The 62,706-nt window shown below is 48.3% G+C and overlaps 4 protein-coding genes and 1 long non-coding RNA gene across 6 annotated transcripts in view; 1 reads left to right on the forward strand and 4 right to left on the reverse strand.

Annotated features, from left to right (window-relative positions):
• The window catches only part of FANCD2 (Fanconi anemia complementation group D2), a gene marked incomplete at its 3' end in the record, with an annotated part of 47,227 nt that extends 46,327 nt beyond the window's left edge, over positions 1-900 (reverse strand). The window contains 2 exon segments of the mRNA XM_021409783.1: positions 75-164; positions 510-900. Coding sequence (XP_021265458.1) covers positions 75-164; positions 510-867 — 448 coding nt within the window.
• Positions 4,601-39,304, reverse strand: USP4 (ubiquitin specific peptidase 4). 2 transcript variants are annotated; one of them, XM_021409784.1, is made up of 22 exons: positions 39,094-39,302; positions 38,876-39,003; positions 38,619-38,749; positions 35,154-35,280; positions 33,872-34,017; positions 33,567-33,628; positions 28,972-29,115; positions 28,225-28,342; positions 27,370-27,543; positions 25,403-25,561; positions 23,543-23,767; positions 22,237-22,320; positions 21,734-21,828; positions 13,492-13,683; positions 12,885-12,973; positions 12,170-12,385; positions 12,017-12,087; positions 10,897-11,012; positions 10,197-10,346; positions 9,254-9,357; positions 8,952-9,040; positions 4,601-8,822 (listed from the first exon to the last, which is right to left on the reverse strand). In XM_021409784.1, exons 1-22 carry the CDS (start codon positions 39,264-39,266, stop codon positions 8,721-8,723), a joined length of 2,895 nt encoding a protein of 964 aa, XP_021265459.1. In that variant the 5' UTR covers positions 39,267-39,302; the 3' UTR covers positions 4,601-8,720. The 2 variants fall into 2 exon arrangements, 1 of the variants encoding a protein (XP_021265459.1); XR_002442621.1 differs by lacking the exons at positions 4,601-8,822; positions 8,952-9,040; positions 9,254-9,357; ... (3 more) ...; positions 12,170-12,385; positions 12,885-12,973 and adding an exon at positions 16,733-16,863 and having other exon boundaries at positions 13,548-13,683; positions 39,094-39,304.
• LOC110404970 lies at positions 39,361-40,119 on the forward strand. The gene is made up of 2 exons (XR_002442622.1): positions 39,361-39,595; positions 39,880-40,119. It is a non-coding gene; the product is annotated as an uncharacterized LOC110404970 (long non-coding RNA).
• On the reverse strand, positions 42,617-43,591 carry GPX1 (glutathione peroxidase 1). The gene is made up of 2 exons (XM_021409787.1): positions 43,288-43,591; positions 42,617-43,209 (listed from the first exon to the last, which is right to left on the reverse strand). The coding sequence occupies exons 1-2, from the start codon at positions 43,507-43,509 to the stop codon at positions 42,844-42,846; spliced, it is 588 nt and encodes a 195-aa protein (XP_021265462.1). The 5' UTR covers positions 43,510-43,591; the 3' UTR covers positions 42,617-42,843.
• On the reverse strand, positions 44,944-51,135 carry RHOA (ras homolog family member A). The gene is made up of 4 exons (XM_021409786.1): positions 50,978-51,135; positions 48,318-48,438; positions 46,672-46,802; positions 44,944-46,211 (listed from the first exon to the last, which is right to left on the reverse strand). Exons 1-4 carry the CDS (start codon positions 51,131-51,133, stop codon positions 46,038-46,040), a joined length of 582 nt encoding a protein of 193 aa, XP_021265461.1. The 5' UTR covers positions 51,134-51,135; the 3' UTR covers positions 44,944-46,037.

Consider the following 62,706-nt stretch of genomic DNA (forward strand, 5'->3'; position numbering starts at 1 on the left):
TCAAAGCCATCATTACAGCAGCTGCTCTCACTAGCAGAGCGTTTCCTTTCACCACATCGCACCCGAGCACCTACTCAGCAAGTCGGTCTTGGAGCTCTCTTCAGAAATGTCAATTTTGGACAGCTTCCTTTTTGAAACCATGGTAACAAATCCTTTGTCGTTGCCTGTAAGAATGCAGGGAAAGGCCCAGTGAGTTCAGGAGACGCGATTTGAATTCACTTTGGGGTGAGGGTTTTGTTTTTGTTTTTTTTTAAACAACCCTGGAATGAAGCAGTGAATAGTAAAGGGAAACGATCCAGGAATCTCCGTTTCAGAGGCAGCCGGCTCTCCTGGCTGACCAGCACCACTCCGCATTCCCCCGCTGCGCAGCTACTGAGATTTCAGAGCCTGTCGCACGTAAACAGCAAGATACCTGGCTTCCGCGGAAGTTCTCTCAGCACGAACCGCTCCGACTCGTCCTCTCCGGGTGGGCGGCAGCGTTGAGAACAAAGAAATCGCTCTCGACTCACCTTTAAAGATTACAGCTGAAGAAGAAAGCCGTCTGACCGCACCCGCGCCCCGCCCGCCTCGCTCCCGCCACCACCCGCGGGCGGCACTGCCGCTACCGCAGCTCGAGCTTCCCGCCGCCGGCGCGCGGTGACGTCCTTCCGGCGCCCAGCGGAAGCGGAAGTGAGGCCGCGGCCTAGGGTGGCCCGGAAGCGGCCGGAGCCCGAGCGGGAGCCGGGTCGGGGCAGAGGCCGGGGTTGAAAAAGGGTTGATCGGGATTAGGAACAGAATCACGATGAGCGAGCCCGAGCTGCTGCTGGATTCCAACATCCGTCTGTGGGTGGTGCTGCCTATCGTCTTCATCACCTTCTTCGTGGGCATGATCCGCCACTACGTCTCCATCCTGCTGCAGAGCGACAAACGCCTCACGCAGGAGCAGGTGTCGGACAGGTCAGGCCCCTTCCCCGTCTCCTTCCTTTCTCTTCCCCGAGGGTGCTGCCACCGCCGCTCACACCGCCCCTTTCTTTTGCAGCCAAGTCCTGATTCGGAGCAGGGTCCTGCGGGAAAATGGAAAATACATCCCGAAGCAGGTACGGAGGTGCGTGGGCAGCTCTGGTCTCGCAGAGGGACAGCCCCGAGGTGGGGTTGGGCACAGGGCCCCCTGCAGCCCCCTCCGTGGCGGTGCCTCCTGCCATGGCACACTGAAATGAAACCTGCCTCCAAAGCGCCGTGTTTAACATCTGCCGGCAAACCCGCAGGGATTGAGAGCGAGGGAGAGCGAGGGAGTCAGCTGCTCATATTTGCTCAGTTGCTGCCTAATCTGTGTATTGTAAAAGCTGTAAGTTGGGGTGAGGGAGCGGAACGGTCTGATGTCTGGTATTGGTACTGAGCCAAGACCTTTGCACAAAGTGTGAAAGGTGGATTCTTCTTAAGAGAATTCTTAAGATTATTTCAGGAATTTTAGCAAGACAGAAAGTTGGTACTCGGAAACATCAAAGTAATGAGCTTTAGGGCATCCAGGTAGTGAAGCAGCTGAGAAAAACGACATATCATCAAATAGCTCCTAAGGTTTCAGGCAAGAAATAATGCTGTCCGTCATTGCTTACGATGCTGGCATTGGTTCTTTTTGTTTTCAGTCTTTCCTGACCCGGAAATACTATTTTAATAACCCAGAAGATGGATTTTTTAAGAAAACGAAAAGAAAGGTGGTGCCTCCTTCACCAATGACAGGTATGTTAAGGTGTGGTAGATATAGGCAGGAAGAAAAAGATGTCATTTTCTGCCAAGGTAGCAAGGGGAAACCACCTTGGCAAAGAGCTCAGTGAATGTGAGGGTGAAGGTGGGCAATGAGCTGAAGCTGGAGAGCAGAGGTAGCAATGTGTTGGGTTGCTTCAGTGTTTTGTTCAACTTCGCCCCACATCTGGTCTCATGAGACAAACACCTCAGCACTGCTGGAAATGGGAGTTCTGCTCTCACTCGTGTCCTGCTGTTTTTCTGCACCAGCTCTAGCAGGACCTTCTCTAAATATATAACTTGTTAACGGGTCCAAAGACGTCAGCAGCAAATGGGCTGAATTGTTCATTGTCTCTTTTCTAGGTAAACAGTCTAGCAGAGAGGTCCAGCAATTTTGGAGATCTGGAACAAGGGATAGGATCAGACGTAGCAGAGAACACAAGATGTTTTCAGCAGCAGCCACTGCCACGTTGACTGCTCATCTTATTTTGCAAAATATTTAATGAATGGCAGTCGAAACTAATAGATGAAGGTAGATAGCGGGGTAGAACTGTTAGCTCTCATTCAGTTTTGTATTCAAAACACCTGACCTTGGTGAAGTATTGTCCTCTGTTCACCTTCATGATGTTAAATGTTTGATTTACAGATCCAACCATGCTGACAGACATGATGAAAGGGAATGTAACTAACGTTCTGCCTATGATCCTTATCGGCGGTTGGATCAACATGACGTTTTCAGGATTTGTCACAAGTAAGTGTGTGGAATAACACAGCCTGTGGGTCTGGCCACGGTGGGTGAGGACCTCTCGAGTCTGGACTCCATCAGAAACTTGATCCCATACTTGAAATCAGCAGGCTGGAAGCAGGCTGGGTCCACTTGTAGCACTGCACAAAGTGCATTGATTGGCTTGCCCCATAGCAAAGGAGGGAAAGTTACTCTCAGAGTACTGGACATGATCACAAACAAAACAGCTTGTACTTGGAATGGTTATAGCGGTGAAAATGGTATTTATTAAAACTGCTTAGACTTCAAGGTGATGCAAGGGATTTTCCTCTTGTCCAGGCAGTCAGTTACTGTGTCGTGCAGTTTGCAAATCAAACATCCTCCCTTAAATTCACAAATACGTGGGTTGTTTTTCTTGCTGTTTATTAAGTAACTGTTTCCTTAACAAAAGACATTTCCCTTCACAGCCACTGAAACGACAGCTGTGATAGTTTGGCTGTGATGGTTTTAAAATAAATATTAGAATTACTGCTTTTTCAAAAGTATGCATTGTTATTTTATGCATTACCTTCAGACTACACTAGATCTAATGAAAGAAACATCAACCGGCTTTGCGATCTGCTCTGCAAGTATGCTGTGTTACCTTGTGAAACTGGGTTTCATTTTGTCCTTCAGCAAAGGTCCCGTTTCCTCTGACGCTGCGTTTCAAACCAATGTTGCAGCAGGGAATTGAACTGCTCACTTTAGATGCATCCTGGTAAGTGTGTTCTCCGCCATCAAAGCTGAATGTTTTTTTGGAATATTCAGAATGTATTAGTAACCCTTGCGTAGCCTGTGCATGCTTGTGGTATCAAGTCACAAGCAATGCTTGCCCCACACAGGCATCTTTAAACTGAAGTCAGACACTCGTATTCTGATTTTTCAGGGTGAGCTCTGCTTCCTGGTACTTCTTGAATGTGTTTGGACTCAGAAGCATTTATACTCTCATTCTGGGTCAAGATAATGGTAAGTCACTGTCACTTCTGTGAAGGAGCTGGCTTCTCCTTCCATTAGACGGCTTGCTGTGGAAGGATTTCTACATTTCCAACCAAAAAGCCTCTCTCACTTCTGTGAGATTATCCTCCAATAGCCAGGTTTGATGTCACCTGCAGCATTTACTCATGTCTCTTGCACCAGCTGTTAGCTAACTGCTTGTAAACCTCTGTGGTAATTAACCCATGCTTTCCTCCTCATCAGATTGGCAAGCAGAAACTTCTGATCTTGGCCTTGCTTTTATTGCTGGCAAGGATCAGTTTTAACGAAAGCTGCAATAGTCACTTAATGTTATATGCAAGGCAAGATGGTTAGGGGGAATGTAAAGGACCATATTTTCCTCCATCTGCCTGCATATTTTAAGTAAGTTTAGCTAAGATGTAAGGAACAAGGACAAGATGTCTTGTGAGAACTCACATGGGCAAGTTGGGGGGTGGGGGGGTGGTTCTCCAACTTTCTAGTCCAGCCTGGTGGCTCTGTGCTTCAAGAAGTGCTGTTCAGTGAAGCAAGTTAAAATAAACCTCGCATTTCTCTCTCTGTAGCCGCAGATCAGTCCAGGGTGATGCAAGAACAAATGACAGGGGCAGCAATGGCCATGCCAGCAGACACTAACAAAGCATTTAAGGTACAGTATTTCCACTTGCATTCCCTTTTTGTTTTCCCCATGTCAACCAAGGGAATCGCTCTGGTTTCCTGTTCCTAAAATTAGAGGTGATAACTGTTCAAGTATATAGAAGTTGCCCTGGAGCTGGCAGCACTACAGTACTCTGAAGCAAACCTGATAAGACAGCCATATCTGATTAAAATCTGATTCAAATCTGCCATTTTTTTTTGTCTTCGCAGAGAAATACTTCGTTAGTTATTGTCTAATGTGCAGAGAGTGCTGATGACTGTTTTAATACTGTACTGTTTTTCTGTCCCTACCTCCATTTCATTTCATTGCAGACGGAATGGGAAGCTTTGGAATTGACTGATCATCAGTGGGCCTTAGAGGATGTAGAAGAAGAGCTTATGGCAAAAGACCTCCATTTTGAAGGCATGTTTAAGGAAGAACTACAGACCTCCATCTTCTGAATTTGATAGCATGTTGCTGTCTCTTCTTGTAAAAGGATTTGAAAAGAGATGTCACAGAAAATTGTATAATGTATTTAGCAAAGCTGAGAATAAAAGAAACACACCACGTTCAGTACCGCAGTTACTTAACTCTTGTCATTTAAGGCCCAGGTATGTGATATGCATCTGATAAGCAATGTACCCTCAGGGACCCCAGACTTCTCCATGAGCACACCAAGGTGGTGGTGATCCCACAGCTGAGCCCCACCAGGCATGGCCAGAATGTTCCCTTCATGGGTTGTTCCTGCCTTGCAGCATTTGCCGTGCCAACAGCACAGCCACCAGGAGGGAAAGAGCAGAGCAGGACTGAGCACCACAACCAGCATTTATCCTGGTGTGGGAGAGGGTGTGCCAGCTGCCTCTGCTCCTGTTTGGCAGCTCCAGCCCTTTCACTGCCACCTGGCAGCATGTCCCCAAGGATCACGGCACCCTCCTCGGACCAGGGGTGGGAGTGCTGGAGAAGCAAGATCAGGATGGTGCCTACCTCCCAGCACAGGTGAGGACCCTCCTTTGAACTCAGAGCAGGCTCTCAAACCCTGAGATCTTCCATCTTTTCCACATTCTTTGCCCTCCTCCCAGGAACCTGAGCTCTGAGACTTTCTCTGTTCTTCCCACAGAGGTTTCTTTCTTGAATACCACTACTTCATTGACAGTACAACTGGTGTTTCAAGTCACTTTCCATTTCATGTCCACAGCATTCTTGCATGAGATGCCCCTGCAAGCCCATGCACTGACTCAGTATCTGATCACCTCCACCTTAGAGAACTGCCATTTTGCTTTCCCTTCTTTCCACATTCTTGCTTTAACATCAAAGGGCAGAGATCAGCATAGGGTTTTGCCACTAACCTCTTCTATTACATAAAATTTAACCTGTCCTCCAACTTTCTGGTTTGGGATTTTATTTTTTTATTTGAGGTTGGTGAGGCACTGCAACAGGTTGCCCAGATTGGTTGTGGATGCCCCATCTCTGGAGGCATTCACTGACAGGTTGGGTGGGATCCCGGGCAGGCTGAGCTGGTGGGTGGCATCCCTGCCCATGGCAGGGGGCTTGGAACTAGATCATCTTCAAGATCCACTCTAACCAAAGCCATTCTTTGGTTCTTCAAAATGACCGACTGCATGGGAATTTCATCAGTTAGTTTGTTCCTTCCCTGTTTCTTTCTCTCCATCATTTCCCAGAGCACCACACTCCACCCTACTTCACTGAAAAGAGAAGCATGCAACCACACGTTCCCCTGGAGCCACAGATGGCCACGATAGGTTTCATGCCACGCTTTGGTGCTCAGTGTTTCACAGTGCAGCTCAGGATCTGCCACTCTACATCGAGGCTCTCCCAACCTTCTCTCAGGCTCTAGCTAATACCAAGCCCTTCAGCAGTTACATTGCAATCACTGCGTGAACTTTAAGCCCTCTTCACGAGGCTTTCACCTTCAAAACTGCCCTTGATCTGCAGGCTTGATGACAATCTCCTAGATTCCCTGCACGTGCACCAGTGCTAAAACATGCTAAATGCATACAAGCCTGCTGCATTTAACTTGCTTCCTCGGTCTTTTCCAGCGTATGGTACTTATTTAGCATGCCTCAGGAAACTGCAGTAGCTGCAGGACACCCATTTCAGTGGTACGGCCACAAGCAGGAAAGATAAGGGGAGAAAACGGCCAGAAGGAATGCAGCCTCTCCCAGATTTGCAGGGGGAGGATGAGGAAGGCACAACTGAGGCTGCCCAATGTCACAGAGAGGCAAGGGCCACCAGAAACCAGCACAGCTCTGCAGTGGAGAAAAAGCAAACGTTGAGTACAAACTCCCAGATTTACACAGCAGCACTGCTCTCTGAAATCCCTGCCCACTACTCGTCACGCTCCAGCTGAAAGAGCTCCTGCTGCAGCAGGCATCCCCACAACCAGCAGCTGCTCAACCTGCACTTCAGGCCACTTAACGACAGGCGAAAACACAACAAAACCCAGTTTCAGTGCAAACCACTCTTTAATTTTCCTCTTTGTACAACAGATCCAGCCACTTACAAAGTGCTAGTCTAAAAAACAGGTCTGGTATTACAGAAGACACACACCAGCCAAGGCCATCAGCTCAGTGACAGAGAAAGTAAGAGCTGGGCCACTTTTTCTGCAGTAAAACAGTGCCTGCTCAGCATCTGAGCACCAGAGATTGAGCCCCACCAACGCACTTCTCAGTGTCAGTGCAGCAAAGGAGGTAAAGAGAAGAAAAAAGGCTACTTCAGATGGAGCTTGCCTTTACAAAGCTGTTTTACTCCCCTCTTTTCCTCGCCCGCCTCCCCATTTGGAATGCCCGTGTGATTTTCTTTCAGGGTAAAACTATGAGAAATGCCGATCAGAGTAATTCAATGTAGCGCTACAGTTTAAAAATTGCTTTGGGGATGCTCCCCTCAGAACAGAAATAAAATATTAAGTGTTGTAAAAAACCGAAACAACCCACAAACCAGAACAGCAGAAGCAACTAAGCAATTCTGATCTCTAAATTCAAATGTCAATACTTTAAAAGCAAAACTCTGCAGAAGGGGATAATAATACTTATGTGCCAGCTAGAGACAGCCCTTCCTCCTCCTCAAAGCATTCTCATGCCCTGGCAGGGAGCCATGGGGCACTGCCCCCCATCCCCCCCCTTCCCTTTGCTTGGAGGACAGGCAGAGAGCAGCTGGCTGCACTTCTGCACTGCCACAGCACAACAGAGGTCCAGGGTCTGGCACACAGTGACTTCCTATGGGGCTTGTCACTGAGAGCAGCAGAAAGGGAGCTGTGCTCAGAGTTAAACGATGACTGCCATTACGCTCACAGTCAGAGAACACAGCTATGGTCAGCAATGAAGCCATAGGAAGTGCGCAGAGAGGACAGAGTGGCTGCAAGCACACATCTTGCAGGAGGAGCTTTTGTTCTGTCAGGGCACTGGGCACCAAGGAGGACCCCTGCTGTGTAGTTCACCACCTTGAGCAAGACATCTCCCTCAAAAGCACAGATTAAAAAAAAAAAATCAGAAAAATCTAGTTTTCATGGGAAAAAACAGTTCTCCGCTGAGGACTAACCTGATCTACTGTTCACAGGAATCCTCAAACAAGAGGAAAGATGAAATCAAGTCCTGCAAGTAACAGAGCCAGTTCAGGAAAAGATGTAAGAGAGGAAGAGCATTTGTCAGTTGTGTTGGAAGGATGGAGCAAAACTAAGCAACTATGGCAAAGGGACACACTGGACAAGAAGCTGCCAACCTTACGGATTCGGTATACATGTTTACAATCCTGGAACAGCTTAGGTTAGAGGGGACTTTAAAGATCATCTAGTTCCAAATCCTCCTGTGGGCGGGCTGCCCCCCAGCTCAGGCTGCCCAGAGCCCATCCATGGCTTGGGGCACCCACAGCTCTGGGCAGCAGTGCCAGCGCCTCACCGCCCTCTGAGTAAAGAATTTCTAACATCTAACCTAAAACTCCTCTCTTTTAATTTAAAGCCACTCCCCTTTGTCCTATTGCTAACAGAGGCTGAGTAAAAACTGCACAAGAGTCTCGAGTGCATCAGCAGGTGAATGGATGCAAGTAGGAGAAACTTTGGTGCTTAGCAAGGGAACCAAAGTACAACGGCAGACACGGCATCAGGCAAACCACAGGTTCAGAGATTTGAATTGAGAGATTCCAAAAAGGGTGCACAAGCCTCCCTGACACAAGCAGGGCCCATCAGCAACGCCACAGGGCTGACAAGAAGCCCCTGTACCAACTCACAGAATCATACCCACTGCGCCCCTCCATGGGCCACACCACACTCAGCTCTGACCCCCGATTCAGGCTGTACTACCCCAACCCCAGCTACAGACCTTAGCCCACATCCCACAGCCCCGGCTCAGCCTGATTCCTGCCTCAAGCCACACAGCTCAGACAGACTTTAAAAAGAACTTTATCAAAGCTCCAATATATATTATTTTTGGCCTCTAAATATCCGAGCGTCAGCACCTATTCCTGGCTCTCCGGTGCTGTTCCGTAACCCCAAGCACTGAGCCATTCAGTGCTAGATTTTCTGCTTGACTCCTACAGAAGAAAGAAAAAAACTTCAGATGCCTCAGAGATGGCTTTAGGAGAGTGACCGCTAACACGGTGGCCGAGTGCTGGAGGCGGTGCTTAGTTGGTATCCATCCCGTCACACTCTTCTTGGGGAGGAGATGGGGCAACATGTTCCTCATTGTTTCGGCGCTGATAAAACAGCACATACGCAGCTTTTGTCTACCAAAAAAAAGCAAAAGAATCTGAAAGACTGAAATAATCCATGTAGCTTGGCTAGAAACACACTGCTCAAAGCAAGGAAGCACACTTACAGCACAAGCTCGGCTTAGCTTCAGGCCAAGTACTCACCACTATTTGGTCTTCTGAAGCCAGCGAGACGCTGCTGTCATCAAAGTAGTACCACTTGCCATTCACTTTGTTCTTTGCATAGGCAGTGTCTGTTGGGGGAAGAAACAGCTCAGGGAAGACTGCACCAGTGACGTTCAAGAGTCAAACCAAGGCTGTCCAAGAGCTAGCTTTCTACAGTTTTGTGTCTGACACTGTACTAGAAACCCTTGGGGAGGGCTGCTGTAAGTCACAGTGCACAGAGCCCTCCCCTGGTGCCTCTTGCGTACGTCCTTGCATAAAAGAACAGAAAAACAACCACTTACAGTGGCCTACTCCCATGGCTCCATAGTGATTGGAAACTGCAATGAGGTCGTAGACATACGAGCTTCCTCTTGGGTCGCAGACAAACTCAGACATGTTTAAACCTCTGGAAAGAAATCCAAAAATATCAATATGCCAGCAATCTGTGCTTTCACATCAGAGAAGCTCTGCTAGCAGGCAGCACTAGTGATGGCCAAGCGTTGTGCTCTCCTGCTCAACAGCTAGATGTTATCAGTGCAGAGATCCACACATTAGCCCTCCCACACAGGGCAGGTCCTGGTAAACTCATCGGGTGCTGCAAAACGATTGAGAGGGAGGTACCAAATGAAAAACAGCTCTGATCATGTTCCTGTGTAGGCATGAAAGGTAAAATGGAAGTAGCAAGGAACATGAGCATCCTGTTGCAGGACGGTGACAAGCAGAAGGCAGGGGATGAGGTAGGCTTTCATCTTGTGCTTTTGCAATATTCAGGACTACAAACGCAACGCTGCACAACAAATTTCCTAAATTCTCTATGTACATCTGGTTCAGGAGGAAACCCACAGTTCTAATCTTTTTTTCAAAAGAAACAGTGAGTGCTAGTTAATTGGTGTTCTTTGAGATGTGTGGAACTGATTCATGTAAAGATTAACCAAACCAAAAAAAGATTGAGTCATAGCAGATGCACATTCCCAGCTTTCCTAGAGGTGCCTCTAATACATAACATATTGGCCCACTCCTCTGCCCAGGAGCAGAGCAATTAGGATTAGAGCAGCAGGCAAACTGCTGATGCATCCTGCACCTGGAGACTATTACCCAACTCATGCCTGTTGTCTTGTAGCTCAAAACCATAAGACAGACTCGTTCCAGTTACAGCATTAGTAACAAGCCCTCACAACAGTAACATAAGTAGATTCCTCTAGACCAGCTCTTCATACAAAGACTAGCTCAAAGGAAGAATCCTACCTGATAGGGAATTCAACAACAGTGTCGAGTTTATCCCTCCAGTATCTGCTGTACGAGAAGCGTTTTAGATGCACTACCAAAATCTTGGGCAAAGACCACAAGTCAAACTTCTTTGTGGCCTGTTGATGCTTCTTGCAGTTAGGGCAGTACCTGAAGAAGTACAGATAAGGAAAAGGAAGGATGTCAGAGGATACATCAGTAGTGTGGTTCAGTGCCTGCCTCATGGAAGGTGGATTTGGCTTGTGGAACACAATCGGAGATTTCCAAACGACAACTTACTTTCACTTAGTTGGTAAAACCTCCTACTGGACTAGGGATTTGGGTAAAATTAAGAGTGCTTCAGGACTGGCACAAGCTAGAAATAGAACAGTACTAAACCCTAAAGCAGCCACATGCTTTCACTGATATCACAAATGCTTCCTCTGATGCTGTCTGAAAGATAGACGTATGTTGGGGAATTAAAAATAGACCAATCTCTGCATATACAGCGCTTTTTTTTAAATACAGGCAGGAAACAAGGAAAAAATACTCTTTATTAACCCATGCCTGCAGCCTACTGAGTCAATGACTGAACACCGAACAGACTTCTCCCACAGACTAAAAGGCAGATCTGGGAAATCATCAGTCCTGGGACAAATCAAGCGATCTCAAGCAGTTACAGCATTTTATGGTACAAAAAAAGAAAGAAAGAAGCTCTTACCAAGGGTCATGTTCACCAAGAGTTTCCATCGTAGTAAAGAGCTCTATGCAGTCTTTCAGGGCTACCACTGCCTTCATCTTCTGTGGTTGTAACACACTTGCATGCTTTTCAAACGCCTAGTGAAAGCGTTGCATGTTTTATTCAATTCACACAGACTTCAATCCCTGCCTCTGAAAATGAACGTGCCCAACTTCACCCTGCTGGTGATTTCTGGCCCCCTTCACCCCCACAACCATCCCAAGCCTCCAGCCACCACCCCTTGCTTGCATTACAAACAGCCCTTTTCACTTTTTTCACCTCAGTTATGACTCTCCCCAGGCTCCTCAACAGTTACAACTCCTCACACCCTAGCAGCAATAAAATAGGATTAGCATTTACCAGAATTAGCACTTTCTCAGTACAAAAATAAGTTTAGAAGGTGTGAAAAGGACTGGAAACGCACACAAGCAGATGTAAGAAACGTTCTGTGTCGTTTTATGATAGCTAGAGCAAAAATTAAGTATCAATCTGCATAGCCTTGTGACAAATAGACCATTAAACCTGAACTGCTCTCTGACTACATTATGAAACTCCTAGAAAAAGATAGCTGTGCAAACATATGGCATAGCTCAAGTACGCTGTGTGTCATTGAGAATAATCAACAAATGCTAAATCATTATGGCATATGCTAAATGTATTCAAGTGATTGACAGAAACCAAAACGATACTGGGGCAAAGAAGCTACCAACTCCCAGAGGAGTAATCATGGTTGGTACTGACTTCCAAGTGAGCCAGCTCTTGTCTCCAAGCCATTCAATCGTTTAAGTGCGGTCTCTTAATAAGAAGTGTAAGGAGGAGGGTTTGTGTGTGTGGTTTTCTTTATTAATTTGAGTGGATTATGAACTAGACAACTTAGAAATTAAAGTATCTAAATTTTAGGAACACTGGTAGCAGATCAACAATAACATCTGCAGGCCTTATCTTGACCAACTCACCTCATGTTGTTGACTCCAGCCTCTATGAAAGGGCCCACACATAACTTCAACTGCTTATTACTGTGATCTATTGAAGCACTATGCTATGTACTATGCCATGTACTAAGTTTGCACGTAGAATACTTATGAAAAGAGCATACTACAACCTGTGCCTCCTGTTCATCGAAGAGTAGCCTCCGCGTATCAGAATCCCAGTCAACAGCAAGCGTTGAAAAAGCTAGAAGAAAGAAGAAAAACTTTTGTTGCCAATTTGATGGTGTAAGGAGGGGGAAGAGAAAGGAGAACAGGACAATAATTACCATTCAATTTCAAGATTTTTCCTTCTACAATGGAGTTTATCTCAGAGGTCCCGTATAAATTCACAAGGCTAAAAGTGAAATGCTGCTTCTTACAAGGCTGCAGCTCTCTCGTTGACTCAATCTGCATGCAACCCTCAGAGTGGCAGGGATCAACTTCTGCCAGCTTCTCCCTGCCTTCCTGTCCGTCATCCTGATGCTCCATCTCTTCAATGTCACCTGGCAAAATTTAAAACAAGTCCGATATTGCAAACCTTCAGGGGAAAGTTTAGACTGACACCTCACACTGACAGCTGCTTGTGTAAGCCTACTATGACGTGCACAGATCACTAAGAAAGTAAAAAAAAAAAAAACACACAAGAAGAAATCTATGCTTGCTACCGACAGCACCTGAAGGTGTATTTTATCCTTTACCAAGGCCAGGTAAAACATCAGGGCTTATATCCTACTGTCAGACATGATGAAATATACTCAATCAAAACAGGTTAACACATCACATTGATAGCACACACTAATAAACATCCCAAAAGAGAATCAGCAAAGGCTGAAGTTCAGTGTCTTCCAAGTAGGGCAGTCCTATGCCACAGTGTGATGCAATCATTATGTAGAGCTAAAAAATATCCGCAGGAGCTCAAGGCAATTACGCACAGCACAAAATAAATGCTACCAAAAGCTTCAAAGGCTGAAAAGCTTCCAAGCCATTTTGAAAAGACTTTACCTTCAGGCACGCTGCTGGAGCCATTGCAGGTTCCTTTGTCTGGGCAAGGTGTGGAGTATTCTTCTGCCAAGGGGAGTTTCACATAGCGACTAAACAGAGGGAACATTTCAATCACGTCATAACGAAGCTGTGCATCAGAACGACTGCATCCTCTCTGTCAATCCCCTCAGCGAACCAGAATTCATTATATACAGCATCAAAAGCTCTCAGAGTCAGACTTACTGAGTTGGTTTTGGTTATGTTCTCACTGTTTGTACCGAGTTTTATAGGCATTAGATGGAAAATATAAAAGTAAGTTACAGTGGCCCATCTGAGAGCCCTCACATTTCCCAAGTACTGCTCCTCACCTGTTTTGCAGCACCAAACAGGTAACTTCCATTGAGACCACCACCGGTATTATCTTATTTACAGAGCCCAGACAACCAGGACCTCAAGATGTCCCCGTGGCCTCCAGACACCAATACAATGCAAATACTGGTCGGTACTCCACAAACAAATCAAGGAAAAACCTTCCTATCCAAAAGGACGCAGTGATCCTCTTACAGTCTAATTCAGTAAGCAAACACTAGAATTTTGCACAGGATTCTAAGGTACAGACACGACTCACCTGATCCGCTCCAAAACGACACCGTACAGGTGATCCACGGTGAGCTTGTGTTTCGGGACAGATATCAGCAGTGGCTGACCAAAGAGGATGGTCCCTGAGGTGCTGCTGGATTGCCTCACTGCCTTTTCCCGGAAGTAAACAGAGAAAGTAATGTACTCCGAGCCATCTTCACTTGGCTTGCAGACTTCGTATCTGTTTGAAAGACAGGTATGTCTGCAGGTTATTTCTACTGCCAAGAAGCACAGCAGGTAGAACCAATATCAGTCCAACAACTCTCTCCATCAATTTTGGACAATAAGGGTTGTACTCTGTGCCTTCATGCTACAGACACAGCTGTTCCCTGCTCACTTCCCATGGCTCACAATGTCACAGGGACCGTACCGCCCATTGACTTGCATGCCACCTTCGCTGTCTTTAGCTCCTAATTCACATCCATACTGTCACTCAGCTCTCCAAACATTACCCTGACAACCAGACGTTGCTTCAATCAAATCACGGTAGCAGTGAGAAAATCCTAAACCAACTTTTAAATCCCTGAGACAATGTTTGCTCTGCCTGGAGAAAGAAACCTTCTCAGTTGCTTGGGTCTTACATTCCCCCCAGCCTCTTGTACCATTACTGGCCTGAGCTTACATCACCGAGCAGCCAGGGCTTCAGAAAACCAAGAGTTTGGAAACATCTGCTTCACAGAAAAATCCAAGAGCAGTACGCACAACAAAAACACTCTGGAAGAAAAGCAGTTCCCAAGAGCAGTGAGAAGACTGAGATGCAGTTTGTGCTACTGGGTGCAACAGCAAAATCAGACATTTGCAGATAGGAGAGTCAAAAGAAACCATGTGGTCCAACTCTACTGCATTTCTTGCTCCCAATGTGTCTTTCAAGACTATTCATTACAAAGGACTTATCCCCAGCATTTCCAAGTCATAGTGCTCTTCATCTTGGTGAGTCCCTGTCCCAGACTGATCTTAAAACTGAAAGAAGAGATTTCATGAAGATGTCACATGACTGTCGTCTTGGTTACTTGTAGTATCTGGACACACCAACCCTTAACAGCTCTTGCACATTAGAGAAGCCAATTCCTTGCTTGTAAGGGCCAAGAAACAGGTTTCTGTTCCTGTGTTCAGCACACCCTTGCAGAGCACGGAGTGGAACAAATTTCCGAGCTGCAGTTCTGCTCCGTTCTACTTCAACAACAGCCTGAATCCCAGCTCGAGGCCTGCACTGAGTCCGTTTGTGTCCGCAGAAAACATAAGAACAGAAGAGACAAATGTGGATCTGTCAGTTCCCTAAGAATGGCTTTTGATGTTTTCTAGGCTGTCAGTGCTGCTCAGCTGGACGACAGCACTGGACCTTCCGAAGTTTCCTGAGAAACAGCACAATAAAGAGAAGAACTATTTCACTTAGCACTGTTCAAATAGCAAAAGGCCATAACACTCAGTTACAGAGTATCACCTATGGTTAACTCCAGCTTCTAGGAGACCCTCAGGCTGGCCTCCCACAAAACAGACGAGTACACAACATGCCCAAGGTGCCTACACTCCTCAGCATTCTGATGACTGCCTCTCACACCACCTGCAATGCTGATTAGAGGAGCCCCCAGCAATACTTCATCCTCATGCAGGTCCTGAATGAAGCCCTGCCTCTGGGATGGCGCAGATGGGATATAAAAAGCTAAGGATTACCCACACATCTCTCATAAACAGCAAGCATGCTGTACCCCAGCAGCACTCCCCAAAAGAGCATCTCACAAACTCCTGACTTGGAGAGTGGCCCTCTACCTACTCCATCACAGAACAGCTTTCACTCTACCATTAGAGGAGATGTCTCAGAACCAGCAGAGCTGATACTAAAAACCTATAGGGCCACATTAGATTACACAGCTGATGGATACTGGCCAGCTGCCTTTATAATTCATGACAGGTCTGCAAAGTGTCTGAAAACAGCTAAAGTGACAGTAAATAGGGATGGCTTTGACCAGCCTACATCTGACAGCCTGCAGGAAGCTTCAGGCTACAGCTGCTACTCAGAAAGGAGGCATCAAACAATGATGCAGCTAACTTTTGTTCCCCACTAAACTAATGTTAAGCAAATGCACAGGAGCATGAAAAACTACGGAAGGGCTCAGTGAAAGGCTACTACAAGCAGGAAAGGCTCTCAGCTAAATGCCAACCTAATGTATGTACACATTAAGCCTAACCCTATAGCATGTTATTCAAAAACTCTCCAAAATGCTGTGTTGTAAATAACATTAAACACAACTGGAAAACACCACACGGATCACAGGTCAGGGTATAACAACCACCAAGAAAATGAGCATATTCTGTAAGCAAACAGAGAGGGGGAGGAAAAAAATACTACTGAAGAATGTGATAAATAGTTCTGTTTGAGCAGGATTACTACTGCTCAGCAACCCAGGCGTTCTACTGTGAAATTATAGTAGCTTCAGAAGTTGTTATTACCAACAAGCAAAGACTTAGATAAAAAAGAATGAGTGAAGATACTGCACATATTCTATTTCTTCTGGGAAATGGAGGTGCTCCTAATCTGTATGCTTTCTTTCTAGAAATAAGCACAATCAAGTAAACCAGGCAGTAAGACAGCAAGAAACCACAAAAGTAACATTTCCAGACAGCAAGTTGATTGCCTTGTAGAAATCTCACTGGATTTTACAAATCCTGCAGACAAACGAGATTAAAAAGGACGAGGGAATTCAAGCAGCACGATTTTTCCGTAAGTTAAAGAAAACACATTTCAGAAAGGACACTTCAAACAAACCAAGAACCACTTTCCTAGATCAGCCTGCTGCAGTCTCACCTATCTCAAACACATCACACAAGACCAGTTTGCTGATGTAACTCGGTGCAATAGCTGCTGCAGCTTGTCACCGTGACAAACCTGCCCTGTCTGCAGCCAGCTATGGTTTTCAAGACCATGATCTTACCTAAATGTACAACGCAGCATGTTGTAAGAGAAAGCAAAAAGCACAGGAGACATGGCAAACCAAACGTATTTGATGTGACCTTTATAGGTTAAAGGTGACCTGCAAATCAATTTGTGGAACTTTCATCAGTGTGAACAATACACGTTACATTACATGCCCCATTAGCCAGGCTAAGAGATGGGTGGTATCTAATTAATGAATCTAAGCATTTTTCTTCTTAGGCCTTAGGAACTAAGAAGAAATAGCGAGTCCTGCCCGTGTCGAAGAGGGCTGTGGAGGCTGCCTTTGGGTGGCACTTACCTGACCCCTTGTAGGCCGGCTCCGAGCTCCAGCGGGATCTCTGGGTGATGTGACATCACCAGCATGGTACATGTGGGGGTGTTACATTGGAGCAGGAGCCGGAGGTCCTATGGGGCTGGGCTTCACGGAACCTAAGGGAAAGAAATAGTGAGCATTGCGGTGACGTGCTGAACGCTGCGCTCTGCTTAGCCTGGAGAATGAGAGCGTTCAGCACAAACACTCAGCTCCTTTTGTCAAATTGATTTGCAGACCACCTTTACCCGAGTGACTTTCTGGCCATTTGTCACACGTCTCCCTGACCTTCCACAGGAATATCGTGCCTCCAGAGAATCACTGGTAATGCTGTGAGAAGTGGGGTGGTTCCACTGTGCTTTGGCTGCACAGCCCCACGTGTCAGGCCAGGCCCTACTTTATATCCTAGAACAAAACTCTCTTGCAGCAAGTACCCTACCTCTTCTCTGCTGCTAAATACTACCAGATCTTGCATCAGGCCAATACTTCGTTTCCAAGCCTGTCGTGATGAGAAAGAGAAGAGCACAAGGCCTGGAGAATTCGAATTTCAAACCCTCCTCCTCTGGAGAAAAACATACGTGCTGCTGTCCTCCTGTGTAAATGGAGTCGGATTCATTTTGGGATGCATGAGAGTTACTTAAAAATCACTTAAAAAAAAAATAGGAGTCTGGTAAAATACACTTTTCTTCCTCTTTTACTGTTACAACAGGTTATACACTGCAAGAATAAGTAAACCAGAAACAGACCAGCTGGACGGAAAAGCACATCTTAGCCATCCAGTATAGATATTTTAAAACAACTGTCCATTCAGCTTCAATCCCAAATGGAGCCCAAGGAAAGCCTCCTTCCCCCACCTCCATCAAACTTCCACATCTCCCAGTGCTTCAGTTGGAGGTGAACATTCACTGTGCATGTCTCAGAACATCCCAGGTGCACTGCAAGGTCACAGAGCTGACATGTCTTCCCTGATCTCTAGAGTGAAAATGGGAAAAAACACAGCGCTTCTCACCACTAAAATCTCCTTTAGAAGCTGCAAGCTCAATATTCAACACACGCTATGCACAGGACCTTTCACAAACATTCATTATTTCAACAGCATGGTCTAGTCTTAAACACCTGGGCCAGGAGGCCCTTCCCTCTGCAAGCAATTGGCAGTCACAGAACAGAGCACATCCGAGCTGTGATGCTGCCCCTGATCGTTGCTGCGTGAGTTCTGCTCTCTGCTCAGTGACTCTTTAAGTAAAGCACCGCATGGGAAGCAACACTCTGCTCAGGAAGCAACCCATACAGGGACCTAAATCCATCACACATCCTGCTGCCAAAAGCAAGACAGCAACAATTTCAAAACTAGTACTGCCTTTTTTTTTTTTTTCCTTTAAGAAACAAATCCAAACCCTATGTACCCAAAGGGCACAGATCTGCAGTATGATATGCCTTCCAGCTTTCCAAATGGAGGGGCGTGCTGCTCGCTGGCTAGTACTCAGCCCTCTAGAATCAGAAGTCTGTTGAAGCAGCCCCAGCTTTGGCTACTGCTTTCATTTCAGTGAAAACAGCTTGGAGAAAATACTGCAGGAGACTGACCACCGATACTGCAACATCTCAGTCCTCAGGCAACTGAAGGCAGTGATGAGAATGGGACAGAAGGCAAAAACTGCCGGGTTAAGTTACCATAAGCCCCTGAAGCTTCAGAAACCATTAAAACTTACTTCTGGATTTATTTTTTTATTTTTTGGTAACAGTCACCAGGGCGGTAGCTAACAGCCTCAGTTCTCATACCAAGAACAGTATTGGTATAAAGTAATATCACAACACCACACTCCAGCAAGAGAAGGGGCCCTGCCCCTCCTGCTCGGCTGCCCACCCAGAGGGCGATCAGCTGGGCACTGAGCAGCAGCCTCTCAGGGCACGAGGACACCCACTGGGATGGCAGCTGCTGGTGAAACAGGAGCCCCGAGGCTTTGCAGCTCCCTCAGGCACTGTGCACTTGTTCTTCACAGTCTCAGGCTCTAGCAAACAGCCACAGACAACTATTAACACAACCTTGTTCTGCTTCTTCAAGTGGGAGGGTGGAGTACATTACAGATGAGGACATTACTGCGCAGTTAAAAGGCTTATTTAAATGCTGGTAGGAGGCAGGGAAGGGTGCTGCCCTCAGTTTATCACAGCTTCTCTCAGTTTCCTTGCTGTGGAGACCAGGAAGAAACAAATGAATGAGAACAGCCAGCAAAATGCACAGGGACAAAAAAAAAAAAAAAAAAACCAACACCCCAAGACCCACTGAGAATTTGGCATTTTTTAAACACAAATTTTGAGAATGTTCATCTGAGGAACCTCTTTCTGAATATGCTGTACTGATTAAACTCAGCCTTGAATCGCTTGGTTACTTGCACTTTTGAGTTCTTGCCAGTGAAAGAAACTTTCTATCTAACTTCAATTACTTGAAACGTGGTGGTGAGATGTACTCATTACAGTACGCCAGCAGGGAGGTCTCTCCATTGAACACAAAGGGAAAATAAGAGCAGATGGTCAGTATGTAAGAGGAAAGAGTTTGAGTATCTGAGATGGTGAATATTACGCTCATTTAAATACAAAAGACTTCATGATTCTAGAAAACATCCGTAATTTAAATGCAAACAATGAGCTCGTGCTCCTTGACAGTCATATCCTAGGTTGCATGTATCAACTTCAAACCCTTCTGGGTTAACATTTAGTACCTGAGAACACACCATGCAAAAAGAACCATCATTAGCAGAGCTCCCTCTAAAAGCCCTGTTTAACACTACAGAATGCCTTCACGGGGTTTGCTCTGTGGCAATACCCGCTGTAAATGCAGTGCAAAAGAAACACTGGATGGGTTGAACAGCGTTACCCTCCCCTTCCTTGGCTTTGCAAGCTGTGAATTTTGGGTGAAACTGCTGTAGCTGTAAAAACATTACACATACTTTCTAATAGAAGGCAGCTGCTCCCCTTCATTAATCAATACAAAGAGAGTTTTCTTTCAGGAACAGAGAAGAGATGCATTACGCAGTGTAAACAGCACATACACCCAACTACGTCACCGCTCGGCACAGGAGGATCTTTCCCATGACAAACATTTTGTGGACTCTGCAGACACACAGAGCCGTGCTTCAGGGCATACGAAGCAAGGCTTCTTCCACCCCTTCTCTGAAGCACTAGCTGTATCTTAAACCCAAAGAACAAAATACTTTCTAGAAGGCACTCAAGTTTTCTTCACTGACTCAAAAGAAAGAAAATGCTTCTCAGCTATATCACTGAATAGATAAGACATTCCCCCACGTCCTATCACTATCAGATCATGTAAAAAGTCACTCCCCCTCCTGCTTGTAAGTTCCCCTCAAGTACTGGAAGGCCACAGTGAGGTCTCCCCAGAGCCTTCTCTTCTGCATGCTGAACACCCCCAGCTCCCTCAGCCTGTCTCCATAGGAGAGGTGCTCCAGCCCCCTGAGCATCCTCATGGCCTCCTCAGGCCCCATTTTGCTTCTTATGAACAAGTGCTTCTCTATCATGTTCTTGAGACGACATTCCCTTCCAGTAAACACGCTGGGTTTCAGTTTACAACTTCACATATCTTTTTCTTGGCAGCATCACCCATTAATGGAGTTCTGATGCACAGCTTTCTCCTAATTGCCACCCTGGTGCCTGGCTGCTTGCTCTTGCTCCACAGCGCTGAAAACATCAAGAGAGGGGTTCCATGGAAAAACAGGATTAGCAAAGTTTCCTCCCGCTGCCTCTCCTCTTTCTTGCAGGGCTATTTTTAACCCAGGTCAGCTCGCTGCTCTGACTCACAGTACGACCTCATTTACAGTCAGGCCCGCACACAAGGACACAGTGACTGCAAATAAAAACACACATGGGGCTGCAGTTGAGCTAACACTTCCCCTTCGGGCCAGGAGCAGAGATAAATTCAGACAGCTATTTTCTGTGAAGGAACATGCAACAGGTTACACGCGTAGGAAAACACTTCTGTTGCAATTTCTCAGTTCCTCAAAGGCACAGGAAGAGTCCCCTGCTGGGAGAGGGGCAGTGGGAGCGTCTCCATGCTGGACGTAAGGACAGACCTCTGGAACACTGCTTCTTGCCTTTCTACATGACATATGAGTTATGGAGAAGAGTTTGCTTGCAACCTAATGCCTTAAAATAACCCAACAAAACAGAGACAACAAATGCCTTCCTAGGCACCTTAACCAGCCTGGCCTTCAGCTGCAACTGAAGAAAACAACAGACACAAGAACTTTCAGAAACAGCCTGGTATGAATTCTCAGCAGCAAGGTTACGACGGATGGCAGGATGGAACAGCACCGAGCAGCACGTCACAGCATCCCATCTGAGGATGTTACTGCACAATGCTTTCATACAAACAACGCCCTTGCACTGGAATATACTCCCAGGAGAAAGAGGGGGATTCTGGTGAGGGTCTCATTGAGCCTCACAAGCTCCAGGTTCAGCTGCTAACCCTGAAGTCTGTTTTGCACTTCGTGTGCAGCTGCAACAGAGGAACATGACCTTTGCTTCCCCACTCAGATGACCCAGGTCATCTCATCCACCACTTGCATTGGAAACAACAAGCACAACCAAAGCCCCAGCTTCACCAGAGACCCCCACACCCCCTGAGGCAAGTCTGCCTGTGGTCCTTTGCAGCTGGACACAGACAGAGTAAGCACTGGTCTAGTAAAACCCCCACCACAGTTAGTTGGTGCTGTAACAACGATGTCGGTGTTACGAGAGGCAGAATGCAACAACTCAGACTTCACTCTACCCTAACAACACACCCAAGGCGTTGGACTGACTTGGAGCATAAACCAGGCCCCAGTGCGAGGACCGAGGCCCAAGAGCAGGAGCCACATGGAAAAGGTCTATGGGAAGGCCTAGGTTTTGAGAAAAAAAATCAGATTAAGGTTTTATGTCCTGAAACCAAAGCAAATATTTTGTAGCATTCTTTGCATTGGGGCATCTTCCCACTTTACTCACACAAAGATGTCGTCTTTTGGCATGATATGATTTAAACCTTCATCCGTTTGGAAGATTTTGTGGAACCGATGGTTATACACGTCTGTCACCACCATCTAGAACAGCAAGTGATATTTGCAAAGAGATTGCAGCAAACGTTTACATACATTTATGCAAGCCAAACTCAAGCAACACTGTCTACAAAATCATCTGCTTTATAATAAGGTCACCCAATTCCTTTGTTATTACGAGGACATCCAAGGGGAGGTGGCCTCAAAACAGAGCGAGCATCTCACGTTACTAAGAAATTACATTGTGGGAAATGCTAGGGGGGAGGTGGGGGGATAAACACATGTTTTCCGTGCATTTCTTTAATTTTTCAGTCAAAAATTGCATTCAAACTTCTAATGGAACAGTAACAAAAATATATCACTCAGCTCACGATATCTTTAAAAACTAAGACATCAAAATGCCTCCAGAAGAACAAACATTTATCAACATTACTACGCTGCATTTATCCTTACGTTTTCTGCAGGAACCCCAGAAAGTTTGGAGAGCGATTCGCAGAGATCTGAGATGGCTCCCATCATTGGCACCACGACCCGGTACTGGAAAGAGAGAGAACAACGCTTAGCAAAGCAAAACAAACCCGGGCACGCAAAGAGCACGGCAACAAAACCCAAACTTGGAGCGTGTCGTTCTGCTGAAGGATACAGCCATCCTTCCTTCCTTTGGGAACCAGAACTGTGTGTTTTGGAGATGGATACAAACACTTACGAGGACAGACAGGCACACACTTGGAGAGAGCCACACGGAGCACGCTTGCCTTGACTGACAGGGTTACATTTCACTATTATTCACTATGGTTATGCCATCCATCTGTACGCTCACCTGTGGCCATCGTAGGCTTTCAGTTCACTTTCTCCCAGCACAACCCAAATAGTGGAGACACCTGTGTCACATGCCGGAGGTGAAAGGCAGTGGTGCATACCTCTGGCATCCCAGCTGGGAGCTCACAAAACGTAGAGAATTGCGGACAGGGGAATGTGAGACTGAACACGGCCAATTCAGCCAGCAGAGCTCCGGCTGCTGCAACTTTGGTTTACCTCAGTTCTTCAAAGCACAATTTATCCTTTCAGTCTCTATGCTACTCAGTTATGTTACTCATCTCTTCAATGAATCCCTCCTCTGTTCCTTCCCTTCACAAAACCTTGGTGACGAGTGCAGCTGCCCTTGATTTCACAGCTGCACAAAAAGCAGGATAAAAATTCACTGCCAATTTAGCATACATCTCCACTGCACCTACCAACCCCTTACCCCCAAGATTACACTCTCTATACAAATCAAAGGCTCTAATGCACAACACGTGCAAATATTGCCAAGCAATGCCTCCAAAGCCACTCTGCTTTTTCCTTTGGTAAACACCTATCTACCATTAGAGCTTCTGAGCGCCCCAGATGTCGTGCACAAGCATGGCAATCACAAGGTTACTTCAGGTACATGTGTCCCACTTGAAATAAAGAGAAAGAAAAACATATTAACATCTACCTTGGAAATAAGCAGGCTTTAAAAGCAATCAAATCATTCCTCTGTTTCTGCAAGAGAGATTTTTTTTTCCCCTTTTGTTTGAAATTGGAAGTCCTTACTCGTCTAGAGAAGTTTCCCCTTTGCATTTTCCAAGGTAACACAAGGAAAACGTGACCATGCAAACACATTACTGCCTTCAGAGAGCAGTATGTCACATAGGTGACCTCATCACAGGAAAAGCTTAAAACCTAAGAGAAAGAGACTCAGATAAAAAGAGAAATTCATGTCTTAGTCACGCCTCACCTGGACAGGTCTGCGCTGCGGGTCTGCATATACCAGGGTAACTTCCAGGAGACGATCTCTCTTCAAAGGCAGTGGAAGGGTTAGGTAACAGAAGGGATCAAAGGTCACAGAAACCTTAGAGCATTTGGGACAAACAAGGGTAGACTTGAAAAGACCGTGAAAAATATCCACAATGATAGAATCGTTTCTCAGGCGATGGTTCTCCCAGGCTTCTTTTGCTACAACCTATACAAAGAAAAGAAAGTAAGTATTAATTCTCACAAACATGAGGCACAGCAAGCACAGGGAAGAAAGCAAACTCAGTAAGTTAATGCTCACAGACACAAAGAAACTTCATAAAAAGGTGGGTACTCTATCTCCAGCCTAACACACCTGGATTTTTCCCAGTAAAACTAAGGCCCTGTGTCAAGCCAGAAGTACAGGAATTTGAAAACAAGGCAGAAATCTGAATACTTCCTACATCAGGGGAAATGGAAGCACCTAAGGAAAATGAAGGAAAGCTGGGCAGCCTCTTCACCCCACAACCATCACTGCTGCTTGGAAGAAAAAAAGAATAAATATACTTCTTGTATTGTTGCCACACACATGAAAAAGCAAAAAACTATAAGCTCTTGCCAGTTAAGAGGAAAAACACATAGTCACAAACACTTCCAAAAAAATAATTGCTTTACCTGGCTTTTATGAGCGTTACTACAGCATATTTACTGTGGATTCTGCATTTGTCAGTACATTGCAGTTGTTTGTAACATGACAAAAGTCAGAATTCTGATCAGGAGGAACGTGATTTCATTTAGGGAAAGAAAGACATTCCACTACGATGTGTGTCATCTCAACGTGAGCATGGCATTTGTCAACTTCAGAGAAACAGAAGTGCCTGTAAGGTGCTCTCATATCAGTATTAACAGAAGAAAATGGTAGGAAAAAAAAAAAACGAACATGAGATTTTTCAGGCCTCTGTCGAGAAAATGGCATGAAAGAATTATTGTTCTGTATTTTGGTAGAGCCAAAACAGGGTAACTGGAGCCCAAGGGTGTAAAACTGCTTTTTACATCCATTCCACAGCACCAGAAAGGAGGAAAAATCAAGTCAAGCCTGTGCAGGAGATGCAGTTGATTCACCAAATGTTAGGAATTTGTCTAGAGCCACAGCAGTACCACGTTACAGTGACTCAACTCTGCATAAAACTTAGCTCTCACTTTGCTTTGTCCAGAGCTTTCATACAACCTGCTCAATGTGACAGCTCACAGCTTACATCCATTGAGGGGCCACAAGGGAGCACGCTTGAGTAGCCCAGCCTGTCTGACTGACTGCAGCCTCCCAGAGCACTGCTTGCAACACAGGGCACTTATCCAGACAATTTCTGGAGAGCCACCCTGGCACCTTCACACGCATCCCCACTCCCACCCAATTCCGCATGCAAGCATGACAGTCTGCACAGGAAGCATCTGCCTCAAATTGATGCTGACAGCTGCTGCCCAAACTACCTGGAAGATGACAGTGGGCACGAGCAGTCAGGAGACAAGGTTATAGTGGCAACTGCAACCTACTTGTAGTTGGCTCTTACATGACAAGATCAAACTTCCTTCTTTTCCATTGCAGACCTACATCAGAATGGTACGGTAAGCGTATTTTCTTGCATGCCAGGAAGAAGAGAGCTCTGCTGTAATGCAGAGCAACAGCTTTGCAAGGTGTCATGAAGAACCACCTAGGCCACAAAGCATAACAGGATTCTCCCTTCCCAGCTATGGTAGCTTTGCAGGGAAGGCTTTAGTATGGCTGGTGGGCAGGAAGCTTCACAAAACCAATTTACACTCCTTCAGAAGCACTGGTTGCCCTATTCTCAAGTAAAGGGCACCATACCGAATCGGGTCTGCCATTGGCATCCTTCAGCTCCAAGTAAGGTTTCTTCTTCACTCTATTCAAATCCTCATGCAAGCCATCTAGAAGAAAAGCCAACAGCTCCTGGGAATCTTGCTGCTGGTATCCCGAAAACTGAGGAGCAAACCGGCCAACCTGCGTCTGCAACATAACACAAGAGTTAGAAGGGGCAAGTATGAGCTGTATGCAAAAGACAATGGAATAAAAACACATCCTGGCTTCCACAGAGACCAACCCCATGCTGCCTTATATCAGCAGCAGACCCCAGAGAACTGGATGCTAACAGAGTAGAAGGTGCCAAGATTAATTTTACCAACCATTTTTTCATTTCATCCCTCAACTATCAAGGGAGAAGAATGTATTTAGTGTTTTCACATGGAAATCTAAATTAGGAATATTAATTTAAGAACCTGCAAACAGCCAGCACAGAAAACTTCTCTGCATGTTGCATTTTTCAATTTCTTCCAGAAGCCTACAGCCACAATGCAGAATAGCTGCATGAAGGTGTACTGCAAGACAGGAAACACCTGCAAAAGAGCTAACGTGACTGGCTTACAACTAAGTTTGAAACCAGCAAGTCATCAGTAGTCTCCAGCTATTCTAAAAAATAGAGGTACTATCCTAAAAGATGTAACAGGCTGAGTAGCAACAGCCAGAAACATCACAGCCAAACGCAACCTCTGCTACTCCATGCCACAGGTGCCATATCACAGCACTGCCATTTAGCCTTCCTGCTTTTACAAACAACACATTTTCCTGCAGTACTACATTCAACAACCAGCTGAAGGAGTGGCCTGTCCAAAGGACCATCACTCATCTCCTCACCAACGCATGGCACCAAACACTTCTACAGTCATGTTGAGTATGTTTTAATCACAATGACAACTGCGAGGAAATCCAAACCAAAGGGCTGAGACAGTTAAACACTGTCACCCATCAGTGACAATATTAGAAAAATCACAAGTAATACTGCTCTGGGAAATAAAAAGCAACGCTTATTCCAGTCTTCAATAAGAACAGCCAGCACTAGGGCACTTTTGTGGATGCCCACTGATTCTGTTTCTTTCCTCCAAGCAGTTTACAGAACAACTTTAATAGTGATGGATGGCGTGCCACCAACTCCAAGTGGCAGACATTAAAAACACCTTGCTGCTTCAGAACTACCTGTGATCCTACAGAGGACAATTCCTGCGGTGCGCAGGACTTTTGCTTCAGGTCTCAAAAAGCACATAACTCAGCTTTGAGACTACACCACGCAAAACTCAACCAGCAAAAAAATTCACATTTACACTACAATCAGCTCATTGCTTATTTTATGCATTTGGGATGTTATTCTTCCTCACGTTACTGGGATTGCACTTACAGAAGCAACTCCTAACGTTCCTTTGATGCTTTTATTATGTTGTTCTGCACTGGAGCATCTTGGTATTATATTTAGAACAAAAGACAAAGTTAAAATTTTCCTAGGGTGGTTGCATACCACTGCTACACTACAGGGTTTTAGCTGGAAGCAGCTTTGTGCTGAAGCACTGCCAACACTGAAACAACAGATAACGTAGCAGACAAGGAAATGCTTTTTGCTCTCTATTTTATAATTCCATTTTTGCATTTATAACTTGCACGCTGCTAAAAATTAAAAGCTGGCAATTCTCATGACCTTGCCTAGTTTTGCAACAACAGTCGTGTTGATGCATATAAAAACAGCTCTCGGGTTAGAAGGTCATTTACTAAATAAGGCAGTTAATGGTAAAAAGCAGCAGCCAACTCCGGGTTTTGACATTACTCACTGACTTGTTCTTCCTTCCCCATTCTCTGAAAAGTAGCTCCTTAAAAAGTGAAATAACACTGAAGCAGTTCTGTTGTTAGTGCTTCCAAGACACCAGAATTTGTGGAAGGCTTGTTAACTTCTTCTGTCAAAGAGCTTTGCTGTAAGAACACGGAGTACTTACTTTAAACATACGTGGGGCCACATGAGACTGCCTCCCAGACCAAATCTGTTTAATCAGTTCCGCATAGGCTTCTGCAATTTCTCCTCTCATTCCCAAGGGGTTGCTGTGATTTATTTCAGCTTCATATTTATCTTCCAAGAAATAGTCAGTCAGAGGAGGGGTATTGCTCAGACACTTAAAAAAAATCATTAAGGAAATGAATTTACTGCACTGGACAATAAATCTGTGTGACAACGAAATAACAACTCCAACTCTCACATCAGAACATGCACTAATTTTTTTTTTTTTAAAACAAATCTGGTGAGACAGAGTATTTAATAATAATAAAAAAAATCTCTCAGGAAGGTGTGATACTGTAACTATTGTAACTGGAACGTGGCTGGAAAACAAATTAAAAAAAAAACTCCAAAGAGTACAGCATTCAAGACTCCTTTCTCTTTGCAGATGCCACACTGGCTACTCTCAAACAGCAGACCTGCCCACAGCTGTAAGCTTTCTCTTTGGAGCAGTTTCTACCAGTTTATCAAGAGTAAGACATGCAAGGCTCTCTGGCCTACAGCTCTTTGGTTTTCCTTCAGGAATTTCTCCATATTCCGTTAATTCCTTCTGTAGCTTCCACTGGCACTTCAACCTGAGAAAAGCTTCTCAGCATAATGCTGAAGCCTGACAACACCAAGCCTGCAAGAGACCACAGTTCTGTGTGCTCATCTCACCAATGCTGCACACGCAGGTTAAATTGTTTTCCACATCAGACCATTTCTACACAATCACTTTTCCTCCCACAGATTCTGATTCACAATCTCTGCGAGACCACTCTTGTGCTTAATTCTGAAGAATGCTCCTTTCAAACTTTACCTGTAATGCAGAATTCATGAAGCAGGTATTCCCAAGGTTACTGAGTCCACAAAGGCCAGGTTGTGACAGGGAAGCAGAGTCCCTGCTGCTGTAAGAGTTGCAAGCAAATCCAGAACCTCTGAAAGAAAGACAACACAACATACTCTGCAATGAGTCTACCCAGTCTTGGTAATTTTGAAGACTTGCATCAAACATGAGTAAAAAAATTGATTAGCGAAAGGCACCAGCCTTCGTGTTTCTGCTGCTTCACAGTGGCAAGCACTAGATGCCAGGATCATGAGGTATACACGCCAACTTTGGAAACATTAATCACTACAGAGTCTATTATTAATGTACGCCTCAGAACACTTTCATTTCCTCTGTCTACAAGTACACAGCACTCTGTCCTAATGTAGCAGCGTAGTGTAAGAGCTCATGTGATGAGCTGTTAGAGCTGGTAAGGAAATTACAGTTTCTGCTTGGAAAGGCTGCTATCACCCAGGCAGAAGGAGAGACGAATATAATCCTTTCCCTCATATCCCCAGTCCTCTGAAAATCAGGCCAAGCTCTAGCAGTTAGCAGTGCCAGAACATGCACTACTTTTCTAAGCAAGCAGGGAACAGCAGAACATAACTGCCTCAAAAGCAAGGTTTGGTTAAAGTTACCCAAGTGTACCAAGCAGCATCACAGTCCTTTTCTATACAGGCAACAAAGCGCAGCAGCGCTCACATGAAGGACAAAGACACAAAAGCTGATTGCAGCTCTTACCCCCGGCCCAGGCTGGAGCTGCTCAGTCCATAGGAGTTACTGCTGTCACCGTTAGTAATGACAGACGTGGCAGATGCTGAGGAGTAAGAACTCGCGGATGGTTTTGAAGAGGTAGTAAAGTTTCTGCTAGTAGCAGTGCTTGACCTGGAAGGAAGGAAAAAAGAAAAAGTAGAAACAGTGCTACTGCTTTTGTCACCCCCAAAACCATCTCCCACAAAACCCCAAGGACTTGCCACTTTACAGTTAGCCCCTCTGCAGATTTCACTGCTGTGATCCGTGTGATCATGTTTCCAAAAGCTTGTCTGAACAGAAACACCAAACAGAAGAATCAAAAGGGGGAGCTGAAAGGCTTGCTTAAAGCAAAATCTGCCGGTCAGAGTGAAATAAGAATGTATTTCAGATGGCACAAGTAACAAGGCATCAAGACTTAACTCTACTCATACACCAGCTTGAAGCAAACAAAAATTACAGTCTTAATTATCACAAAAGGGTCGCCTCATGTTAAAAGTAACAGCATCAGTTCTTCTCTACTTAAGACCCAAAGCATCCGCTCAAACAGAACTGTAATTAGCAAGAACCAAACAAGGTGGGCACACAGCAGTTTGTCACCAAGCTGGCTGATACAACTCCATTCCCCATGGGCAAAGCACATCACTGTAGTGGCATGCATGCCACGCACACAGCAGCCCTCAGCACACCGAGGCTGGGGGTACTGGAGGGGATGCACGGAAACAAAGCTGTTCAGGAAGGCAGCATACATAGGAGATGACACAGGGAACCCGGGCAGTAGCAATCTAGGCTGGCAGAGAGAACTTCCAGATTCCCTAAGCTGCTGAATATCATGGACCTGGTCACTTGGGTTATGGAGAAGGCTGAGGTACTCAATGAATTTTCTGCCTCACTGAGGAGGGCTCTAGCCACTGCTCAACATGCACAAACCAAAGGCAGGAGCTGGGAGAGAATGAAGAGCCACCTGCTGCTGAAGTTTAACACCACCTAAGGAACCCGAGCGTATTTAAGTCCACAGGACTTGATGAGATGCATCTGAGGATCCCGAGGGAACGGGCAGGTGAAGTTGCTAAGCCATTATCCATCATATCTGAGATGTCGTGACGCTCCAGTGAAGTTCTCACCAAATGGAAAAGGGGAAACATGACTCCCATCTTCAAAAAGGGAAAAAAAAGAAGATGCGGGGAACTACAGGCCAGCATGGCTCATCCCTGTGCCTGGAGAGATCATGGAGCAGACAGACCCTCCTGGAAACTGTGCCGAGGCACTTGGAAACAGAGGTGACTGGTGACAGCTAGCATGGCTCTATTTAATCCAGCAGACCACAATCTGAAACATCAATAATCACTGCAGTCAGAAACTCGCATTGCAATTTGCAGCATTGAGCATTTGGCTTCAGCCTCTTCTGGGCACTGGCTTGTGTTTATCTCAATCTGCTGCCTGTACACTTCCTTATTTAATTTCCGTTTCTCACACACCACAGAACCTGAAGTATTCAAACCACCTTCTATCTTTCCCATCGATATAACACTTCTAAGCCCTCCGGTACCAAAATCATCTGCCAACTCTGCAGCGACCCACTGGATTCCTTCTGAAACCATAACAGCCTACTTTTCAAACATCCTGACAACCTCAGAGGACGCTATCATTTCACATGCCGTTTACCAGCACGTCAGTTAGGAAAAGAAAACCTGCCAGTTCACACTCAGGATTTCCCTGGTGAGCCACGGAGGCTATTTTTTGTTAGGATATGTGCCTCGAGGCCGCTACAGGGGCTCACGTTGCATAGGCTGCCAGGGTTGGAATCACAATCCCACAGAGTCCAGCACGTGCTCAGGGCTCACGGTCTGAAACCCCAAACGTACAACTTCACATTTCACAGTACTGCTGCACACGGCCCCCATTCTGCCAATTAAAGACAGATATTTCAAGTTTTACCACGCAACCTTTCGAAGACCCATACAAATGGCAAGGGAAGAGAAATCTGGAGAGCAGCAGTATAAAGACAAAGATTAATCTAGCACAAAAACTGTGAGGCCATATGGTTGATAAGCAAAAAAAAAAAAAAAAAAACCAAAAAACTGCCAAGAGGAACTGTTTGAAAAAAAAAATTAAAAAAATGAAAGATTTTCAGGTGGTTGGAAGGCTTAGCTAAGAAAAGAATTCTAATTCAGCTGAGGATACCATGAGAGCACACAGTAGAATTAGTCCTCCTATAAAGTAGGGATCCAAAAAAGCAAACTAAAAATGCTTCAACCAAAACAGAAGGGAGAGCGAGAAAAGCTGAAATTTGTATTTAACTGGAAAAGCTGGGGCCATCATGAAATGCCACATAGAAAGTGCACAAATGCAAGAGTCTCTCCAGCAGAACTGATGCAGTCAATGCTGCTCAAAGCAGAGCAGCTGCTGCAAGCACAAGCACTTGAAAGTCAAGAAATGAAGATCTGCCCATGCAGTCTTTGGCCCCGTGGCTGAAGGGCTTCCCCAAAGTCACCAGCACACGAGGCAATGGGGGAAGAAGAGGTTCAAATTTAGAACTGAATACTTATGGCATGATGCGCCTACAAAATGCATCCATGGCCTTGAATCACACACAACAATCTCTGGCATTATCACTGAATGGTGTATAAGGTTGAACAGATGCCTAAATCAAGACAGAGTAGTTGAAGAAAAAACGTGTGTTCTAAGATGGGTGAACTAAGCAACAACTCCTCAATATTTTTACTGGACAGTGTACCAGGAAGAAAGAAGTTCAGCGAATGTACAGCACTACCAGTAACCAGAAGAGCATCATATTTTCTCTCCCCTCTCCTTTGAGGAGGGTGGCAGAGCGCCGTGCTGCAGCCCCACATCCTCCTTCCCCACTGCCTTACAAAGCACATCCCAATGCTGTGCTCCAGGTCAGCAAGTCTTACCAGCTCATAACAGCTGAAATGCTGGCAGTGTTTCACTTCAGATTTGTAAATTACTCTTAATGAAAGGACGTACTGAAAAAGGTAGATTCTCAATACAATATGGAAAGTAGCTGGAGAATATTGAAAAGCCAAATAAACTACAAGTGACAGAGCACTTATATGAAGATATGGTATAAAAAGGGAAGGAAACTAAACAGATTTCAGAACAGATTATGACTGATGTGAAGGCACAGAGCAATTATAAATGCATTAATAGAGAGCAACGTCAATGATTCAAGAAAGAGAAGGTCAATCTAGCTTATTTGGTTAAGAATAAATTTAGTAACAAATACACAGCTTCATTATTTCTAAATATAAACCCCTGGGAAAATAGGTTAAAAGTTTTGTGATACAACTTGTGTGAAGAGCAGCAGGAAGAGAACACACCCAAACAAAGCAGCCCAGGCTGCTACCCGGCTCACTGACCCCTGATGGGAGCGAGGACGTACAGCAGAGGAGCACCAAAATGCAGTAGAAAAGCTCCCCAGACCATCAGAACCAACCTAACTCAAACATCTCGAGCCAGCAGCCTCGGGAAAGGCTGGAGCCCAGCTCCATGGCAGACAGCCACGTGCCATGGCTGATGAGCAGCTGTGCGTGGCTGCCCCGTAACACCCACTGCCCATCACTACTCCATCACCTTCATGATATGAATACTTGCACGCTTTTCACAGTGCACTCTTATGGAAAGTTCACTGTGATCCTGAGGACGTTCATTCTCTGAAGCCATTTCCCCAGCATTACATCTCTGAAGTACAGAATCATTTCAAAACAGGTTTCCCTAACAACCCTGTTTTGCCCTGCTCTTCAGAAGCAGCTCCAGTAAGATCCCGATTTCAAAAGGAGCAACTCATGGAACCTGCTGCCATTTAAACTGCATTGTACAGAAAAACATTTCCTCTATCGCTATCAAATCTGATGGCCCCAGCTTCACTGGCTTTTACCTTCTGCAGTATAACAATGAATAAAAGTCATTTCTCATCACTGCACGCAACTTACACCCTACTACATACATACAATATTTCATCACACCCTCATCTTACTCATGTCTTCTCTAGAGAGAAGAATGTTTGTGGCAACATTTCCAGGTTTCTAGTTAGTTGGTTTTTTGGAGGTTTTTTTTTGGTTAGCTGTTGTTCTGTTTTGTTTTTACAGGGGGTGGAGGGGCACGTTTGTCAAACTGTTTGCATACTGCTTTTAAGGAGGAACTACTAGGATGTGGAGTATTCACTACTGGCAGCTTTGGAAATATATGCTGTGATCATTTTTTTCTTACAGCAGTAGACTACTACAGACTTTTCACTGGGCAGTCTACAGAGGTAGTTTCTTAAGTAAGCTAGCTCAACAAAAATAGCACTGCTGTCTCCTAAGCACTGCGGAAACCTAAGCTATTTAATCCTTACACAACCTCTTTGAAAAGGGCTTTAGGACAGAAGACTGTTGCTAAAACAAGAAACCAGCTGTAGGGCAACTGAAGGATATTTACATTGAAGATGTGACACCCCCTAAAACACACCAAACAAATAAATTCACAACAACCACCAATAACTGGGCCTCTACAGAGGATGTGTGCTCACTAAAACTAAGCAAACAAGCTGAACTAAATAATGGAAGCCATTACTTTACTCTTACTTTGCAAGGAAAGGATGTTCAGGCCACGTGCCATCTTCATTTTTCACTTCTATTAGAACAAGCTGAAAGACAGTCCAGGTAAGAAAAAGTAACTAAAAAATCCACTATACACTTCACAAAGTCATCAATAAATCAGTTATCAATATTTGTTCAAAGTACTTGACGTGAAAAGAAAACAGTACATGACAATCTAAAATTTAACTTCAGAGATGAAGCATTGCTCAAGGAAACTTGCACTGCCAACTGCTGAGCGTTATCAGAGCACACATTTACCATGAGCACTGAAAAATAAATACGCCCCTTACCTCCCCGTGATAGATGTTTGCATCTTCCAGAGTGACACCCAGCTCGCTGAGCTGCTCGTAAGAGCCATCAAAATGGCTGCTCCATAACCTCACATCCTTCTCAGCTGGGATTTTAAACAGTTTCCGTATCTCTTTCACAAGAGTGGCTGTTGAGGAAGGAAAAAAAAAAAAGAAACACCAAAATTCTTAAAACACAAGAACTTCTGAAGAAAAAACTGGAAAGCCATTCTTCTAGCATCACTGATCTGTCAAGGGCTTTTGAGTAGGAAATGGACCGTGGGAGTTACAATTGCTCTTATACCTTCTCAAGTACTTAGCGTGAAAGAAAGAAATGCAGTTATTTCAGTCATACATTTGCGTGCCAAGCCCTCCATCCAATAACATTCAGAACACTCTGTGATGCTCCTGCCCAAAGGCCAACTCTGGGGGAAGAGCCATGACTTGAAAACGCAGGTTGAAGGAGGAAGTGTTTCCAGTTACCAACAGCAAACTGAAAGCAGCATCTTTATAGACAAATTATAGCCCAAATCCACCATTTTTACATACGGGAATTACACAGAGGCCACGTTTCAGGAAGAAGAGCAGCATAGGAAGAGCCACTGAGAAGATATCTAAAACATTCACGCTCAAGGAAGAAGGAATTATACAAGGAGAAAAGACAAAAGACTGAACTGCTTTACACGAGTGACAAAGAGGTTTCTCAAGAACACTGGTTAGTAAACAACACGTTCTGCAAAGCTCTTAATGACAACTCCCTGCTCTGCACAAAGAGTCACTATGGTTGGAAGAAACTTCAGGGTGTTCCTAATCCAAGTGTTCAAAGCTGAGTCAACACTGCATTCAGACCGGGCTGCTGCTTGGGACTTAGCCAGCCGGGTGTTCAAAGCTGGCAAGGAAGGAAATTCCCCATTTGGGCCCTGTTCAAACATCCAGCTGTTCTGACAGGGAAACCTTTTTCATTATATTCAGTTGCAAACTCTCATGTTTCACATTATGACTACCATCTATTGTAATCTTGCTGTGTGCTGAAGCAAAGAACCTGCCCCCCGTGTTCTCAGTAACCTCCTCACAGGTTCTGTGAGGCTGTTAAGAGATGCTCCTCAAATCCTCTCTTTTCCAGGCTAACCACAGCTCCCTCAGGCTCTTCTCACAGATCACACGCTCCAGCTGGATCACCTTATTGCTAGACTCCTTCTAGTCGCAACTTTCTAGCTCTGGAAGATACAAAGCATCTCTTGACAAAGCACCAGAACACAGCTTAATGCATGAGGGAGCTACTTACCAACACTATCTCTTCTGCTAAAGCAGCAGCTGATCACGTTGGAAGGACTGCTGCCCTCACACAGCTTCAGCTCCAGAGGATAAACTTCAACTTCACAGTGCTTTGCATACAGACCAAATTCCATCACCTGCAAACAGAAGGAAGGTGCAAAATAACACAAGTAATAATAAGGTATTCTGCAAGATTAGCTACCCCTCTTCATCTACAGATTTTAAATTACATTATGGCAGGAAAAGAAGCACATCTTAGAAGCCAGCTATACGACAACATCAGTGCAGCAGGAAGAGAAAAAAAATAGCTGAGAAGATGTATATCATCCGATGCTACAGCTTCACAGTACTACAGAACAACTGCCCTCCCCTATACCTTGACACCAAGAACTTCTCTTTACCCTGAGACCAGTTTCCAGCTTGCTGGTGTACAATACTCAGTTCATAATTAATTCACACTTATTTAATTCCCCAGCTCCGTGCCAGGGTGACTCCACCAGTATTATTATTTCACTACACGTGATTGCCTGCAAGTGAGTTGCTTTAAAGCTTGCTATTTTATTCATTTCAACGCTATGCACATTTCCTTCACTTATTATGGAGGAGAACTACATACAGCACAATCCTGAAGTCTTGCAACACAGCTTGCAGAAGTGATACTACATATATCTACGTAAATAAAAGCCCAGATTTAGTTCATTTAAGACTGTACAGGAAAAATGAGGTTTCTCAAGTTCTAAACTTGACAAACCTTGAGATCCTTCTCAACTTGGAAAGACGCTGCAAAATATATCCTATTAAAAAAATAGTATGAAAAACTAACCTGTTACTTGCACAGCACTTTGCAACTACAAAGCCTAGGAAACTGACATCATATTTCATTTAAGCAGAAGACGTAGAAGCTTTTTCCCGTGCCATCAGACTTGCTACAATCTACATCCACGATCTATATCTGCATCATTTTTACTGAAGTGGATAAATGAAAAAAAAAAAAACAAAAACCACCAAACGCATAAGAAAAAACACTTTGCTCAGTTTTGGAAAGAAAAGAATCATCAGGAATAAGATGTGAGGCTTTTGTTGTTGCTTAATGCAAGGGAAACCAGTTACAAATTCTCTGTTTCTTTTTTAGCAGGAATTTTAGCTAACAGCGCTTGTTAAAGGATCCTGACTCAGAAACAAGTGAGAACTGTGTTCAGAAATGGAAGAACACTTTCCAGGGAAAAGCTCCCGACCGTATCGCTGTGCCTGTTCACAGCATGGCAGCACAGCTTGGCCCATGCTCCAGGTCATAAGAGGCAAGCCTTCTTCCATCGCTTCTCTGAATAACTCTGGCCAGCCAGCTTGCCCTCTGCACTAAGCTGGCCAAAGCAAAACCCGGGCCATCCCGTTGGGCAGCGCGCTCTGAGCACAACACATACCCAGGTGCTGAGGAAGCACACTGCTATGAACATTCAAACCTCACAGTTCCCTATTCTGTACACTAACACGCTCAGTCTTTTATAGAGATTGTCCCAAAAAAACACCTTGGAAACACGAAACAAGATGAGCTAGAGATAAATCTAGTCTTACCTTCCTGTATTTGCCTCCAATCACCAGACACACAGGGACGGAAAAAATCTCAACTTGTAAAATCATGAATACACTTGAAAAATAATTACTTTCCAAATCTTGTTTTTACAGATACTCTGATACATGAATCAATCTACGTTTAGGCAAAGAGCACTTAAGGATCACAAGTTTAAGTACTTTACTTCCAATGCCATCTAGAAAATTCTGTCACTAGATACCAGCCAGGTTACGCTCACACGCAGGACTGTGGTTTGTGTACCCCACTGACCTTTCACTTCCTATTTTCTCTAACAGAACGCCACATCCCATAGACATGCTACTTCGCTATATTTCTAAGTGTGTGTTTTTTTAACAGCAAAATCCACTGCAACTAGCAGGTTAACAGCAGAGACTGAAATTATTGCAGCAATTTTTTAACTTATTTTTAACTGAGCCATGATAACTCAGCATCTTTGTTTGTAAAACAGCATTTGCTCTAAGCTCTAGCACTCAATAACTATGGTGCTGAATACTTGTATCTGAAAACCCAAAACTAAAACAAAAACAAGACCTCTTTTACATGTGAACAACTGACATTTCAGAAGAGTGACTTGTGAATTCTACCTTTCAGAATGGCTTATACACTCAGAATGCATTCATAACTACATTTGCAAAACAATGCAAAACGCCCTACAAGTTTATAAAAGAAAACTACAAATGTGTCTCTTCTTTTTGGATTTCAGAGTGTCAGACTTTTGGGAGAGAAAACAAGAACCAACTTCAACTCCACAGAAAGTTTCCAAACCATCCACGTTAAGAGGTACTTTATGCCAGTGCCCCACTCTGTCCCAGAAGATCAGGAAGCCTGACTAACAAATCGCATGCAACATGAAAGCACCACACTGCTCCAAACGATCATAAATGCATAAAGGTAACTGGAACAAGGTTCATGGCTCTCACCCCATGTAACCCATCCACAGAGAGTCAATGAGGATTCAGGCACTTTAACACTGGCAAGTCATGTTCTTTCAGATAACGAGCTAAGAGCAACCTGACGTTATTCCCTCAACTCACATCTAGTGAAACAAACACCACAGAATAGTTAAGGTTGGAAAAGATCTCTAAGTTCATTGAGTCCAACCATCAACCCATCACCACCATGCCCACTAAGCCGTGTCCAACAGAGCCACATCTACCCTTTTCTTGAACACCTCCAGGGACAGTGATTCAATCACTTCCGCAGGCAGACTGTTCCAGCACCTGACCACTCTTTCAAAAAAGAAATTTCTCCTAACATCCAATCTGGATCTCCCCTGGTGCAACTTGAGGCCATTCCCTCTCATCCTATCAGTGTCACCTGGCAGAAGAGGCCAATCCCCACCTCGCTACAACCTCCTTTCAGAAAGTTGTAGAGGGTGATAAGGCCTCTCTGAGCTTCCTCTTTCCCAGATGAAACAATCCCAGCTCCCTCAGCCGTCCCTCACAGGATTGTGCTCCAGACCCTTCACAGCTCCGCTGCCCGTCCACGGACAGACTTCAGTACCTCGATGTCTTTCTCGTAGAGAGGGACCCAAAACTGAACACAGTACTTGAGGCGCAGCCTCACCACAGCTGAGTACAGGAAGACTATCACCTCCGTGCTCCTGCTGGCTGCACTGTTTCGGACACAAGCCAGGATGCTCTTGGCCTTCCTGAGGCCGGAGCTGGCTCATGTTCAGCCAGCTGTCAATTAACTGCCCCAGATCCTCTTCTTCCACACAGCTTTCCAGCTGCTGTGCCCCCAGCCTGTAGCGCTACATAGGACTGTTGTGACCGAAGCGTGGCACTCGGCACTTGGTCTTGTTGGACCTCATCCAATCAGCCTCAGCCCCAAAGATAAGATAACAAAGGTATGCTGAGGAAACCTTGCTCCACCCATACATACTTTCCTCACGATGGGCTGCTGTCCCTCGATGCAGCCGTACCACGAGACCAGCTTCTGCCAGGCGCTGCTGGGCACCAGCACGTAGTCCAGCTGGGCGATGAGGTGCTCCTTTAAGCTCTGAGTTTCCCCATCTGGAAGGGAGATGTGCGTAAGGTCCGGCTTCCTTACAGTCCTTCCCTTCCCACAGCGACCGTAGCCCGGGAAGCCCCGCGCAGCCCCTCAGCCCCCGGCGGGCCAGGCCACAGGGCCGCACTCACCGCCGAGCAGACACGCGTTGTCGATGGGCCCAGGGAAGAGGTTGGGGTCGCCCACGCCGGACACGTCCCACCTGTCGTAACCCACGTAGCGCTTCCACAGGCTGAACCAGCGGCTGGCCAGCAGGTACCTGCAACACACGGCCCGGCGCGGCCCTCAGCGCTGGCAGCCCTCTACCAGCCCGGGGACAGGGCAGCAGGGGAGGGCCGGCCGGGCTCACCAGGACTCCCCCAGCCGCATGGACGCGGCCATCAGCGGCCTCAGCTCGGCCCGCTGCACCGCCGGACTCGGCGGCGCTGATTCCACCGCCGCCAGCTCCACCGTCACCGAGCCCGGCGCCTCTGGGCCGAGCTCCGGCCGCGCCACCCCGCCGCCGCCCTGGGCCGCCGCCATCTTGGTGCGCTCACCCCGCCGCTACCGGAACTCGGCCGCGTGCGCATGCGCACTCCGTGCGACCTCTGCGCGCGGGCGCCATTTTGTGGCCCCGCCCGAATGGCCGGAAGTGGGGAGGGCGTGTGGGGTTTGTGGTTGTCTGTGTGCTCCCGCGTCGCTGAGTTTTTGCGGCCCTCTGCTGGGGGTGCGGGCTAGGAGGGGGGAGTTTTCTGAGAGAGCAGAGCTGAGTAACGAGGGGAGCTCGTAGGAGTTGTGAAAGTGCCTCTGGAAGCCATCCCTCAGGGGAGATCGGGGTGTTTGTGTGTTACACGCGCAGAGGTTGCCCAGAGGTACGTTACATATTCAGTGACTGATACCAAGCACGACCTCCTGTTTCCTTGGTACAAAAACTGATCAGAATTTCCTTATCTCCATGGTTCAGAGAGACAGCTCTTTCTGTTATCTAAACAGACTGCAGGGCACGGTTATCCATCAGTGAATGCTAGCAAGCTTAGGAATATTGGCACAACTCGTACCATTGGGAGGGGACTGGGTGTGTTGTTAAAATGAGTCAGCCGTTTGGAGGCAAAGCAGGCATGGCTGGCCTCCACCAATGGTTTCTTCTTCCTAATAGGAAACAAAATCACCTCGTTCATGGCTTTCTAAGGGAGCAAGGGCTTTCAGGCACCACCCAGCTGCAGGCAGGTCTTCCCTCCTGCCCGGCCGTGACAGTGACTGAAATCAGTGACTCGAAGTTCTCTGGAAGTCTGTGTGTGCAACGCAGGTCATCAGAAAGGAGAAAGGAGTTATAAACGGCCAAAAGAGCTTTTAACAGGCTGAGGAATAAAGGGCTTATTTTATTCTCTCTTTGATAGCATTTCTTGTTGTGTAAACACTTCTGAGCGCCGCTGTTCCATGACTTGGGGTTAAGTCCTTGACTCTGATGGGCAGAATGCTGGGGAAGCCAGGAGATAAAGGCAGGATAGGACATTTTATTTGCAGCTAGTTCACACTCCTGACAGGTTCTGAGCTTGTTTAAAGGTTCAAGGAGTTGATGGCAGCTTAGGTCGCCCCAATCATGAGGTGTGGGGAAGGAGGGCCAAACACTCTAGGAAGGGGGGAGAGCTGGGGCTGATAGATAGAGAATGGAAGGGCAGGGTGCGGGCTGGCAAGTAGCTGTTTGCAGACTCTGTACTGTTGCAGTAGGAAGGTGTAGGAGTGTAGATAAGGGACAGATATGGAAGGGGCAATGTCCTCAGGCCACAGAATCGTTGAAGTGCATTACCTGCAGTGAAATGTCTTTTTCCCACGTGGTTCCAACACCCAATAGTCTTGGAGTGCAGGAGCCTGCACGGGGACTGTGCTCTGTTGTGTGTGTCACCAAGGAACGTTTCCAGGCTGCAGGCTGCCCCTTCCACCACCACCCGCTGTCTGAGTGTGATTAAAGCAGACAGGGAACATTGAGGCTGAGAGGCTTTTATCTGCTCTGCACGCTTACTGCTGGGACTGCAGCACGCTTACACTGGAATCGTTTGTTTTTCTGCTGGCTGATTTTCCTCCTAGAGTAGCATCACTGCTATTATTCTGCCGGTGTGGGTCTGTTCTGGAGCTGCTGCTTCGCCTTCCTGCCAGCACAGCCCCACCAGCAGCCAGAAGATAAACAAATCCCTTGGCCCTTAGCACCGAATGAACACAGTGTACAGCTCCAGCAGGCAGCTCTCCCACCTGGGGGTCCCCTTTAGCGGGGCTGCCCTGGTCCCTGTTCCCCGCAGCTGTAGGGCTCTACAGAGGCTGCAGGCGGTGGGAAGTGGCAAAGCATGGAGGTGCCCTGCAAGGAGCTCCTGCTCACACATCTCGAGTCCCGTGAGTCAAGATTAAGGAAATGCCACAGCTCACATTGAGTAAGATTTTTAAATACAATGCAATGAGCTCCTGCTGCCTGTCAGCCACTGCGCTTTCAGTGCATTTCAACATCCTGCGCTAATTAGGGAAGTCAATTTAACTGCAAAATGAATGCACCAAATCAAGCAGCTTCTGCTCCAGAGCTGAAATAAGCCACTGAAAACATCCTGTTTTTTAAACAAAGTTTAAAAGTTAAGGAAGTTAAGAAATAGCCCGGTGAGGGTTGTGCAATCTGAGCTGAAATGCGCATTACTCAGGGGCAGCAGTAAGCAGGGTGGGGCTGCCTGTAGGTTTTGCCATAACGACAGGGGCAGGAGGGGCCTTGAATGCACTCGCATTCATGAAGCAACTGAGAAGGTGAGAAGCTATGAACGGGAAAAAATAACAGAAATCCCCAAAACAAATGGTTTTAATTATGAAAACAATGCAAAAGTGACAGAGCTTAAAAGCGTTGTGCCTTCCCAAGTTGCTGGTGTACGCTTGAACTCCCCGGTGCAGCGCCAGGTTTACACTCGGTGCTTCAAGGCCCTGTGAGGGGTAGATTGTACTGAAACTGTGAGATACCTGGAGTGAAAACTGACTGCAGGAGGACCTGTGCAGGGAGATAGCAGATGAAGTTTGGCACACGCTGATGGCTTCCAAGAGAAACCAATTTCAGCATTCAGCTGCAAACCCTGCATCGCTGCCCAGGAACAACGTGTCAGGGTTGTGGCAGCTCCATGGAACACCTGGCAGCTCAGGAGTCAGAAACGTGGCAGCAAAGGAATCGAAACAACAAAATGCCACAGCCCAAGCCCTGGCCCACCCCCACTTTGTGTGCCGTCTACAATTTTGTGGCCCAGGGGCAACAGCGATAATCAGAGGAGAGGCACTAATCAGAGGAGAGGCACGGCTTCTGCAGAAGTGGTCAAACAGGCTGGGAGCAAGAGAACTGGTTCTCCAGGTGGAGCCCTGCGCCCGTGTGCTGGGGCTGCGAGGTGACCCGAGCTGAACGTGGGATCACAGAATCACGGAATCTTTATGGTTGGCAAAAGCATCTGAGATCTCCAATCCAACCCCAACACACCCCCCCTGCCCACTAAGCCACGTCCCTCAGCGCCACATCCCCACGCTTCCTGCTCCCAGGACCCGTGGCTCCACCAGAGGTGCACGTCGGGCTGCCTCCGACACAGAACAGTGCCAGGGGACCGCTGGGCACATGGGACAGAGCTGGAACGGCGAGCGTGCGTGGCGCTGCTGGGTCTCTCTGGGGCATCCACTGATGCAGGACAAGGAACGGGCGACCCTGGGCAAAGGCCGCTCCTGTGCAGCCCCTCAGCAGAGCGGTCCCGAGCTGCACAGTGGCTGCCAGCTGCCCGGGCACGGCTCAGCCTGCCCCAGCCCGTCACTGTGCGCAGCCCGCACCCAGCCCTTGGCACCCGCCGCCGCGCTCTTCTTCCCGACTCGCCCAGATTCACCACGCCGTGGCCTTAAAGGAGACAGCCTTTTTCTTTATTCAGAGAATCTCAGCACGTCGCCGAGACTCGCGGGGCGCTTCCCCGGGCGGAGTTCCCCCAAACATTTCACACGCGGCTTTGAAAACGTCGGGCGCGCTTCGAGGATTTGGAAGACGCGCCGTCATGAGCAAAGCTTGCGCGGACATCGGGAGTTCAGCCGGAGCAGCAGCCCCTCCTACGACGCGGGTGCAGGATTTCCTTTATTCCGGAGCCTCCTTGGGCACCTTCTGGAGCAGCAGCTCGATGTCGTCCCGCAGCTTGATGGTCTCGAAGTGCCGGCTGTAGCGGCGGAAGGGCACGCCGTCGGGGCCCACCAGGAACTTCTCGAAGTTCCAGGAGATGTCGTTGCGGCACACCGGCGACCAGATGATGTACTGCGGGTTGGTCATCAGCGCCGACGGGTCGTCGTGCGGGAAGGGCAGCGCCTCTCTCAGGAAGGCGAACAGCGGGTGCGCGCCCTTCCCGTTCACCTCGCACTTCTCGAACATGGTGAAGTTGGGCTTGAAGCCGTTGCCGGGCCGCACGTACTCCAGCGAGCGCAGGATCTCCTCGTTGGTGGCGTTCTCCTGCGGGAAGGAGCGGCCCCGTCAGCCCCCGGCCGCGCTCCCGCCCCGCTCCCCGCTCCCCGCTCCCCGCACCCGTACCTGGTGCCCGAACTGGTTGCAGGGGAAGCCGAGCACGCGCAGCCCGCGGGGCCCGTAGCGCTGCTGCAGCTCGTTGAGCTGCAGGAAGTCGCGCGTGGTGGTGCCTCAGAGCGAGGCCACGTTGACCACCAGCAGCACTTTGCCCCGCAGCGAGCCCAGCGCCAGCGGCTCCGCCGCTCCCAGCGGCCGCGCCGAGATCCCCAACAGCCCCGATGCCGCCATAGCTCAGCTCCGCTCCGCTCCGCTCCTTCCCGCAGACGGTCGCTCACGCAAACAGCCCGCCCGGCCCCGCCCCGCGCCGCTTTGTCCCGCCTCAGCCCTGCCGTGTGCCGGCCGCGCCTCTCCCCGCTGTCGGGGGCACTTTTAGAGCACGCGCAGTCGCAGCCGCTCGGGCCGGGGCTGCAGGCGGTGCCCGAGGCGGAGCCGTGCGGCTGCCGCTCCGCTGGCTGTGCCGCGATCCTCCTTCGGCTCGCTCCGCGGGACGGCTCCGCCGCGACGGGGCGGCGCTGACACGGAGCCCCGGGGAAGCCCGGCTCGCAGGGACCGCAGCACGGTTGGGTTGGAAGGGACCTCCCGGCCCCACCCGTGCCGTGTTCTGGCTGCCCGCCCCCAGCTCAGGCTGCCCAGGGCCCCTCCGTGGCATGGGGCGCCTCCAGGGATGGGCGCCCACAGCTGAGGAGCGGGGGATGGGATCGGGCCTGAGGGAGCGGAGGCATCACCCGCGGGGGGAGCACGGCAGCAGAGCCGCGGCTCGTGGGCCGGGCTGGAAGAACGAGCAGCCCTTACTCAGACCCCCGTGGGGGAACAGCGGCTGCGTAACGGTGGCTGTAGCGTGCTGCGAACCGGTTTTGCTCAACTTAAAAAAAGGAAGGAGAAAAAAAAAAACACCCCAAAAAGGGAACAGCTCGAGAATGAGTAAGCTCGGTAACAGCAGCGCACGAAATCCCCACGGGCGGCGCAGCAGCTGGGAACTTCCTGCTCCGCCGCTGTGCCACCCCGGGGCGGGGTCAGAGGGGCTGCCTGGTGCGTTCCCCAAAATAGTGTTCCCCCCCCCCCCCCCCCAAAAAAAAAAAGAGAGCTACGTGGGCATTTTGTAGGACTCGGCGTGGATGCAGCTCCGTGCTGCCTTGCGCAGGGTGCTGACCCAAGCCCAGTTCTGCTGGCAGAGGCACTCCGCTCCACAGCAGCCGCTGGAAATACCACCACCAGCACGGAGCTGCCATCCTGCAGCACATCTCATCTCATCCCGAAGAACAGCCTCCTCCCAGAGCTGGGCCCGGCCCTGCCCCGAGCCCCACACTGCTGCACCGGCACCCCTGGTGAAGGTGGCACGTTACCGTGTGCACGGCAATGCTGACCCGCACCCCGCACACCAACCTGCAGCAACAGGCTTCCAATGCCCTCTTCCTACACCGCCACCTGAGCTGCTCCATCGCCGTGCTCCCGTCCAGATCCCACTTACCCAGTTTGAAGATCAGCAGCGGCTGCTGGTGCTCTGCCGGGCAGGGCCAGGGATTCCGGCTCCGCAGGGAGCGCGTGGGCATCCGCACCAGGAACACGCACACGAGCAACTGCAGCTGCACCAGGAACGGTGCTGCTGGGTCAGGCTGGGGACGCCGGGCCGAGAGCCCGGAGTGAGCAATACAGACACCAGGATACAGGGAGCTTAGAAAACTGCCTTTATTCTATTAGTTGTTGGAAAAAATGAAAATACAGAAAGTTTAGTTGGCTGCAGAACAGCAAGAAGTTCACAGGTTAGGAGTCTGATCACTACGTGGTAACCAAACTTACACAAAAAGTTTCCTTTTTTTTTTCTCTTTTTCTTTTAGTTTTGAAACTGGGTCCAGCAATGAGCTTAAGGCAACTGAACAGTTCAGAAGCTTTGAGTGTGAGCAGGCTGTCTTGTCTCATCCCTATGGAAAAAACTCCTCCTGGCTGCGCAGACCACTCCAATCGTTCAGGTGGGTCAGACTCTTACAAATGAACAGGGGAAGAGGATCAGCTGCTTTCCATTGGACTTTATTTTCAAATACAGTTTCTTAAAAAACCCAGAACACCTTAACGCAGAGGTTACAAGTAACAGTATTAGGAAATCCAATTATACAAAAAATACTACATCTAAGCTGGGGTAAATAGATTTATTTTTGGTAACATACATTTAAACTGGCACTAATTACACAGTAACTAAAAGGTAACTAACATGAAACCACAGAACCCTCACTTCTCCTTAGCTGAATGGGACTCGGTCATTTCAGAGCGACCACATTTTCAAACGAATGCTTTACGCCGCTGAGCCGTGAAAACCAGATCTTCCTAAATGTGATAGCACTGAAGCTACGCTTCGTTCCGCATACAGCCATCAGCTGTTGTACTCAATTAGAATAGGACGTTAGTTATTAAGTAGTTACAGACCAATCCTCTGTGTTGACAGCTTTTTCTCTTTCTAGAGAGAAGAAAGAAGATAGAGAATTGTCTTCAATTAGCGCCTGGCATATCCTGTGAGTGCAGAAAAGGTTGGTTAGAGGAATGTCGAGGTTAACCTTGGGTGCACAGATGAATTTGATGCAGATTGTTATAAAAATCATGGTTGGCTTCTAAATACTGGTAGCAAGATGACTCGATTTTTAAATCTCTTAAGTAAATTATAGATAATGAAAAAGGCCAGTAATCATACACTAAGATTAATAAACAGCACTTCAAAATTACTCAAGTGCAGGGTGCTGCTTTGGCCATCTTCCTCTGGCCACACTTTATAAGAGAAGGCACCCGGACTTTTTCTTGCCACGCCGGGCTTGCAAAGCAGCTCTAGTGGCCATTTCAAAAACCTCCCTCACACCGTCTTTGGTCTTTGCCGAGCACTCCATGTATCCAAATGCACCGATGCGGTTTGCCATATCTCTTCCTTCTTCGGGTTTGACAGGCTCCTGCAACAACACAAAGGAAAATTAAAGCCAAGTGATGAGCTCGGGAAGGAGCCGCAGTATCCGCGCTCATCACTTTAGAACACACAGCTCCGAAGCCCTTTCCTTTTCCAACCTGATTGTATCAAATAAACACGAGCTCAAGCCTGCGTGCCTTCGACCCAATGATCCTCCAAGTCCTTTCTGCCTTGGGGATGCAGCTCTGCAGCACAGCACTGCTGGTAACCCAACAGCTCCTAGGCAGACTGATTTTGTTGTTGAGAACAACATTTGTTTGGTTTTTTCTTCCTTTTTTTCTTATTAAAGACAAACACTCAATTAAGGGTAGGAAATACTTTCTGGTTTCTGCCCTAAGTGCTCACTGTGCAAGCCACAGCAAGCTGCTGATGCCCACTCCATGTTCTGGGCACAAGTGACGTGCCCTTCCTTCGTGTCTTGGTAATGCTCTCAGAAAGGAACCTGCCTGCTTCATTTTGGCCAGCTCTCGTCTTGTGTGCTCGTCATTCCTCAGGTCCTTCTTGTTTCCTACCAAGATGATAGGCACGTTGGGACAGAAATGCTTCACCTCTGGGGTCCATTTCTCTGGGATGTTTTCTGGAAAAAAAACCACAAGGGTGAGTGCACCAAAACCCAGTTCTGGGGCTGCTTGTCTTTTAAGGCTGCTGCCTGCTGACTCGTTGTAATGAGCTACAACACAGCGATGCCCTTTTTCCATGCCAGGTGCAAACAGACCTGTTCTGTGAGACCAAAAAGACAAACTGACGGGCACCCAGTGTTTTGGTTTCCCTACATTTCTCAGTAACTGCTTGACAAGGCTTAGCACAAGGATTTCAAAGAAGAGAAAGCAGAATTCTGATGTGAAGAGTTACGGAGTGTTTGGCTTCAAGAGATGCAGAAGCTAAAGTCTAGCACAACCCTGCAGCACGGCTTTTTACAGCACCCACAAACCAAGATCAAACCACTGCCCCGAACTCTCCCACTCGGTGTCACTCTATGGATGATGAAGAGAGCCCTTCTAAAAGGGCACTTTCACACCCAGCCTCCTGTTCAATGGCTGCTGCCTCCCAGAGGCAAGGCAAGAAATCAGAGAGAACAGCCCCCAAGTCATCCCACTGAGGAAGCCTTTCACCCCTCCTTTCCGCCTCCTTGTTTCTTCCTCAGGCAACTCTGGGAGGAAGGGTTTACCCACAAGACAGATCAGAGGAGTAGGGAGATCTGGTGAGATAGCTCACAAATAGCCACCAGTGAAGGTCACTGGTGATGGGATCTTTGCAGCAATTCACTTGTTTAAGAAAGTGTTACCACAAAATATGTGGCTGGGAGACTACAATGGATGGAGTAATTACCATTTTAATTGGGACAGAAATCAAAGTTCCCGAGATGTTGTGAGTCTCTGCAATAGGAGCCCTTCTATTTCTTCTTGCCCTCTTCAGAAACATCTTTTTAAGCTCAAACACACAGATATCCACGTATCACTCTTATAAATCAAACACCGAACACTTCAGCCTTGGACCCTGCACAGGAGAGGTGCCATCTGCTACACCAACATCTGTCTCATCTGGAGCTCAGAAATCTCACATCAAGCAGCTCTGTTCTCTCCTCTTTATGCTGTAGACCCTCAGCCTCTGTGATCCAGTGAGGAAGCCTCCTCTCTCCGTGCTGAGCCCTCTCCAGGTCAGGTTTCTTCCCCACCATACAAAGAAAGAGAGCTCTGTGTATTTGGAACCTAATAATTGAGAGTGTTTCAAACCATCCTCTCTCCTGAATAAAAAAAGGGGGGGGGGGAAGGAATGACACAGAGCTAACTTTTCCCATTTACATAGGAAGGGAGTTGGTCAATTTTCCTGGATATAGTGTGATCTTGAGTGTGTAAGAACCTGCCATTTTCAAGGAGAAATTATAATAATAAAAAAAATCAAAGTGCCACTCTGAATTGTTAGGTTCCTTAAAGATCTTAATTTCTGAAAACTATACACTGCAATAAATGCAAATTTTGAAGCCAGAAATGCTCTCATTGCAGCACACGGAAATATATTTCACAGAATGATTTCCAAAGGGGAACACAGCAACACGCAGAAGCAGTTTTCATTTAATTACTGACCTACTTACCTAAACTATCAGGACTATCGATTGAAAAACACATTAGTATAACATCGGTATCTGGATAAGAAAGCGGTCTAAGTCGATCGTAGTCTTCTTGTCCTGCTGTATCCCACAAAGCCAACTCCACCTGCAGCAGAAAGACCAGGGATGTTGTGATTCTGAAGCGAGCAACCCAAGCAGTGCACGAGGTATTCCAGTCAGCACCACTCAGGAGCAGCAGAACACAGACACAACTGCTTTGACAACAGAGCTATTAGAAACTGCCCACCCCGTAACTCCAGCAATCAATTTCTTGCAGCTTGTGAGTCTTCCCCTCATACCCACGCCTCACGTCGGTTCTCTGAAAGGACCTGAAAGCTGCCAGCAGAAAAGCGAGCCGGGGGGATTAAAGGGAACCAGCTGCAAAGGGCAGGGGAGCCGTTCGACAGCCATTCCAGGAATACTGGCTGTCAGACAAAGAGGACCCTCCAAGCGGCTGCTTTTAGGATTATGCATTTTCTCAACTGGTTCACAGCTGGAACCTGTAGCGACGAAGAAATGTCACACTAGCACTTATTGGTGCACAAACTCTTACAACTCCATCCGAGCAGAAATGTAGGCTTGCCATGTGCTTCAGAACACAGCCTGTTTGTGCACAAAGCTTCCTGTCACTCAGAACTGAACGAAGCCGCTCACGTTCTCGCTATTTACACTTCTTCTTTACTCTTCTCCTTTAGACTCCTAGGCTCCAAAACTGCAGAAAGAAATCCACAGCGGCTCCGATAGAGACAGACAGAACTGGAACTCAAATGTGAGCCTCACCAGGCAATGCAAACTCCTGGTTATGCTGCAAAATGCAACGCCTGCAGATGACATACAGAACACCGTGTCGGAAATACAGAATGACTCCTGGAGCAATCCCTGCATTCACAGCTCCCAGTGTGAGTTTGGTGGCCAACAACCACACTTCTTACAGAGGGATCTGCTGCGGGTTCCCTCACAGGACGCTCCTATCAGCTCCTTTGTGCTGTGTGAACAAACACACCCCACAGCATCACCGTCCTGTTCTCACCAGGCCCTGCACGATTCTGGAAACGCTTCCCCAAGAAGACAGCAGGCATGCAGCCCTCAGACACAGCAGCCTGCAGCACTGCTCCTCCGCGGGCTTTTCTAACCAAGTTTTCAGAAGACAAAGTGCTTGGATAAAATATGTCACCTGCTTACAAGAGAGGCAGCTGACGTTTCCACAGCAGAAAATGCGCTGCTTGAGCTACTCGTGCCATTATTATCTAGTGCTGGCTGCACAGGGCACGGCTCCCTGGCCTACCCATTGAGAGATGCAGGGATTCAGGCAGCAGGGAGCGAGGCCATTTGGTTGGGTGATACGAGAGAGAAACAAATATCAGATGTACTTTAAACAACAATTTAAGATCTTGTATCTCAGATATGATATAGCAACTGTAGACATTGTAATTGTGGAGGAAAATGTGCTTTTATACTAGCCTAAAAGGATTTTTTTCTATTCTATCCGCAACATAGGAGAGAAGAGCTCTTTTCAGACTTGGATGGCATGAAGTGTAATGACTGAAACCACAATTAATCCGTACCTCTGACAGTAGGAAATGAAATGCAACATAACACCCATAAATGGCTCTGATCTTGGCTCAAATCGGAACTGAAACTGAGCAGTTCCAATGAATGTCAGTGCACCTGAACCACAAGTGAGAGGAAGGTATTCTGAACCTACAGCGAAGGGACAGTGGAGAGGCAGGGGGAGCTCAGCACCACAACCTGCCTTGGAGCACCAGGGAGGTCAGCTGCACGCTAACAAGCAGGCACACGTCATGCTTGCCAAGATGGCTTTGGAAGTAGTTGTTTTTTCAAGGTGCAAGGTTCCAGAGCACCCTGCAAAGTGCCAGTTTTACACAGCACATCCCACCTGGTGCGACACAAACGCAGAAAGCAATGAACTCGGCTTTCAGACGACGAACTTCAGAAGGCTGGTTCCCGGTGCAGGAGTTTGGGGGGGGGTTGTTTGGCAAACAAAGGGACTCAGAGGTCACACAAATTCAAAACTACTTTTCAAAGTATTGAAGATGAAATATATGAACAATACATTCACAAAAGAACAACTGAAAATGAAGCTCGGTGAGCAGTCCTGGGCACGCCTGGCTGCTAAGATCTGCATTCCTGCAGACAAGCAGGACAGATGATGCTGATCAACACCACAGAAATGAAATCCCTTTGAAGCCTGCCAGTCATCTGTTCCAAAGAGGATTCTGCACGTTGCCAGGAGCGGGTAGGAAAAAAGACTGCTCCAGGAACTTGTCTTTGTCCTCACAATCGTAGGACTCAATCAAGGCAGGGCCAGCCCTCTGCAGTCCCAATGGGCAGCAGCCCGGCGTCCTTGGCACATCTTCACTCCCACAAACCACATCCACCTGTCAGAACTGCCTGTTTTTCAGAATCTCAAATCGTACAGGGTTAGAGATACGCTGTTAAGCAGCCCCTGGCTATGAGCAGGTTGGTATTTTTACCGCATGCAAACGCTACGCTTTTAAAAATGAACTGACAACGTGAGTACTGAAAGCACCTGTACTGACCACTTATTAAAGAAGCGTGCTGATCTCCAGGCTGTTCTGAATAAATGCACATTCATTGTGACTTCTGTCAGCGTGTATACATACCTGCTTTCCATCCACTTCAATATCTGCTACATAATTTTCAAAGACGGTGGGAACATAGACTTCAGGGAACTGGTCTTTGCTAAACACGATCAGCAGACAGGTCTTCCCGCAGGCACCATCGCCCACTATCACCAGCTTTTTTCGAATGGCTGCCATAGCTGAAACACAAGAGGACAACTTATTAATCCTTCCATTGGAGCTTCTAACGGAGATGCTAATAATTAGCCATCGTTATGTTTCTAACCGATAAGAACTTCTAAATCGAGTCTCTCTGCTCCACACAGAGACACATCTGGAACGATGAGAGTTCAGACTCCCATCTTTATAAGAAAAGCAAGTGCTGCTGAGGCACTGGGCACGGAAGCAGCAGAAGTGAGTGGAAATCGGCGTGTTATAGCACTGCCTTGTCTGTTACGGAGTTTGAGACGTGAAACTCCAGAGAAAGCAAGCGAGCAGCAGCAGTGCCCGTGAGCACGTTCTGGGCAGTGTGTTTTCGACAATCCAGTAAGCAGCGCTTCGGTTCGAGGGCACTGACACTCTCCCCAGGCTGAGCTGTCCCAGCGACCCGGTGCCAGAAGCTCAGTGAGTCACTTGGGCTGGGGAGCGCCCTGCTGCCGCGTCACAGCGCTGCCAGAACCATCTCCAGGCCACAGCCCGCTCCTCCGGTTCCAGCCGGCACGCTGCGGAGGGCCGGGAAGCGCACAGCTCGCTCCTGGATGGCACGGCCGGCGGCTTCGTGTGGGCTGCTGGGATCTCTGCTGCTTCCTCCTGGAAACGTCCCCTTGGCAGCAATAAAAGAACAAAAGGAAATGGCAGGAACCGCTAGGAAAGCAACAGAAGGACAACGTTGGTCTCAAAGCTGGAAGAGGTTGAACAAAAGCCGGAGTCAGGGCAGGGCTGAAAGAGATGACCGTGCTGGAGTTGGCAAACATCTACAGAGTCAGGAGTGGCCCAAACAGAGCGGACAGACACCGACTGCTTGTCATCACTCCCCGCAAACGACTGTGAGGGAGTGACACAAAGGCAGCAGAACGGGGTCCAAGCCCACCAGAGGGCAACAGGGACCCGGGCAACTCCAGCAAGGGGATGCTGCGGGCACAAGAAACACACGTGGCCCTAAAGGAGACTGGGCAGGTATGAGGAAGAAGCTTCCTGCACAGGTTCAAGAATGCAGAAACCACGCCTGAGTCGGAAAATCCCCACAGCAGAAAGTACTCTGAGGCTGAGAGTCCTTGGAAGCACTATATATATGCTTGTTCTCTTTTCTCAAGCATTTATTTGCTCCCACTGCAGGAGCGAGACAGATATAAGGAGGGACTGAGCTGCAGGGGACTGGAGCAGGACAGAACCACATCGACTTCCTTCTGCATACAGGGAGGGCACTTTGGGGGGCACCCTGAGTCACCCCACAAGGCTTCCCGGCCACGGGGCCTATGGCCACACTGCCACCATACCCACTGTAAGAGCAACTGGGCACCCCCAGACATAACTCATGCTGTGCTGAGCCCAGTACAAGGCTCATGGGGATGACTGGTGCTGCTGGCGAGGGGAGAAAAGCTTGAGGAAGCAGAGAAAAGAAGAATACGGCCAAAACGTTTCCTCCTTTCCACCTCTTCTCTCGCCCTTGGAAATGAAGCAAATGAAAAGATGAAACTAACCACCTCAAGGCAACCCTCAGCACCGCTTCATGGCGAAGCAGCAGCGGTTGGCAGAGGTTCCAGGCTTCTGCTGGGGGTGCCAAGTAGGGAAGGACCCTTCAGCCAGCAAGGGCCTGGGGACTTTTGGAGCACGGCTTCATCAGACAACTGCTCAAGTAATCCAAATCTCTCTCTAAAATGGGCTACATTCACCTTATGAATACACACATACACACATTTGCGTTATTTACCTTAGGGGTTTAGGGTTATTTTTACCTTTGTGGAAGGTTTAAAATGATACATGCTCTAGAAGGGTTCTCTTTCAGAGGTTTTAGATGGTTTTGAGTATTTCCAGCAATGGTAATATTTGATTTTACAGAACTGGAGATCATCTGTCCTCTGCACCAAGTCACAATCAGCTGCTTAAGCCCCGGCCCCTGCCAGCTCTCTCCCCGGCCCTTCAGAACCACGATGCTGAACCCCATGGACCACTGCAGCAACCCGCTCCTGCACTCTGCTTCCTCTGAGTGCACGTCCCCTGCTGCCCGCCCTCAGCCTTCCTTACATAATATAAGCCCATTACCGCTTATCCTGCTTGACACAGGCGTAGGAGAACAGCTTATTCCCTTTCCCTCGTGCGTACCTTCATTCAGCCTTCCCTGCAGGCAAACCCACCCCAGCTCATCCGGCGTTTCTTTGCACATCGTGCTTCCCGTGCCTCCCACCTGCACCTCCTCGCCAGAGCACGGGGACCAGAGAGCAGATCCAGCGCTCCAGTGCCGTGAACCAGCACGTGGACATCTGGGGAGGGAGCGCCGCTGCCGCCTTCCTAGCACGCTTCGTGTCCGCAGCAATGTCCCCAACAAACCCAACCAGTTTTGTTCTTCACGGGACAGCGCGTATCTGGCCACGGCAACAGCACCCTGCACTCCACGGCAGCTAGGAGGGATCGCCAGCTCTGGCAAACGCTCGGAAGAACAACATCTGGATGGCATAACTGAGAAGGAATCTGACTGCTTGCAGTGGGACCGCGTCTCAGGGATCTGTATCACCGGGACAACGCTAACAGCGCAACACTGCACTTGGGGCCTTCTGCATTTTGGCACGCTCTGCTTTTCTTAACCAGGTATTCTAAAGCCTGGATATACACCCGCTTGGTGCAGAAAGCAAGAAGTGCTTTGCTAGCCTACAAAGCTAGCAGGACAGCATCTAGGCTACGCGCACGCTTCATTTGCTGCAGTGCAGCCAGCACGCAGCTCCAGGGAGGGGTGAGAAGAGATTCGAATGGAAGAGATTCAGTGCTGACACCCCCCCGGGCAGCGCTTCCCCAGGTACCACAGGAGCTGCAGTTCCTCTCTCGGCACAGGGCGCTCCTGTTTGCTCAGCTGCCACACTAATACCCTTGTTACACGAGGCTATTTCGAAGCGCAGCAGTCACGCAGCATAAAGCTCTGCTTGTTAGGAGAACCTACTGAATACTCCCAAAGAAAGAAAAGATGAGGGGGAACATAATTTTTTCCACGTTTAAAACGTATTCTGCCCCCGCTCCCCCAAAGCATTCTTGTTTACCACAACGGAACCTGCCCCTTTAGTTCAGCACGCCTGTTATTTTTCCAAGGGAACGCTGGCAGTGCCCCTCTCCTGCAGAGCCCAGTCACGCTCGGAAGGGAGGCCCACGGGCACGCTGCTGCCGCTCGAGAGGTGGGCATGGTGGCACCCAGCAGCCCAGGCACGCCTCTCCAGCTCTGCATCTCAACCCGGAGAAAGTAATAAAGGGGAATTAAAGCCCTTTCCCACCGCACAGGTATCCTCACTACACTTCGTGTCATTGACTGCTACCAACTTTATATTGCTGCTACGCCACGCAGGCAGACCCAAGGTGCTCTGTCTGAACAGATGGCTGCTTACGATAACGGCAGCAGCAGCCCAGCAGTCCCACCGAGGACATCTCTGCTGCTGGGAGTGGAAATACCCTTTAGATTCTTTCCCACCTGATCTTCCTAAAGTCTTCAAACACAAGGTGTTGGAGTGTTTCGGCATCTTGCAGGCAGCCCTGCACGCCGAGCACCAGGCAGACCGATGCCCAGCGCTCTGCTCTCTGCGTCCCCCTTCACCCAGCCAACCCTGCCGGGGTGGGGTAGAGCCCTGCCAGGGCCTGTGCTCAGTTCTAGAATATTCCCTCCTGTGAGGATGGAGGGGGAGGAGTTTCCATAGCGATCCCGGAGAGGAGGAGCGCAGGGATGGATGAGCAGGCTGCTCCCACCGCTGCCTTCTGACATACAAAAGGAGAATGTCCCAAATCTCTGAGCAGTTTGGAGCAGAAGGCAGAGCGGGCACAAGCATGTAAGTCTGCCCATAGAGCAGCTGCACGCAGATGGGGAAGGGACCAGGGCTGAGTATGGAGCATTTGGGTGAGGGAATGGCACCGAGAGCATCATCAGAGGGAAGAGGAGGATGGCAAAGGCTGTAACCTTTGGCCGTGACCAGTCCCCCTCCTCCAGCTCAGCCCAGGTCTCACAGATCTGCCAGCAGGACGAAGCATCCCAGCCTTCTCCCCCTTCATCTCCCACGGAAAAACGTCACTGACTGCACACCTTGCAGGCTTTTTCCCCACCGCATCTTTTCATGAATGAAAGTACACATAAGCAAACATTACAAACACTGCAGAGGCTGCTGTTGAAGTGCAGCTCACGCTGCCTTCGTCAGCTCCCCCGAGCACACAGAGCCCGCACAGGACGGGCCCTGCGCTCAGCCGGCCATGCCTGTGAAGTAAAGGAAACCGTGACCCCAATTCACCTCTTACAGAAGCTGCACAACAGGTTAGCAATCAGCCTTGGGACTGCGCTGAAAGGGAGGAAAGAGATGTGATTCAGTCATACAGAGGAGTTAGGTTTAACCCTAAGAACTACACACACCAAAACACGCTGCAAGCGAGCACTTATTTCTTGCCATTATATCCAAAGGCATCCAGAACAGAGCTCGTCTGCACTGCACTGAAAGCAAAGACAGACGAGCTCTGCCCCCAGAGAGATCACACCCGTGTGATACCACGTACAGCACCCAGCACTGCGGGCTGGGAGGATGCCTCAGCCACAGAGATGCAAGCACTAAAAACACAAATGCTGCAAGGGGATGGTCAGCACAGCTTGCTTCAATACTGAGCAGCTGTGTGACTGCGTGCAAACTTGCCTGTGGATGCTCACACTCACACGAGCCATTTGATGTGTTGCTATTGAGGCTTTTGGGAAATCACCATATTCTTCAGGGAGCATCGAGAACATGAGGCAGTTTTGTTTGACAGCACTGCAAAATAGTTCTATTTCTAACTACCGTGCACCATGGGAGCAGGTGGTACGAAAAGATGGGGTTTTTTTTTGGAGGCTTATATTTGAAATTTAACACTCAAAACAGTCCCGGAGCTGGCAAAGCACAGGGCACGCTACTGATGCGGCACGTTATACACAACCCACCATGGACATTTTCTATTGCACAACTGAAGTGCAACTGAAAAATGACACAGAAGGTCGGCACGGCTGCCAGCAGGACTAAGTGCTGGGCGCAGGACCTCGGACATCCGAGCACAGCGCTTGGCTTTCCACTCATGGGTTACTCCAACTGCTAGCCATGCTCGAGCCTGGCAACTTTCAGTAGCTTGGGAAGTGCTTTGCAAACAGAGCCGTCCATTTCCAGAGCCAGCTCTACTCCAGGAGCCATGCAGCTGCGCTAAACCCCAGGTAACAAAGCTCAGCAGGCCCCAGCCACTGCTAACTGATAACCCACTCACTCCTCTGCAGCCCATCCCTGGAACCACGAGCAGAGGCAGCTCAGTGCACCGCGTCTCAAACGCATCGCTTCGGTGCCAGGCTCGGCGAACCCTTAATGACTGATGTATTTTATACAGAGCAAGAAAGAGCTAGCCAGAAGTGCAAAACTGGAGCTTTACAGGTGCGAGCGTACCACACGTGCCAGTTATGCGCTGCTGGTGCTGCTCTCACTGCTGCAGCACAGGAGAGTGCAAAGCTTCCCAGGACGCCGGGCTGGCACTCAGCACCAGATCAGTGCTGGGGGTATCGTGTGACATCTCAACGTGGGATTCCTCGTATCAGATGGCAGCCTTTGCTTTCCTCTTCAGGAGGAATCCTGTGCGACAACACGCAGTGCATCTGACCCCCAGAGAAAACTGCTTTGGATTGTGATATTTTCTGGATTTCTAGCCACGGCTCTCCACCCGCTGGGGCCTTACACGAACAAAGCCAGGGCACCAACCCCAGCCTCCCGCCCTGCACCACAGGCAGCTGCAAGGCAGGGAGCTGGCAGAAGGGCAGGGAGGAGGAAGAGGAAGGAACAGCGTCCTGTGCAGGGCTCCCTGGGCAGCTGCACACCCCCACCCCCCCCAGCTGGGCCAGACGCCTCTGAACCAGCGCACAGCTCCAGGCTCACAGCCTGCAGGAGGAGGGAGCTCCCGCAGCTTAATGACACATTGTGAGTAAAGCCACTTCCTTCCAACTCCAAACCATCCCTATTCATTGCTCTAGCTGCCGCCCGACTCCCGGGCAGGCACAGAGGAGCAGGCCGCCTCCCTCGCCCTTTCTGCTTTTAGCACAAAGGAGCACCCAGCGCCGTGGCTCTTGCTCCGGCAGAACCTGCACTTTCCACGCCGGGATAAGGTTTTCTTTGATGCTTCCTCCTTTACAGCTCTGCTAATTCCTTCACGCTGCCGCTCGGTGCAGCAGCAACCGCAGCCCAGGAGCTGACTGCCCCACGGGCACAGGCTCTGCTGCGCTCCCCCCACATCTAAGAGCTGCCCTCCTGCACTGAATACGAGCCATACTGATTTTATAGCAGTTCAGCTCTTACTGAAAGCGATGCGCAATTACACCGAAGGCCAAGAGAACACCTGCACTTAAGAACCGAACTGAAACAATTAGCACTAATTATTTCTCAGTCCGCGCTGAGTGACGGTGCCTTAATTCTTTCCTGAACGCTTTGTTACTTGTTCCATTATTGTACCTGGGATTGATGTCTTACTCTGATGGGATTACAATCATTAACGCTGTCCTACTTCTTCTGATTATTAGTGCTCTTCCAGACTCCTTAAATCACTGCAGTAGTTCAAGAGCTTTCTGGAAAAACACATCCATATAGAACCCCACCAGACAGCACACAGGGCACAGACTCAAGCTGAGCCACGCACAGAGCAGGGGTGTAAGCCAGCAGCTCCGGGCAGTAAAGCACACAGTGATGCTCCATCCTTCCTATTGACAGAGGTTATGGAGAGCTTTCAAGATCTGCCACCTCTTGGCCGAGGCTCCTCCTCGAGCTCCCTTTTCCCCCAGTGAGGTGCTTTCTGTGCCTTCAAAGCTTGTTTTTCTGCTTTCGGTTTCTACTTTTCTCCTGTCTCATCGGTACAGCTTTCCTGCATTACACTGTAAATGCAAACAGAACAGATGCTTTCATTTCCCTTCCAGGCCAGGTTACTCAGTTATCTCTCTTTCAATGCCTGATTACAGAAAAACATCACAGAGGGAGGTTCCCAAAGTGTGTTTTTTCTTAGCCAGCTTGAGCCCAAACGGCTAGAAGCTAAAGCTGCAATACGTGCAAGCAGAACTCTCCATCCAAACACTGGCATCGGGCGCCCTGTTTTCCAAATGCCAAACCCAGCGAGATCCTTCTGAGGTCCCACAAGTTCCCTTTGTTCCTGCCAGGCTCCCCGCTGTGCTGCCCTCCTCCCTGCTCTGACGGTTACAGGATGGATGCCGTTCCAGCACCCAGGGAAGAAGCTAATTGCAGCATTTCTCCTCTGGTCTGCGGCAGGATGCCCTCCCTCCCTGCCCCAGGCCAGGGCTGCGGGGCAGGAAACATTTAACTGGAGGGTGCACAGCTCCATCATCCCTCCACACGCCTGTTGCTTTGCTCCCACTGACCCGTTCTTTGTTATCAGCACACACGAGAGCGCTTCTCTTATGCAATACCGAGTCCCAAGATTACTCCGCTCAAAATGAGATTAGGGCTTAATATTGAGGTAATTATAGTAGATCTGTGGATTTCCAGTCATGCGTGCGACCTGCGGGACGCTCGGCATTTGGGCCAGCTTGCTGCTCAGCATCCCCCTGCACAGACTCCAGCACCAGGGCCGGTGGGAGCACGCAGACACACACACACCTGGCTTCAGCTCCAGGCACCCAGTGTTCTGCTCCCACAGGGATGCTCTCACCTGGCCTCATCCTCCTCTCCCCCCTCAAGAGAGCGGCTGAGACCGCACTGCTCCGGGCCAGATGCCCACCAGCTCCACAGGCACCTAAGACGACCGAGAGCAGGACAAGGAAATGCACTGCTACAAGTTTATTTTCTCAGTTTCCAGCTTGGGCACTCCTCACTTTGCAGTCTTTGTGCTCAGCAGCACACCTGATAGCGTTTCCTTCTGTGATTTCACCTGCATGGTCCTGAAGCTCCAAAAAATCACTGCCACTCGGAGCACTTTGTAGGGCTGAGCTGGAGGGTTCAGGCCTCTAAGCACCCCCTGCATGGAATCCATGCCTTATCTCTGGTCACCCCTGTTAGACTCTCGTCTGCTTGCCCTGGAGTTCTGAACCCCCAAGCTCCTTTCCCTGGGCAGCAATCAGGACATCAGCAGGCTGTGACCCAAGAGCTGCGATGCTGTCCTGTTTTCTTACCAATCCTCTTCCCAGAGCTCCTCACGTGGCTCAATCGATCACTGCCAAACATTAAAATCCCATTTCCACTGAATGAAGACAAAGCTCTTCCTCATAAGTGGCAATAATTAACTCTCACCCCATCAAATTAAGATTATTTTTTCCGCCTGATTTGCATTTACCTGGAATGAAATTCATTTGATACTTTTCCGCCTTTCATTCAGTATCCAAAGGCCTGGGCTGCAGTTCCTCCTTCTCAGTTTGACTTTCCTTCCTGGACTACTCCACGCCCACCCCATCCTCAGACCTCACCAGATCCTCTGGTCGCACTCAGCATGTCCTCCCTGCCCCACACCTCCCCTCTCCGTGCTTGCAGGGCATTCAGAAACGTGGGTACACTCACACAGCACCATTTCCTTTGCAAAAGTCAGCTGATTTCACCCACTGTAAGTTAAGGGTCTCTCTCTTTCCATTGAGCATGACGAACTCACAGGTTCATGGGCACTGAACTCTGTGACCTCCTACTGAACTATTTTTAAGGACTGACACCACGCAAGCCATCTTCTGTTTCTCTGCCTTCACAGCATTAAGCAAGAAGTCACACAGCATAACCACCAATGCAGCCGCTGGATTCCCAAGCTCCTTTGGAAACCCTTGGGCACGTACCATCCAACCTTGGCATTTTGTGACGGTATTTATCGCATCTTTCTAAAATGACCTCTTTGCTGACAGTGCTTCAAGCAAAGAGAGATCTTCCAACGAGTGCCGTTCTGGCAGAGAAACCTCTTTGGTTTGCACAGTAAGCAGAAAGGACACACCTAAGTCCGCTCATTTTCTTCTGATGGCTTTATCATCAAATATTTCTCTCCCTTCATCACCTACCGACCCTCCTGACTCCAGCAAGCTTCTTGCTTCCAATGGGCTTGGAAAACAATGTATTCTTTTGCCATCAGCGTGATGCTGCTGAACGTCTTTCTGGCAGGTCCTCGTGCTTTTCGCTTGACTTGAAGGTGAGAGCTCACATCCTCGTTCATTATTCTGGTCAACTTCATCACCTGAGCTGTATCCCTCTTTCTGGCAGTTTCTTTATCCCAAACTGCATGCTCATTCTCCTCTGTCAATGTTCCACACTATAATTTAAAATCTTCCCAGCAACACGTTCGATTTAAAGGGCAGAAGCCGAGCTCTGCTGTGGTTTACATGGAAGCCAGGCTTCCCCAACAGCTTTTGGACCGAGGTTCACAAAACAAGACAAGGCGCTTTGTCAGCACCAAGACCCTCCTGTCAGAGCTCTCACCTCACGCAGCTTTGACAGGGCAGATAGGAGGTGAAGAACAAAGAGCCTTCAGGTGTAAAACACAAGGCAGATGGAACTAGCAAGGAATGCAAGCTTTCAAACGCCTGCGCAAGCAAAGGCCTTAAAATCCTCCGTCTTCCTAAAAGCAGTGAAGGTGAGGAGGAGGAATCGCTTTGCACGGAGCACAGGAGGACCCACTGCACACTGACAGCTCCAGCTGAGACAGAGGGCTGCAAAGCACTGCTGCCTTACTGAGCACGGAGACCGCAGGCAGTCCTGTTTCTGATCAACATCAGCAAAAAATAAACAACAAAACCCAACCGTTAGAGCTGGAGGAAAGAGAAACCCGCATCTGTTGTGGGAGCACAGCCCAGTTCTACACAGTGACACCAGGCACGCTGGCGACACTGCCTGCTCAGACCATGCCCATGGCTGGTCAGAGAAGAGCAAAACCTGTTCCAATGCCCTTTACATGATTCAAATACCCTAAGGAAAAGCTGCTCTATGGATATCTTGGTTATTTCACCACCTCTTAGTGCCCTTTCTAAGTAAAAACACAGAGACAGGAAAAGGACGGAAGAGAGAGAGGACGGGCAGATCTGATCTCTCTACCACTTCCCCTGCACTTTTGGAATCCTCCCCTCGCAGCTCAGAACGGGCAGAGAACAGAGCTCACCAAGGCCAGAAGGACCCAGGGTAACAGCACCCGTGCCCTGAAAACAGCTTTTCACCAGCACTGCTTGGGGAGTAACACACGAGCTGTCCCAGGCTTCAGAAGCCAAGGTGAGGAGCGCCTGGCTGGGGACGGTACGGCCGCAGCAGGGAACGCAGGGAAGGCAGCAACCGGGGCAGGAGACCACAGAAAGCGGGTAAAGCAGAGCCAGCAGGGCAAAGAAATCAGAAGCAAATTTATCTGAGACGGAACACAAACAACAGCGAAAAAACAAGTCTCCACGAAAAAAAAAAACGAGGAAAGGCGCTGGTATTTCTAAACCCCTCCAAACCATCAAACGGTTTTCCATTGGGAATTCGCTTATCTGAAGGGCCATCTCCAGCCCTACATCCTGGTGGCAGCTGAGACCACAGAGGATGTTTTTACCGTCAGTTCCTGGCTCAGGGAACTCCCCGCCTCCGGCGCACAGTTGCAGTGGCACGGGGCCAGGGCGGGGAGCTCTGGGGGATGGCCGCTCACCCTGCACCCGGCTCCTCAGCCCTAAGTATTTCATACAAGTAGTGTTAAACGACACAAATTGCCCTTTAAAAAGTAATTCACGTCAAGCATTCACGCTGGATATGCTGTTAAGCGTTCCAGGGAGTTAATTAAAATGAAATCGGGCTAATGGCAATTTAAAAAAAAAAAAAAAAAACACATGAGGATTTAGTCCAAACCAGAGCTGGGTGCATTCAATCTATCTGGAATAGAAGCACAGAGTGGCGTGGCTGCAGGTCCAGGTGGGAATGAGCAGGGCGGGAGGAGGGCACAGCGATGCACCGGGAGAGCCTCCCACAAAGCGTTCTCATGGACAAGGTCGCCAGAGAGGGGTAGAGTTCATATTCCCCTACAAAAGAAATTCAAGCCTAAAACCTTTGGCATTGCAGCCCCTAATACCTGGAGTCACAGATAATGGTTAGAAGGAACCAAACTAATTTTTGACATTTCTCAGATAAGAACACGGCTCTTTGAAGAGCACTGTTTTAAAATCAGACAGCAGAGCGGTCTCCTACTGCAAGCGCTGGGCAGAAGAAAGCCAAAATAAGCCAAAAAGCAACAGCAAGGCTAACAGTGAGGAAGCCCTGGGATTTAGCTTCCTCTGCACCGTGATCCCATCCAGGAGCGGAGAGATTTGATGCGTGCGGGGTATGTTTGTGTGCATCGACGCGGCTCTGAGGAAAGGCTGAAGGAGCTGGGGGCACTGTGCTGCAGAGAGGCTGCACCGGGAGCTGGCTGCGGCCTCCCAGTGCTTAGAGGGAGCGTACACAAGAAACGGAGAGCGCCATGGAGGAGCCCTGGGCAGCCTGAGCTGGGGGAGCAGCCGGCCCACGGCAGGGATGGGGCTGGGGGGTCTCTGTGGGTTCCCCCGCGCGCATCCCACATCGGAGCGCCCCGCGCGGCTGCGGGCCCGGCCCGGCCGCCCCCGGCTC

This window comes from Numida meleagris, chromosome 11 (genome assembly GCF_002078875.1).
Source record: "Numida meleagris isolate 19003 breed g44 Domestic line chromosome 11, NumMel1.0, whole genome shotgun sequence".
In the NCBI taxonomy this organism is placed as follows: Eukaryota; Metazoa; Chordata; class Aves; order Galliformes; family Numididae; genus Numida; species Numida meleagris.

Excerpts from the sequence above, each read along its gene's own strand:
- USP4 (XM_021409784.1), bottom strand. The coding sequence starts at position 39,266 with ATGGCGGCGGCCCAGGGCGGCGGCGGGGTGGCGCGGCCGGAGCTCGGC. Across the intron at positions 38,750-38,875 it reads CAACGCGTGTCTGCTCGGCG|ATGGGGAAACTCAGAGCTTA; the intron begins GTGAGTGCGGCC and ends TCTCCCTTCCAG. Across the intron at positions 13,684-21,733 it reads CCAAAAGACGACATCTTTGT|ATACGAAGTCTGCAAGCCAA; the intron begins GTGAGTAAAGTG and ends TCTTTCAAACAG.
- RHOA (XM_021409786.1), bottom strand. The coding sequence starts at position 51,133 with ATGGCAGCCATTCGAAAAAAGCTGGTGATAGTGGGCGATGGTGCCTGC. Across the intron at positions 48,439-50,977 it reads TTGAAGTGGATGGAAAGCAG|GTGGAGTTGGCTTTGTGGGA; the intron begins GTATGTATACAC and ends TTTCTGCTGCAG. Across the intron at positions 46,803-48,317 it reads CGATAGTCCTGATAGTTTAG|AAAACATCCCAGAGAAATGG; the intron begins GTAAGTAGGTCA and ends TTTTTTTTCCAG.